The sequence below is a fragment of the Phaenicophaeus curvirostris genome, unplaced genomic scaffold (assembly GCF_032191515.1).
Source record: "Phaenicophaeus curvirostris isolate KB17595 unplaced genomic scaffold, BPBGC_Pcur_1.0 scaffold_178, whole genome shotgun sequence".
Taxonomy (NCBI): Eukaryota; Metazoa; Chordata; class Aves; order Cuculiformes; family Cuculidae; genus Phaenicophaeus; species Phaenicophaeus curvirostris.
The window spans coordinates 68,799-139,663 of NW_027206798.1; the positions used below are offsets into that span (position 1 = coordinate 68,799).

At 45.5% G+C, this 70,865-nt stretch overlaps 2 protein-coding genes across 3 annotated transcripts in view; both read left to right on the plus strand.

Annotated features, from left to right (window-relative positions):
- Positions 1-8,361: 8,361 nt before the first annotated feature.
- On the plus strand, positions 8,362-42,868 carry LOC138734740 (3'-5' RNA helicase YTHDC2-like). Of its 2 annotated transcripts, XM_069882546.1 has the most exons (30): positions 8,362-8,535; positions 9,073-9,163; positions 9,784-9,980; positions 11,658-11,857; positions 12,439-12,605; positions 14,463-14,565; positions 15,810-15,966; positions 18,220-18,327; positions 21,804-21,952; positions 22,354-22,489; positions 22,842-22,968; positions 25,547-25,612; positions 27,208-27,386; positions 27,561-27,657; positions 27,744-27,831; positions 27,928-28,008; positions 28,932-29,014; positions 30,032-30,137; positions 30,258-30,377; positions 30,731-31,003; positions 31,498-31,624; positions 32,065-32,270; positions 33,461-33,656; positions 34,084-34,193; positions 36,962-37,248; positions 37,668-37,839; positions 38,746-38,949; positions 40,908-41,090; positions 42,380-42,483; positions 42,638-42,868. In XM_069882546.1, exons 1-29 carry the CDS (start codon positions 8,385-8,387, stop codon positions 42,449-42,451), a joined length of 4,236 nt encoding a protein of 1,411 aa, XP_069738647.1. In that variant the 5' UTR covers positions 8,362-8,384; the 3' UTR covers positions 42,452-42,483; positions 42,638-42,868. The 2 variants fall into 2 exon arrangements, with proteins under 2 accessions (XP_069738647.1, XP_069738648.1); XM_069882547.1 differs by lacking the exons at positions 42,380-42,483; positions 42,638-42,868 and having other exon boundaries at positions 38,746-38,842; positions 40,908-41,025.
- Positions 42,869-69,091: 26,223 nt separating this feature from the next.
- LOC138734742 (DDB1- and CUL4-associated factor 11-like) overlaps positions 69,092-70,865 on the plus strand; it is a 19,345-nt gene continuing 17,571 nt past the window's right edge. Inside the window, exon 1 of the mRNA XM_069882549.1 lies at positions 69,092-69,269. Within this exon, the coding sequence (XP_069738650.1) occupies positions 69,092-69,269 (178 nt within the window). The remainder of the gene's footprint in view (positions 69,270-70,865) is intronic.

Below are 70,865 nucleotides of genomic sequence, written 5' to 3' on the forward strand. Positions count from 1 at the left end.
ATTAACAATGAAGTTCAGCCTGTAGGAATTATAATGCAATGGCTGGAGGATAGAGCGGAAAATGATAAATTGGGAATTATAAAATGGTTGTTTCTTAAACATCAAATGAACAAAACAATAGTGACCAGACCTGAAGCTTTTGCCATGCTGATAATTAGAGGTAGAGAAAGAATTTCTGGAGTTGAGAGGGTATGAGCCAGACAGCATTTTATAATTCCCATGAAGGAAGAATCCTTACAGTGGTGTTCACAAAATAGTTTAGCATTGCAAGTGGCATTGAAAATTATACAGGACAATTAAAGACACATTATCCCAGCAGTAAGTTCATAACTTTTTTAGAGAATCAAGTTATTGAAGAGAAAACAAAATTAAGCCCAGACTGTTTTTACAGACGAAAGTGGAAGAAGGGGAAAAGCAGTAATTTTATGGATGGTGGGGAAAGACTGGAGAAATGTAACTTTTTTAATACAGGCATCTCCACAAATTGTAGAGTCAAAGGCGGTGGTCAAGGCTTTTAATAAATGGCCTGGCCAACCTTTGAACGTTATCACTGATTCAATCAATGTTGCAGGAATTGTGCAAAGAATGGGAAGATCAGTTCTGAAAGAGGTTTCAAATCAGCAGTTATTTGAGTTATTAAAACAACTGCTACAGTTGTTGAACCAGGGAAGGGCAATGTATTATGTACATCATCATAGGAGTCACACCAGTTTGCCAGGGATTTGAGCAGAAGGAAATGCTAGAGCGGACAAGTTAATGCAACCTGGTTTTTTTAGCATAGCAATCAAAGCCTGATTTGTGGCAGCAGGCACGAATTTCTCATGATTTTTTTCATCAGTCAGCAAATGTATTAAGGAGACAGTTCAATTTACCTATCGCAGAGACAAAAGCAATTGTGCAAGCCTGTTCGGATTGTCAACAAGTTACCAAAGGTCCGTTGTTTGTGGTGGTCCCACAAGGATTAAAGTCATTGCAGTTGTGAAAAACTGATATGACTCACATTGCAGAGTTTGGAAGATTGGAATATGTACATGTTTCTATGGACGCATACTCAATGGCAGTTGTATTGATGGCGCTATCAGGGGAAACATCACACCATGTACAGACACTCTTTAGGCAAGCTTTTGCCACTTTAGGAATTCTGCAGTTAATCAAGATGGATAATGGACCAGCATATGTTTCACAAAGTACGCAGGCCTTTTTAAGAAAGTGGGGTGTATCACATAAAACGGGAATCCTGCATTCCCCCGCTGGCCAAGCCATTATTGAACGTACCCATCAAGTGGTAAAAGCGTTGTTAGCAAAACAAAAAAAAAAGGAGGGAATCAGGAGAGACACCGCCAAACAGGCTGATGAAGGTGCAATGTGATGAATTTTTTGTAATTAGCAGGAGATGATCAAATTGTGCCGATATTGAAGCATATGCAAACCATGCCATCAAAAATAGAGCAAGTACAAGAAAATGTGAAAGCGCTGTTGAAAAACAGAGAAGGGCAACAGACAGGTCCGTAGAAGCTATTAGCATGGAGGCGAGGTTATACATTTGTTTCGACAGATATGGGACCGGTTTGGGCACCAGCGAGGTGGGTTAAGCCCGTGTTGCTGTGTGACGACTGTTAAGCCCCAACCACAAAAACAGCCAACAAGAACGAGGAGGATGTTAACATTATGGGTGCTCTTAATCCAATGGTGACAGTTGATGAAGGTCCCTGGGCAATCAATACTCGAAAGAATGTGTGGATAACATTTGCAAATGTGACAGGTCAAGACTCATTTTGTCTCTCTTTAGCCACTCCAGGAGATCCATTTAGAATGTGTTTGATAAGATTACCATTAACACAAAGAGATTATGTGAGTTTTAAGCCTTTCATAAACAATAATTCTACCCTCACAGTACGTAATGCCACAGATGTCAAAAACTTGATACTAAGTTTAAAGTACACTGGTTTGGAGCCTCAAAAGTTAGGACTGTCAGGATCACTGAAAAATGGGAGCTGCGTATTTTGGTATGGACAGGAAGACCCAGGAAGCTGGGTAGGATCTTCTAGCTACCGATTTGTTTATCCCGAAAGTAGGTGGTATAATGTATCATGGTGGTGTGAAGGAGGAAAAGAAACCATAGAAATTAATACAGCTTATAGTCGGAAGAAATTACCACCTGGTATTTTCCTGATATGTGGCGATCAAGCTTGGTGAGGAATCCCCTCAAGATCTAGAGGGGAACCCTGTATTCTAGGGCGGGTAACCATGTTTATGCCGTCTATGAAACAACTACTGCAGCAGCACAAAAGAAACAAAAATTGACCTAGACATAGTGTCACTTATAATGTAGATTGTAATAGTCAGGTGCAGAATTTGGATCGTACTTCCCGAATTTTAGCTGCTCTTTTTGCACCACGAGTAGGAATAGCCAAAGCATTGAGTACATTAGATAGATTGAGTTGTTGGTTTGCATAACAGGCGAATTTAACTTCAAAAGCATTGACAGCACTTACAGTAGATGTAGATTCTGTAAGAATCTACAAGCTACGCTTCAAAATTGAGCAGCAATAGATTTTTTATTATTAGCACAAGGCCACGGATGTGGAGAGTTAGAAGGAATGTGTTGTATGAATTTGTCAGACCATTCTCAGTCAATACATAAAGCCATAAAGAAATTACAAGGTATGACAAAACAATTGACACATGGACAAGGATTTTTAGCTAGCTAGCTAGCAGGATTTGGGATAACAGAATGGGTATGAGAAATATTGGTCAAAGGAGGAATGTCATTTTTAATGGTGTTAATTGTTTTAACAATTATCCCCCGAGTGTTACAGTGTGTACAATGTCAAGTCGATCGCATGTTCCGCCTAAATGCTTTAGTTGAAATACCAAAAGGGGGAATTGTGGAGACATTTTATAGGGAAGAAGGACTTGATGCTGTGGGCCTTGTTGACATCGAGCAACTCTGACAAGACCTTGAAACAGAGAGCTAGCTCAGTGGGAAAAAGAAGCAACGGAGAGAAAACCAAGACCTAGCTAGATGGGAAGAAGAAGCAACTGAGAGAAAAGCAAAAGAAGAAAAACATCAACATGGTTAATTTTAGTGTAACTTGTTTATTAGCATGCACAGTTGTTTAGCCAATAATATGTTAGTAATAGGCGCATGGACAAGCACCTTTAACCAATAATAAACTGTAGATAGGCGCCTGGACAGCTTATGCGCAGCTTGTTGTGTAACCCAAAAGGGTATATCAAGAAACAGCTAACACAATAAAGGGTCTTTGAGCCATCAGACTGAAGTCCATGTCTCAATCCCCTTGACACCTTTCTACAACTAACCTCTGCTTCAGACCTGCTACGCTGGTCGGCGACAGAAGCTGAAGCATTTATCAAGGTAAGCCTACAGCTCTGGCATGCTTCCACTGCAGATCCAGATGTGGAAGGGAATGGCTTTTATGTCGACATTTGTATTTGCAGCAAGATGACTTTTGGTGGAAGCCGCAGTGTATTAGAGATTGGCTTAAATGCTTGTCTTACTGAGCTCACTTTTCTAGTAACTTAGATACAGGCTGGTGTGTTCCCTTCACGTGCATTTCAAGTCAGAATCCTGCCTTTGTGTGTTTGTTACTTTCTTTGACTCATGGGAGCTTTCTGGTTTTGTTTGGACTGGAGGAAATCTGTTGCTCTGCAGGGCTGGCATTAGTGTCTTCCTCTGTCCAAATCCTTGCTACCTTTTTTTCCAGAGGAAAATGGGATTCAGACTGTCTGATGATTGACGGCATAGTTTCACACTTAGGAGATCAAGTTGCGAAGCTGTGGCAGAGAGAGGAAGGAGAAACTGGGAAATATCCCCCTCCCAGTTTACATGTGAGTGCCGTGTTCACTGGAAACACCACCCTCCCCCTTCCCAATCCAAAAGCCTATGATTTATGAATGACGGGAGTGTTTAAAGAACATTTAATTTTTCCTTTCAGGCACTGCTGGATCTCTATTTACTAGAAAACATTGAGGAAACCTACAAACATGCGATTGTATCCTTCCTGGTTACTTTTATTACACCCTCAGGATATGCACACATACATTCTTAAACATTTGTCACCTATTTGCTTAAGAACTGATTTTATTTTACTCCTCAAACACAAAGCTAGTGAAAACATTTAATTTAGAATTCAATCATAGACAGAAGGATCGTTTTAATTTTTTTTGTACTGTGGAATTTGTATGATTGTTTTTTCAGTGCTCTGTTGCAAGATCCTTTCTCCTATGAGAGAATGGATTTATTAAGAAATGTTAAAGGTACAAAGCCCCGCTAGTTTTTTTCATCAAAATTTAAACACACTTTTTAATTTTTAGGGCACCCGTACCTGTAACAAATGGCTTCTTACCAGAATAAGGCACTGAACCCTGCTGCTTCAGAGCAAAAGGATTTCTAACAGTGGCTTAGAGTAGACAATTTTTTCTGAAATCATCGCTTTTCCAGCACAGCCAACATTACTTGCTTTTGTTCTGTTGGAAGTGCGGGCACAGGGAATAATAAAAAGAGAGAAGAGGGAAGTCATGGGGCAGACACTTAATTTTTAAGCTGCTGAAATATCCAGAATTGCTCTTCTAAAAACCAGGGGTCAGAAAGTGGCACTAGCAGTGGTGGATCTGCTTGCTGGTTTAGATCCACATTTAATCATTTACGCTGTCTTTCTAAATGTAATGGGATAAGTTGCTGGTCTTACAAATTTGCTAGCCTTAATTATATATTTGATATCAGACAATTTACTTGCTGAGAGACGTGTTCAGTTGTTGGCCATATAAAACAGAAAAAATTGTCAAGTCTTTTGCCAACACATTTGCCTTGTGAAACTCATGGAAGGATTTGGCTGCTGGACCACAAGGATTACGAAGTAAGTATGTTCCCGTTCAGTTGGACATGCATTACTGCGCAAGGCAAGACTGTTATTTGTAAAACGAATTTTAAGAAATTGCTGCTTAGCTGATAACAGGGACTAAAATACAGTAGGCTTCTTTTGTAGTCCTGCTGCGACACCTTCAGCAATTAGTTATGATTTAAGATTCTGCTTCAATTACCTGGACAGGTAGTTGATAAAACTTACTCCCTTTGTTCTGTATGCCTAACGGAGTAGCTTTTCTGCAAATACCTAAGAAATCTCATTTACATGTCTGGTATCAACTATGTCATTAGTAACTCATGTAAGTTTGTTTAACAGAGTTCACCCTTACTTTAAGAAACTTTTGAGTATTTGTGTTGCAAGAATGTATGTATGTATCTTAGTAAGCCTGGTCTTCAACTTTTACAGAAATCACTTGCCCTGCTGTGTCACCCAGATACAATGGAAATAGCACCCCGGGTTAAAACTAGAATTGTTAAGTCATTCATCTGCAGAGGAGAGTGTAAAAAAAGCCCTGAAATACATCCAGGTAATGAAGCCATCAAAGTCTTGAACACAACTTTCTTTTCTAGATGAGAGCACTCGGGATGCCAGTCCCCAGGTAAAATGGTGGGTGGTCTGGGTGTTTTTATCTCCTCCTCTAGTTATAGCGTGCTCTGCAATTCCACAGCTTTCATTTTACCACTTTCATAAATAAAAAGAAATACATATCTAACTCCTGATAAGAACCAGATTAAATTTGGTGTTCTGTGAACTTTTGTTATGGATCTGTGAAGCAGTTGATGTTTTCTGGAACCACAGTTTTCTAGTGAATCAAACTTATAAGGTAATTTTGGAAGTTTTAGGTCCTGCCTTTGGAAACTCTCATCCAGCCAGTTGTGTGTAGGTAGCTTTTTTTTTTTTTTCTTGTTTTAATAACCACAGCATTTTGTCTAACGCCATTTGCAGTTCTCTGTATAGTCAGTCATCTCAGACTTTGGTGTTTCAGGAAAAAACAAGGGAAAGCCTGTTATTTTGCAAGCCATTTGAAATCTGCAGGTGTATCAGAATGAGGTCCTGCAGAGTTATTTTAATTTAGTGAGTGAGCAGTTGCCAGAAATTCTGTATTTGATCCCCATGACAAAATCCTTCCTAAAGTTCAAAGGCACCTGGCAGTGGAGAGGGCCAAGCCATACCATTTACAGTCTTAATCAAAGGTAATATTTAGGGAGTGGGGTATAATGGATAGCTAAACATCTCTCTGATGACACAAGGCTGATATTTTTTCCCTTCTTGCTTTACAGTCTCAACACCAAAGGCAAAGTTTGAAATGTCGATGAAAATGTTCAATTTAGGGTAGAGTTATAGAATCAATAAAATGTTGTTGTTTCTCCTAGATGTGTGTCTGTGCTTTCTGTGCCTTTCAAGTGTTCCGCAACACTGCCAGTCACAGTCATATTGACAAACGCCACTCTTTGTGCTGCTAAGGCACTTGTTATCCAAGGCCTGCCTGCTTCTAACACCTGGGGAATGGGCTGAAGCGAGAAGGCTGTGGTTGTGAAGCACGTGCTGTGGTGGTTAATTAGTATCTTAGACGAAAGAAAATTCTAGAACCAGTAACCCATTAGTCACTCACTCAACATGACTGTGAACTAAAACTCAATCCTTTTCATGGGTGTGTACAGTATAGGAAAGGGTATTAGTATTTTTATCTCGATTCCTCTTCTGTTTCTGCTGCCAACAATAGCACAGTGAAATTATTTCATGATTAGGCTTTTACAGCCAATTAAGTTTTATTGGAGTTAGACCTAGGAAAGGTGTTCGTTCATACAGTTGTGTTGTAACTTTAGACCTTAGACTTGTGCATAACAGGGAACTCAACACCATATTTGTTGAGGAGATCAATCAGTTCTGTTTTAGAGAAGGCAGCTCCCGGAGCATACACCACCCCCACCCCCCCCTTAAAGAATATCAAAAGAGGAAACCAGTAGTAGCAGAGTGACCAAGACGGGTTTCCCTGCCTAAGAAAGAAAAAGCCACTTTGTCCCACAGAAGAGCACAGGAGGAATTTGGAAGGCTTCACATTATTGCTTCAAAGGTACATTGAAGCAATGGAGACGTGTGTGTGCGCAGGAGATTAAAACCCTTTCCACTTCCACCCAAGCTGCTTGTAATGCATATGTCAGAATGCTAACTCTCAAGTATTTAAAGAGGCTTTTGAGAAAGGGGCTTAGTTCTGAGAAGCAAGGGGCCAGTTCCTTTCCACTCTCTTCTCCAACTGAGTGCAATGTTACTGTGGTGAACTGTTTACATTTTCTGTTATACTTGAACTATGAATGCAGCAATGACGTGGTGCTAGGGATGAAAGAAGACAAGATGCTTTTGTTGTTGTTGTTATGAAGAGTTTTTGAGGTTAACAAGTTTAGTACTGTAATCGTTATCCAGATAAAATGTTATTCTGCGGGTGATGATATTGTTCCTATTTAATCCCTCGAAGTAACGGTTCTGCCGGTGGCAGAGAAACTCGCTTCCATTCCATGGGTGTTTTTAAACTGCAGGTTCACAGCTGTTCCACCTTTCTGACAGTGTGCATTAAGCCTTGTGCCAGAAGCTCTGGTCCCTCAAAGGCAGCAAAATGCCCTCCATCTGGCATGTAAGCGCAAGAGAGGATGTTCTTGAAGTCTCCTTTGCCCAGGCACATGGCGGATGTGCTGGCTCCTGAGGGAAAGCTGCCAAGCCCTGTGGGAACACACACTCCATCCCTAGAAGACTTAACTCAGTTAACTGCATCTCTGAAAGAAGTGCTGGAGGAAGGTCTATAGGAGCCTTCTGGCTGTGGTGACTGCCACAGGCAGCTGGAGAAGTTTCACTGCAGTGTTGGACATGGTTCTTGTCCCCATCTCTTGCATTCAGTCAGCAGAACTCATTGCTTCTCAGACACAGTTGATGTTTGTTCCATTCCATTTTTATAAAGGATAAGCAGTTAACAGGCTTTGTTCATAGTGGTATCGAGAAGGTTCTTTACCCACAGTGTTTGCTTTGGTGGCTTGGATGTGTAAGCACCCAGACTACCACAGAAGTTCATATATGTCCTTCTGGATGAAAGGGTACGTATGTTGAGCATCTTCCCCAGTGAGACGGCCCGTGGTACATAAGCCTCAAGCATCACAGAAACGATCCTTCTCACACCTTGTCCGCTGACGAGGATGAGATTCAGATGCAGCCCCTCCAAGGATCTAAAATGAAGTTAATGAATAAATGGACGGCTAAATTGGCGATTTTCTGGAAAAGAAGTCTAACTGGAGCTGTGAGAGAAGTCTCTGAGACTTAAACCCCTTAGGGATCATCATACTTCAAAAAAAAAAAACCCACAAAACGACGCGAGTTAGAAACCGCGCGGCCGGCGCCGCCTCCCTCCACCGGCGCGCGGGAGGCGCGCTCAGGGCGGGCCGGGGCGGGCCGGGGGCGGGGCTGCCCTGGGCCGAGGCGCGCGGAGCCTCTCGCCGCTCTGCCGCCGCCATGTCGCGGCCGGGCCGCTCGGCGGGCTCGGGCGGCGCCGCCTCCTCCTCGAGCGGCCGGGGCGAGGGGCCGAGGGAGATCCGCGTGGACGAGGAGGTGGACATCGCGGTGCACCTCGCCCTGGATCGATTCGTCTGCGGAGAGGAGAAGGGTGCGGGGCTCGGGGCGGGGGGGGTCGAGGCCGAGTCTCCCGCCGGCTCCCGGGTCCGTTCTGCCCTTGGCGCTGCGGGGGGGCGGGAACGACGGGAGGAGCTCGGGGAGCCGGGGCCGTTGCGTCCTGGGGAGGCCGAGGGCTGCCCTGAGCGCTGGCTGCGAAGGCCTGGAAGGAGGTGGTGGTGTGCGGGGGGGAGCGGGCCCTTCTTCTGAGGGACGAGCGATAGGATGAGAGAAAATGGCCGCAAGATGCACCGAGGGAGGTATAGATTGGATAGCAGGAAAAATTTCCTTATGAAAAGAGTGGTGAAGCATTGGAACAGGCTGTCCCAGGGAAGCGGTGGAGTCTCCTTCCCTGTAGGTGTTCAAAAACCGTGTAGATGTGGCCCCTGGGGATACGGTTCAGTGCACGGTGGTGCTGGGCCGATGATTGAACTTGATGATCTCAGCAGGCTTTTCCAACCTTAGTGATTCTGTGTTTCTAAGAACACCGTGTCTTGCGTGGTTCTATGTTCTTCTTTTATTATCTTTCTAGAAATGGAATTTCCTTCTTCTTTCACAAGTACAGAAAGAGCATTTGTTCACCGGCTTTGTCGGTCTCTTGGGCTGATATCTAAAAGCAAAGGGTAAGTTAGAGCCTCATTTTTATTTTATTTGTTTGGTGCAAACGTGGAATTTCATGACTTAAAATTATCTCTGTTCCTAGTGTATATTGTGCACTGTTGCACAAAATAGTACTAGAGAAAAAAGTTTAAGATAAAAACAAGTATCTTTGTACATGGTTAGTTTGAAGTGGCATGACCTTGTAACGTTTTCTGGATTTCGTGGATCAATACAAAGGACTTCTCATCGAGATCTGTTTTGTTTTCCACTCACTATTTCATGTTTAAGGGTTTTGCATAGTATCTCATACCTTGACAGATAAAACGTGACCTGGACTAGCACCTCCAAAAGAGTGCTTCTGTTGAGAAGTGATGGAGAAGAGCATCGGTATGCAGGCGTGATGGTGTTATTTTCTCTTACATAAAAGCTAGTGGAAATGGAAGGTTTCAGGGAAACCCCAAATAGATGGAGTTTTCCATATAGCGTGTGTATTTGTGTACTGTTGTAAAACCATAGCAGCGTTTGCTGACCTCTACCTTGAAAGAATTACCGTCAAAGATCATTACATAGATGTAAATAGGTTACTTATTCCTAAAATATAAATAGGTTACTTATTCCTAAAATATATTTTTTTTCCTTTCAGAAAAGGAGCAAATCGATACCTGACTGTAAGGAAGAAGGATGGATCAGAAGTGTCACGTGCAGTAATGACTTGTTGCTTGGCTTCTAGTACGAAACATACCATTCGGAGTTTAGTTGTGAGATTTCCCGTCATAAGTAAAGAACGATCAGAACTTCGGCCAAAGACAAAGCGAGGAAATGCATGTGCTGTTGAATCGGGTATGTTCAAGGTATCTTCTGATATAGACTGGCGATCGATATGGCTTAAAGAGTAAACCAACCTACAACCCAGCTGACACTCATCCCTAAAACAAACCCATTACTTTTATTGACTTTTTGTTGTTAGTACCGGGGACATTTAGAACTGGTGTTGAAAGGAACTTAGGCAGTTATGTTACCCACTTTCCAGTGTCTGCTTTGCGCTAATTTACTTTTGAATCTTTGAGCCAGTTCCAGCCAAATTTATTTGGAAGTATGTTTCTGAAATGTGAATTCCGTGAGCTGAGATTGAAGAAAGAAGTATTACCAGGACTGCTACAGAAGAACACCCTTATGAGAAAAGCTGTTCTGCTTATAGCAATCCACGTTCTTAATAAAATTAGTAGTTATTTTTTTGTTTTATCTTCTAAAATATATTTGGTCTCTGAGAGACTTATATCTAGGATTCTAGAATATGAAAGAGCTCACTGGAAAACAGATTTCTGATACACCATGGCTTTAAAAAAATACTTTTAATGAGATTGTTGCTTTAACTGTTATGAGTGTGAAAGAGCTATGTTGTGTTTCTGTGGGCAAAGCTGAGCGTGGAGGACAGAAAACACAGCAGTATGCCTTGTTTCATTGGATTTTTCTGCTTTATGATGCTTTATGCTTTATGTTCTTCCTTTGCTACTTTTCTTTTTCAGTTGTTTCATTTGTTTATTAGGGTTGCTTAATGAACAGAATTATAAGAGTACTGAAAAGCAGTTTCTTAGGAATGTAAGGCATAAACTAATGAATAGTGTAAAATTTATCTTCCTTTAATTTCTTTGGAAAACAGAATAGGTTTTGGCTTTTTCAATCTGTTAGTCTGTGATTGTCTTGGTAAGGCAGTGCTTGTAATTTAATATATTAATCTGTTAAACACATTAAATATATACAATTGAACTTAGAGCAAGCTTTTCCTTTTTCTGGAAAATAATTATTAAGGAGTTGCAGAATAGCATTTACAATACCGAGTTTGAAGTAGTCTTCTCTGAAGATGAGCAAGTTCTCTAGTTAGTTCTGCATTGGTTTCTAATGTATAACACTGTGCTCTGTGGATCCAGGGGTCTAGATATGCAGCATGTCTCACTTTGCATGATTTCAGATAAATCTTAGGGACTAGAGTATTGGTCTATGTAATACTAACTGGATAGAGGTCATAAAAGACCAGGGAGCGTGTGTAAGAAGGCATCTGAACCACGGCAAAGTTATCTTTTTCTCAGGAGACAACCTTGTTAGTTTGGAATAATTTAAAAGTTTAACTATACAGTGACTATTTATATGTGAACTGTGAAGGTGTGAATGTGTGAATATAACGAAGAAAATATGCCAGGCAGCTTGTTTTTTTGCATTTGTTTTCTATTTCTTTTTGCTCTTTATGACCTTTTTTGACACTGAGCAATGCACCAGCATAGATTGTTTTTGTTCAAAGTATCTAGGAAAGTAAGAACTCCTTTGAATAATATTTCTTTCAAGCATTGTAACAGGATGTGTTACTGTGAGTATGGCTTGTAAATGTGTGTTTGTCACTTGACACATCTATAGGGATGCATTCAAAGTTAGGAGTGTTCATTTTTATGTATGATTTTTAAGCAATATTTTAGTGACTTGCTTTTGCATCTGCCCAAGTGAAGTGTTAACTTCTCTTCACAGAAAACAGAGGAGTGAATAAGACAGGTGGACGACTCAGCAGTGGTATCCCCCAGGTTCCAGTGAAAAGAGGGGAATCGGAGTTTGATTCTTTCAGGCAATCGCTACCAGTTTTTGAAAAACAGGATGAAATTGTTAAACTAATAAAGGATAATAAAGTTGTTTTGATTGTAGGAGAAACTGGGTCCGGAAAAACTACACAGGTATGTTTCTTTAATGGAATAAAAACTATTTATAAAAAAACTAATGCATTTTTTAATATTTAGGTAATAAGGGATTGCTTTGTGCTGCTTTTAAGGCATTTGTTTTCCTATGCAGTTGAAAGTCTTGTATTCTGATTCACTTTCTTGCTTTTGAAATATTAAGCCAGTAGGTACTTAGTAAAAGCATAAATATTTCTGCACAGTTTTGTGATTGATAACCAGTTTTCATTACAGTGATATAAGATTTTGAAGGGAAAGTACTCATGACTTTCTGTAGCCCCCTTCCTTCTAAAGCTAGTTCTAGTAGAATATTTTTGTGTTTAAATGAAAGATTATCTACAAATATTTTATATAGATTTCTCTGAAGCAGGAGAGAGAAGCCTAAATTATTTCTTTTGAAACAAATTAAAGTCAGAAATTTGTTTGCTGTCTTTCTACCCTTTCAAGCACATTTGCAATGATAATCTTATGGTGAATTATCTTGCAACCTATGTAATATTGAGATGCACTTAAATGGTTTTCTGGTAAAAAAGCTATGACTTTATCAAATTGACAAGGAACTTTAAACCACTTCTTTGCAGATCTCACAGTTCCTTCTTGATGACTGTTACAAAACTGGGACTCCCTGTCGTATATTTTGCACTCAACCGAGACGTTTAGCAGCCGTTGCTGTGGCTGAAAGAGTGGCAGCAGAAAGAGGAGAAAAGATTGGCCAGACAATTGGTTATCAGACTCGATTAGAAAACAGGTACTTATGGCATTTCTTATTGCCAGTTGATTTTGTGTTGAAGTCTTTAGGTTTGTGTACATACGAACTACAATATATTTGGGATACAGCCTAGTATAAGCTTAGTATGTAAAGTATAGGTAGAGCGTGTTGTTGCTTGGGTAGTCGAATATTTAAGAGTGAAAAAGATAGTTTTCCTCCTGTATTTTTTGGTTTCGTGTAGTAAGTTGTCTTATGTGAGTGAATTGCAGGTATTTTCTCTTCGTTTCTGCTTGGGTGTGTGTGTGTGGAATTCAGATCAAGCCTACACTTTCCTCTTTTTTTTTTTTCTCCCTACTTTTAACGTGGTTAGATCCAAAAGTTCTGCAAGCTTTGGAGATAGGTAGGCAGAGCAGCACACTGTAACAGATGCTATAGTGAGAGTTGATAGGGGAAATAAAAGGAAACAGCACAAAAGTTTTAGAGAGATTAATGAGGTTGAGCATTACTTGGCGGTCTAGTGTGCATTAACTACTGTTTAAAGCGTGAAGTGACATGAAAGTAGAGAACTCTAGGTCAGCTGAGGAACTTATTCCTAAAGTAGAGTAGGGGTAGATGAAAGTCTGAAAGCTGTTGTGTGATTTCTAGATTCTTTGAACTCTCTAGATAGTGGGGTTTCCAGAAATGTGCAGGCGTTGGAGTGTGAATGAGAGGATGGCAAAATGTAGAGCTAGTTATGTTGCTACATGGATCAAGATGTTACATAGCTAATGAAACTTGAATACACTTGAAAAACAGTAAAATGAAAGAAGAATTTGAATATGTATATGGGAGTTCACAGTTCTGTTAAGGGCTTGAAAGAGCTAGTAAAGACAAATTTCAAATTTAATTGCATGATTGATATGTGGGCCTATTATGCTGGCTGAAGAAGAACTAAGCGTAGCTCACATCAAAGTGGAGGAATTATTGCAAGCAATGCAGAAAATCCTGCTCAAGTGAAATCAATAAGTCCTCTCAAGAGAAAGAGCAAAAGAGAGAGGTGGCTATATTTCCAACTCCATAAAAGAAGATGTGGGATGGAGGTTTTTACAGTAACACAGGAGTCTTAACCTTTTAACTATTAGAGAGCAGTGATGATTTCTAGAAAGCTATTGAAGAAGAGAGAGTAGTAGAGATGGGTAAAGTACACGTTAAATGTGTTCCTTGAATCTAATAGGTAGGAGGATTTTTGAAAGGAGGGATGAATTCCGAACTTCGAAAGAAATGCAGTGAGTGAGCTCATTAATTTCAGAAGAGAACTGTACGGTGTAATACAAAGGAACTTCTGAGTACTTCAAATGACAATGCTGGGTAGTGTGGCAGTCACTGTTTTCACTTCCACAAATAACTCTGCCACAGGTACTAGAATATTAACTTTTAAAGATTTTGAAGTTTTTGAAGAGAAAAATTAAAGCACTTGAAATGGATCAACTCATTTCTTTGTGGTTCAGTCAGGTATAGGCAAATACGAAACTGTATCGAAGCATATACTGAAGAATTGGCACCTGTTTTTCCAAAGCAGTCCATGCTGAATTTTCCAGTAAATTAAACAACATGAAGTGATTCTCAAGGTTCTATTTTGCTTGGTTATTTATTTATTTATATAAATTTGAATCTCACTTTGTTAATTAATCCATTGCCTGAAGGTTGGGAGCTTAAGCACTGAGATTCCTTAGGAATGCTCTGGGAATAGGCAATGTTTACAAACAAATAGGATGCGTGAATTCCTTGGGAGAACTATAATCTAATTCCATTTCTGGTGAGCAGTTGTTAATAATTTAATTTTCACTAAGTCTTGGAAAGCTAGTATGCATTTAAATGGTGCGAAAGACTGAAGTATCTTCATGAACTTTTCAATAGGGTTTCTCCAAAGACATTGTTAACATTTTGCACTAATGGCATCCTACTTCACACGCTGATGGCAGGAGACAGCACTCTGTCAACAGTGACACATGTTATTGTGGTAAGAATCCTAATGTATTTCATGTGAGGTTGAACAATGTGTATTACTTATAGATTGCCAGATAAGATCCTTGTTGTCTTTAATTTGCCGAGCATTTACGGTGTTTTTATGTAGTTAGAATCTGAATTACTGTTTAAGACTTACTGAGTCCTTATTATAGTGCATAGTTTGCTTTTTTTGCCTTTTTTAAAAATTTTGTAACAGTATCTTATTTTAGCTTCATACCAATAATTAGTTTTGGAATCTTTATGCAATTGTGGGGGACAGAGCTCTAAATTTCTCTGAACTTCCTCTGTCAGAAAGTAGAAGAGCCTTAAGGGGGCTTATGTATATATGGTTCAACACAAGTGTGTCAGAATTTTTTTGTATCATGAGCTTGTTTTAGCAGTACAAGATTTGTGGTCCTTCCGTGAGCCTAGATGTTTTCAAGATAATGACTAGTCTAATTTTCAGCAAATTACTTAGGCGTTCATTTCTGATGATGTGAGTATTCCTGTTGTGGAATTTGATGTCAGTGGAACCCGGAATTTTTTTTTCAAGATTGAGCTCTCCGTGGCTGAAGACAAATATTCGTGATAATTTTAGATGCCTGCCTGTTTATCAAAATAAAAAAAAAATGTGAGAACAATTTATACATTGTTGACTTCAGCCTAAAAATGTTGTATTTAAAAATATATTTGCGTCCCTGCTTCAACAGTCCATAATACAAAAACCAGAACAGAATGCACCAACAAAAGCAATTACTTTAGTCAGTCATGTGACTTAATTAGGGATAAGATTTTTGTGTGACTTAAAGGATCTAAGCAATCTAACTTTTTTCATTGTGTGTTATCATACATTTCTTTAAACATTCGTCAATTGTGAAGTGAGAATATATTAATATATTTGTAGAATTGGCAGTTTGTCATTATCTTGAAAATTAATTCAAATATAAGAATTAAAAAGTTTCAGTTCGCTTTAACCTCTGAAATCAAGCTGTATGTGGTTAGCATCTTGACAGAGCAGTGTATAAAATTTCTTGATATATGTTTTTCTGAGATAGCTTTATTAAACTTTTTGAAATATTTGTTACTTTTGAATATTTAAAAAAAAATCCTGTCTTAAATTAGGTGAACACATTTCTATGTGTCTTCAATGTACTAGCAAATTATATCTTTCAGTTTCATATTTGTGGAAAGTTACAATCTTGAGTCCATGATGTTTATCTGTTGTTTGTTCCCTCTCCCCCACCCCGTTTGTTACAGGATGAAGTACATGAGAGGGATAGGTTCAGTGACTTCTTGTTAATAAAACTGAGAGATGTGTTGCAGAAACAGGATAATTTAAAACTAATTATTTCTAGTGCTGCTCTGGATGCAGATCTCTTTGTTAGATATTTTGGAAGTTGCCCAATAATGCGCAGTAAGTATTCGTGTAAAATCTTAAGTCTAGGTATACCTGCCGTAGCATTTATAGGTTAAACAATAGCAAACCGTGCTGAGTAATGGAACATGATAAATACACTAAGAGTTACAGCAATGCTTGCTCTTAGTTTGTTAATTTTGTGGGTTTTTTAGCTATTTGCATAGATCTGAGAGTTTTTATCGCAGGAAGTTCTGTAAGTGCAGGGATGTCCTGGCCCTGGCTCTGATTAATTCAGGAAACAGGAAAAGGTTCTTAAAGTGCTGGTCTACATGATAGTGTAGACCCTAGGATCTGCAACAGTGTGATCGATTTTAATTCGTTCCTGTGAATTCCAGTTCTTCAGGTCTCTCAGAGATTGCTGCTGGTTAGTGGATAAAACACAGATAACTGCAGCTGGTCACTGCAGAAGTACAGTCTTAGGTAAATTGGGTTTTCATATTTTAATCATATGATTCTTTATTTTAAATAAATTAGCTAATAGTCTAGGTAAACACTGAGAAAAACCATGGCAATTTCTGTTAATTTTGATTTGGACTTTGTAATCTGCAGTTAGATGACATTCAAATGCAAGGAAAAGTTATCGTTACTGCTGTTTTTATTTCATTTGACTCATCTTTAGTAGAGGTAAAACGTGTGGAAGATGCTTTGTATTTCTTTCTCTTCACCCTTCTGGCTTGCAAATTTTGCACATGGGTGACCTCCTGTGGCACCTCTAGATCTTCCTTTTTCAGCAACAATGTCTAAGTACAACTTGTTCTCAGTAGGAGTGTTTCAAGAGAAACCTTGTATTTTCAAACCAACATAGTAGGCTTTCTGCATGTCAGCCTTTTTTTTTAAGAAGCTCAACAGTCCCAGGATATGAGTAGAATCACTTAACTGAGAATCTTATCTACAAATCATCGGTTTAATTTTTTGAATGTTCCTGAAAAAAAAAACTGTGTCGTTATAGATAGAAATATTTAATTGTCAATTCTCAATTTGTACCTAGTAAAATAAGGCTTGCAACTTGTTGGAGGCAGGAATCCGGAAATTACGCTATTTCAGTGATTTAGACTTATTTTTGGAGAAGGAAACCTCAGTTCTAATTATTTTATGGCTTTCCACAAGACTCTCCTTGTGGCTTTCCTGTTCATTTAGATCAGTATGCTTATTCAGGAAATCCTGATGACAATCTTTTTCTCTGGTTAACCTGAGTGGCTGCACTGCTATCACTTACTTTAGTCTGCAAAACAGATGAGTTACAGTTGAAAAAAACCCTTTGCTTTTTCCAATTTTGAGAATTTAGGAAATAAAAGAAGAGGGTTTGCAGGCTTTCTCTGTTAATGTCATGAGAAAGATTTGATCCTCCTTCAATAATATAGCTGACAAAATCCTTAGCACAGAAACCACCAGTTTGTGGTTGTGCGTTCCTGTAGCACACACTTTGTGATCAATGCTGGAAGACTTTGTAATACCTTCTAAAAGTATGTGAGCTGTAGCTTGTTATTTCTGAACAAGAGAAAAGCCCTAAGTGATTTAAACTAAGGTATGGTAAACGTCTGCTAAGGTATGAGAAATTAAAATCTAGAGATTTTAATTCTTCCTGTGAGAGAGAATCCTTTAATGCCTTGTAAGTAAGGTCTAGGAGACAGTGATATTGAAACAGAAATCAGGGTAGATTGTTAGGAAATAAGGACCGTTGGATTGTCTTATTTGTCAGGAAGTACTCCGTAAAAAAGAGCCAAATTGGGCTGAAGCGATTGAGGAAATTGAGTGAAGTTTTTCTAAGGAGATAAAGTGGTTTAATATAAAGGTGATGGTCTGCTTGTGGGATCGTGCACTAAAACTGTATTAATTGCGGTTATAATTTTTAATCCAGGTGTCTTACACAATTAACTGTTCTTTTGTAAACATAAACAAAAATGAGTCTTTTTTTTTTCTCATTTTGATAAAATTGCCATTTATAACTGTCAATCTTCAGAGCATCTCTTGGTGTAACACTTAAAGAATTGAAGAGGTTAATGGGAAACAAGGTGCCCAGCTGACATTCCCCTTTTGAAATTTGTTTTGTTTTGTGGCCCGGTAATCTTAACAAAATGAACTCCACTGAAGATACTTCTACAGTTCTTTTCAAGGAAAAGAATAATTCCTTAAATCAGGCCCTAAGAATGTATAATTCACTTTTTGTATCTGCAAAACCCTTTTTTAAAATTCGGATCATAAATGAAGCTAGGGAATATCTAACACTTTATGAACTACTTTTACTTTCAGTACAAGGAAGACCTTTTGAAGTTAAGGAGATGTTTTTGGAGGATATTTTACGAAGCACTGGGTATACAAACAAAGAGATGCTAAAGTACCAAAAAGAGAAGCAGCAAGGTTTGTGGACCTCTTAATTCTTCTTCTTAATTCCTCTTAATTGTTAGGGTTGGAAATGAGTCTCATTGACTGATAGATTGAACAGCTACATGGGATGATTCTCTGTTAAAATTCCAAAGTCAGAATATGAAATGAGGTGTGATTAGAAGACAGCAAGTATCTTTTAGATCTCAGTGTTTACATTATTGCAATAGATTATGGGACGAAGCAATCACGAGATGACAGGGTTTTCAGTTCTAGGTGGGGTGAAGAGGGAGGTTAGCAGAACAGTTGCATTAAACTTCCAGAGGACAGATTTTGGACTGTTCAGAAGGCTGGTTGGCAAAGTCCCATGGGAGACAGTACTTAAGGGCAAGGGAGCCCACAAGGGCTGGGAGCTATTCAAAAAGGAAATCCTAGCAGCTCAGGAGAAAGCCATCCCCATGTTCCAGAAAAAGAGCTGGTGGGGGGGAAAAAACCAGCTTGGTTGAGCAGGGAGATTTTGAGAGATATCAAAAAGAAGAGAAATGTCTGAGCTTTGGAAGAAGGGACAGGCATCTTGGGTGGACTACAAGAGGGAAGTGAGATCATGAAAAAATCAGAAGGGCCAAGGCCCAACTAGAAATCAGATTGGCAAAGTCTGTGAAAGATAACAAAAAATCTTTCTATAAATATATTAACAATAAAAGGAGGACTAGGGAGACCATACAGTCCCTATTGGACGCAGAAGGAACAACAGTGACAGGGGATGAGGAAAAGGCTGAGGTACTTAATGCCTTCTTTGCCTCAGTCTTTAATTGTAAAGAAAGTTGTTCTGTCTGTGTACAAACCCAGGAGCTAGAGGAGCAAAATGAGGCTCCCATGATCCAAGAGGAGGTGGTCGGAGCCTTGCTTGCCCAACTAGACACCCACAAGTCTATGGGGCCAGATGGAATCCACCCAAGGGTGTTGAGGGAGCTGGTGGATGTGCTGGTCAAACCCCTTTCCATCATCTTCCAACAGTCCTGGAAGACTGGGGAAGTCCCACTGGACTGGAGGCTGGCTGATGTTGTGCCCATCTACAAGAAGGGTCGCAGGGAGGACCCAGGGAACTACAGGCCTGTCAGTCTGACCTCAGTGCCAGGGAAAGTCATGGAGCAGGTGATCTTGAGTGCTATCATGAAGCACATGCAAGAGAACTGGGTGATCAGGCCCAGTCAACATAGGTTCACAAAAGGCAGGTCTTGCCAAACTAACCTGATCGCCCTCTGTGATAAAGTGACTCAGCTACTGGATGAGGGAAAGGCTGTGGATGTATGTTCCTGGACTTCAGTAAAGCCTTTGACAGAGTTTCTCACAGCGTTCTGCTTGAGAAACTGTCAGCCTCTGGCCTGGACAGGTGCACACGCTCCTAGGTGGAAAACTGGTTGGCTGGCCGGGCCCAGAGAGTGGTGGGAAATGGAGTTAACTCCAGCTGGAGGCCAGTTACAAGTGGGGTTCCCTAGGGCTCAGTGCTGGGTCCAGCCCTGTTCAATGTCTTTATCAATGACCTGGATGAAGGCATCGAGTGCACCCTTAGCAAGTTTGTGGATAACATTAAGCTGGGTGGAAGTGTCGATCTGCTGAGGTTCTCCAAAGGGATCTGACCAGTGACATCTTGGCTTGTATCAGAAATGGCGTGGCCAGCAGGTCCAGGGAGGTTATACTCCCTCTGTACTCTACACTGGTGAGACCACTCCTCGAATCCTGTGTTCAGTTCTGGGCCCCTCACCACAAGAAGGATGTTGAGGCTCTGGAGCGAGTCCAGAGAAGAGCAGCAAAGCTGGTGAAGGGGCTGGAGAACAGGTCTTATGAGGAACGGCTGAGGGAGCTGGGGTTGTTTAGCCTGGAGAAGAGGAGGCTGAGGGGAGACCTCATTGCTCTCTCCAACTACCTGAAAGGAGGTTGTAGAGAGGAGGGAGCTGGCCTCTTCTCCCAAGTGACAGGGGACAGAATGAGAGGGAATGGCCTCAAGCTCTGCCGTGAGAGGTTTAGGCTGGACATTAGGAAAAACTTTTTCACAGAAAGGGTCATTGGGCACTGGCAGAGGCTGCCCAGGGAGGTGGTTGATTCACCTTCCCTGGAGGTGTTTAAGGGACAAGTGGACGAGGTGCTGAGGGCATGGTTTAGTATTTGATAGGAATTGTTGGACTTGATGATCTGATGGATCTTTTCCAACCTGGTGATTCTATATAACTTCAAAGAAATTTCTTTTTATGGTTGTATGTTTGCTTTCAGTTGATAAATGATGTATTTTTTGTAATTATTATTGAGTAGTATTGCATATTTATGGGGGATTTTGCCACATGAAAACTATAGAAGCAGAAAATACTACGTGCTGACTTTTGGATGAAAATTGGAGTGTAGCTGTTAGAGGGCACGATTTTGTACATTTTGTACAGAACACTTCCACTGCATTCTTCAGGCGTATGTGTATTCAATGCTATCGAATCATAAAATGGCTTGGGTTGGATGGGACCTTAAAGCCCAACCAGGTCCCACGCCCTTGTCATGGGCCAAGGACACCTCCCACCAGACTACACTGCTCAAGGCTCCATCCAACGTGGCCTTGAACCCTTTGAGGAAGGCAGCATCGACAACTTCCCTGTGCAGCCTGTTCCAGGGTCTCATCCCCTTCATTGTGAAGAATTTCTTCCTCATATCTAGTCTAAATCTTCTCCCTTCTAATTTAAAGCCATCCCCCATGTCCTTATCACTGCAATCCCTCCCCAGCTCTCTTGTAGATTCCCTTCAGGTACCAGAAGGCTGATGTAAGGTCTCTCCAGAGCCTTCTCTTCTCCAGGCTGAACAAGCCTAACTCTCTCATCCTGTCCTCATAGCAGAGGAGCTCCAGCCCTCTGATGATCTTCATGGCCCTGCTCTAGACCCATTCATATGGTTCCATGTCCCCCTTATGCAGGGGATTCCAGTGCTGGACACAGTACTCCTGGCAATGGAAAGTAATGATCACAGAGGGTATGACCAAACAAGCCAACAATAATCAATAACCAGTGCAATAATATATGGTCCTACGTCTATGTTTATTGCATTGCTCAGTTCTGGTCATTGTGGATAAAAGAGTTCAGTTAAGGCACTGCTGTTATCTACTGTTGCTTCTGCTTGTATAGAAAACCTAGTTGTTACATACGGGAGCTATATCACTTCTTATTTGGTATTTTACTTTCGGAGAAATATCTGGACTGAGAATTGCTTAGGAAGCTCATTGGAATGCAGTAAGTTGGAATATTGGAGAGACTGGGGGGTTAACCACCTAAATGATATTTTTTTACCTTATTCTTATAGCAATTGTTTACAGTGGTGCACTTTGGATGCCCTTAATCATGGAATTTATATGGGTTGGTAACAGCATTATAGATAAATAAAAGAGCTTGAATGGTATAACTATTTCTTGTAACTGGAAACAATGGATAATTAGGACAGATGTAAAACTCTTTTTGGAAATACTTTATGCATCCTAGAAGAAAAACAGCAAAGCACTCTTACTGAGTGGTGTTCTACTCAAGAACATAAGAGCAAACCAGGATCTCGGAGGCAAAGATCTGTCCGAAGTGCAAATGAAGAGAATAATCTCTTCAGTGACGGTGGTGACCCTGTATTTAATCAGCTGGTAAGTTTCTCCTTTATTTGAAAAAGTTTATTAAATCTGCTTTCTATGTTATGTTATTACTACCTGTTTAAAAGTGTTTTCTAAAGATATAACTCCTGTAGAGTTTTTAGAAGGATATTAACATATTTTAAAAGATATTTTTTAATTTTTTTTTTATTAACATGAACTACTCTAGCTGAAGTGTGCTTTCCAGTTGTGATGGTCGTGCATAACTTTTGTGCAAATGACCAGATTGACATTGTTTAAAGTACTTGCATATGAAACCATAAATGCTTGTCATCTGAATGCTGTATTTCTAGTTGTTACTTCAAAAACTGTTCAAATTCTTTGTCTCTCTTATACAAGAATAAGGACAACCCTTGAGAAGAGATTAATCTTTCAATACTTTATTTTCTCTTCAGACTGAAAAAGATGTGAATTGCCTTGAGCCATGGTTAATAAAAGAAATGGATTCCTGTCTTTCTGACATCTGGTTGCATCAAGATGTTGATTCCTTTGCTCAGGTGTTCCATCTCATCTTAACTGAAAACATCAGTGGTAAGTTTCTGTTATGCAGTAAGATGAGGAAAACAACTGCAAAATGTCTTGAATTTCTGTAGTACTTCATCTCCAATTTCAAACGTTGTTACCTTTGAGTTCTGCCTATTGAAAAAATGAATAGGGTTAGCAGAATTAAGTTTTGCAGTAATTTGTTGTTGTACTTGTTTTGAAGTATTGACAGATGTTCTAAGACATTTCTAAAATAGTGTTAAATTCACATGAACTGACTGGTGGGATGAAATGAGTAAACAAATTCTCTCTGGGCTTTGTTTTGGAAGTCATATCCTACATTTAGATGAAAAAGTAACATTTGTATTTGTTTTGCTGACTTTTTTTTTGTACTTCTCAGTTGATTATAGGCACAGTGAAACCAGCGCAACTGCGCTAATGATTGCTTCAGGGAGAGGCTTTTTGAGTCAAGTAGAACAACTAATCAGTATGGGAGCAGATATCCACTGCAAATCATCCAATGGCTGGTAAAAACAAATAGATAAACTGAAAGATGTATTTGTCGATATACAAGTGAGAAGGAAATTTCTATAACATCTAAACTAATTTGCTAACTTATCAGACTACTGTAAACACTAATAGGTTTTTACAGTTCTAAACAATTTCTAACTTCCAATTATCACATTGCTTTCTGTAAAATATAAATTGAATTCTTATTTAAATGGTGTCTAATACGGAATATATACTCTTGATTTCAATGTGTTTGATTTAACACACTGTTTGGAAGAAAAACTGGCATCTTTCTCACTAGATTGATTGAATTAGACCTAAAATGTTTTGTGGTTTTTATTTTAAGAGAGTGACCTATACAGGAATTAAAAATATGACATTACAGGTGCAAAGATCTTTGATGTGATATATATATGTAAGTATTGGGAAGAGTATAGGGACACTGTGTGGTTGTGTAGGGATGGGGTCAGGAAGACCAAGGCGCAGCTGGAGCTGAAGTTGGCAAGGGAAGTGAAGACTAACAAGAAGGGCTTCTACAGGTACATCAGTCAGAAGAGGAAGGTTAAAAATAATGTACCCCCACTGATGCTTGAAAATAGTGAGTGTGTGTCAACAGGCGAGGAGAAGGCTGAGGTACATCAAGATGGGGACCAGGGAGGTAAAATCCTTCCCACTGTAGTGGAGGATCAGGTTTGTGACCACTTGAGGAACCCAAACATATTTAAGTCTATGGGATTTGATGAGATGCATGCCAGAGTCCTGAGGGAATTGGCTGATGTGGTTGCCAAGCTGCTCTCCATGGTACTTGAAAAGTCATGGCAGCCAGAAGTCCTTTACTCTAAATTGGGGAGGTATGGATTTGATAGATGGACGGTTCAGTGGATAAGAAGCTGTTTGCGTGGTCGTACTCAGAGAGTAGTGGTTGATGGTGTGAAGTCCAGGTAGAGATCTGTGACAAGTGGTGTCCCTTAGGGGTCTATACTGGCACCAGTGCTGTTTAATATCTTCATCAATGATATTGTCAGCGAGGTTGAGTGCACTTTCAGCAGTTTTGCAGATGACACCAAGCTGAGTGGTGCAGTTGCCATACCAGATGGACAAGATGTCATCCAGAGGGACCTGGACAGGCTGGAGAAGTGGGGCTGTGAGAACATCATGAGATTCAACAAGGACATTGCAAGGTCCTACACCAGGGTCGGGGCAATCCCTGATTTTAGTATGGGACGGGAGATGATGTGATGTGAGAGCAGCCCTGCAGAGAAGGACTTGGGGGTGCTGATTGGTGAGAAGCTCGACAAAAGCCAGCAATGTGTGCTGGCAGCCCAGGAGGCCAACCGTATTCTGGGCTGCATCAAAGCATCGTGGCCAGTGGATCAAGGGGGGTGATTTTGCCCCTCTGTTTCACTCTTGCGAGACCTCACCTGGAGTATTGTGTCCAGTTCTGGAATCCTCAACATAAGAAGGATATGGAGCTGTTGGAACGGGTCCAGAGGAGGGCTGCAAAGATGATCAGAGGGCTGATGCATTTCTGCTATGAGGACAGGCTGAGGGAGTTGGGGTTGTTCAACCTGGAGAAGAGAAGGCTCTGAGGAGGACTTACAGCGACCTTCCAGTACCTGGAAGAAGTCTACAAGAAAGATGTGGAGGGTCTGTTTACGAGAGCTTGTAGTAATAGGACTAGGGGCAATGGGTATAAACTGGAGGGGGGCAGATTTAGACTAGACATAATGAGGAAATTTTTTTTCACAGTGAGGGTGGTGAGGCACTGGAACATGTTGCCCAGGGAATTTGTGCCCCCTCCCTGGAGCTGTTCCAGGCCAGGTTGGGTGGAGCCTTGAGCAGCCTGGCCTAGTGGGAGGTGTCCCTACCCATAGCAGAGAGGCTGAAATTAGGTGGTCTTTAATGTCCTTTCCAACTCAAACCATTTTATGATTCTGTATTGTGGAAATATTTGTGAATCTGTAAACATCAGATTTCTGTGGCTGTGAATTTTGTCTTTATATAAACAGGGAAATACAGTAAATAATTTTAATATAGGAAGACAAGTATTATGATTCCAGGAGTCCGGTGTTTGGTACTATCACTTGACAAACTTGGGAAGGATTGCAGTTTAGAAGGAGAGCAGAATGAACTGCATTATGGGGAAGGCAACTTCTGTAAGACATCGAAAAGCCAAATATTTTCACAGAGTTTGGAGAAAAATGTTTGGTGTGTGTCTTCTCGGGATGATTTAAAGGAGCTAGTAAAGGGTACTACAAAAAGGCATGGTTTGTTTATCTCTGCGTGTTGGTGTGTGGGTTTTGAAGGAATGGCATATTCTTTGTCCTCATTTCCTTCTATAGGCTTGCATATACTTCTTTGTAAAACTGAGATTCTTCTTTGACAAAGAATTGCAGTTATCTCAAAATTATATTGCTATCACACCTGTTTATGCACGTCAAAGGAGGAAGCTGCTGATCCAGCAGTAACAGTGTTGATTAAAAATCATGCAGAAATTAATAGTAAAGTGTGGTGTCAGTTGTCTCCTCGTGTAATGTGCCATTCATATCTATCTTTTGAAGTGAGAAATTAAAGATTTCTATGCAACTCTTTCAGGATGGCTTTGGACTGGGCGAAGCACTTCGAACAGATGGAGGTTGTTGACCTGTTGGAGTCCTACGGGTAAGCTATAACTACTTTGCAGAAGCGATAGTGTAGCACGGTGAAGGGAAGTGTATGTTTTGTCTTCTTTTAATCAGAACAGGTTTTAGCTTTTTATACTCTAACATCTGGCCTAAATAGCAAGAATTATTTGAGAATAGGAATATTTTGAAAACATAGTTATATAAAAAAAAAATGTTGTATTCAGTATCACAGTAATTATTTGCTTGTAGGTTAATTATGGTTCTAGTTGTGTAGGGTTTCACAGAATCACTAGGTTGGAAAAGACCTCCAGGATCATTGAGTCCAACCATTCCTATAAACCACTAAACCATGCCTCTGAGCACCTCATCCATACCACATTTAAACACCCCCCTGGGCAGCCTGTTCCAGTGCCTAGTGGCCCTTTCCGTGAAAAGTATTTTTCTGATGTCTTACCTGAACCTCCCCTGGTGGAGCTTGAGGCCATTCCATCTTGTCTTGTCACCTCTCACTTGGGAGAAGAGGCCAGCTCCCATCTCTCTACAACCTCCTTTTAGGTAGTTGTAGAGAGCAATGAGGTCTCCCCTCAGCCTCTTCTCCAGGCTAAACAACCCCAATTCCCTCAGACGCTCCTTGTAAGGCTTGTTCTCCAGACTCCTCACCAGCTTCGTCGCTCTTCTCCGGACTCGCTCCAGAGCCTCAACATCCTTGTGGTGAGGGGCCCAGAACTGAACACAGGATTCAAGGAGCAGTCTCACCAGTGCCGAGACCAGAGGGAGAATAACCTCCCTGGACCTGCTGGCCACGCCGTTTCTGGTGCAAGCCAAGATGCCATTGGCCTTCTTGGCCACCTGGGCCACTGCTGGCTCATGTTAAGATGGCTGTTGATCAACACCCTCAGGTTCTTCTCCAGGCAGTTTTTCTAGTCTGTAGCACTGCATAGGGTTGTTGTGCCCCATTTCTTTTGTATTCTGAGGGTTTATCATCTTAGTATGGACATTACTATCACAATTATATATCTAGGCAGGTTGTGATTATAGTAACTTAAATATGCAAATTCTATACCCTGTACCATTTTAATTTCAGATACTTATTTTGGAAGGAAGTCTGCTGTGTGTTTTTGTCTGTATATTGTTGATACATGATACTCATATTAAAGAAACTATGTGAGTAACGTGTCAGTAGGTCATCCAAGAATTTATTTTTTATAACTTGGTTATCATAGTTTACTTACAGTTTTGTAGAGACCTACATTATTATAGTTCCTCTTAGTGTAGTTTTTGTTAATGTAGTACCTGCTTAACTGTTGCGGTATGGAAGTTTTTGGAAAATACATTTATTTTAAAATTTTTCCTTTAACAGATAAAGAAATGGTATCTATACTTTGAGTTCTGACACATGTGCTTGTGGTTGTGTTATAAGTAGAGTTAATGCTGCAAATTGGAAGTTACATGTTTTGCTGGGTTAATACTTAAATCGGTAAACAGTAATCCTGTTGTGGCGAGGCTGTTCCACTGCACTTCTAGATTCAAGAGAACTAGTCTGGCTGGTCTTCATCTGAATCTGAGTTGATGGCTGAATGCAAAGCTGAAGCAAACAATCTTGACTCTGGCTTGTGTATTTGTGTGTTCTAGTGCTTCAGTGGAATCTGGAAATATGGATGAAAGTTCCCTGGTACAAAAAAGTGGTAGTGACCTTAGTGCAGAGGACAGAGAACTATTGAAAGCTTATCATCACAGTTTTGATGGTGAAAAAGTGGATCTGGACCTGATTATGCACATACTTTATAACATCTGTCACGGTTGTGGTGCCGGTAGGTGTATACACATACTCCCAATAAGTTACTGTGGATTTGGCTTCTGAGGAATTGTGCTTTTTTTTCAGTAATACCTATTAGGTTAAACCTTTGGAGTGCTAATATATGCAGTACTGTAATATATTTGAAGTGAATTTTCTATTTAACTGTGCAAACTAACTTCTCTTTTAGGAGCGATTTTAATATTTCTTCCTGGATATGATGAGATAGTTAGCCTGAGAGACCGTATTCTTTTTGATGACAAGAGATTTGCTGATGATGCTTACAGGTAAAGCCTCTAGTTTCTGTGGTTTTCTTGAGTCTCTATTGTTTCTTTTAAAGATCCTTAAAAATGCGCTCTTTGTTTTGCATTAGATACCAAGTTTTCATGCTTCATTCAGATTTGCAGACCTTGGATCAGAAGAGGGTCCTTCAAAGTCCACCTTCTGGCATCCGCAAAATAGTAAGTACCAGGGGACTTCATCAGATTTTGTCTTGACCTATTTTGTCTTTGCTTTTATACTTACCACAGTGTTTGGTTTCTTTTCTTTAATTGCAGATTCTTTCTACTAATATTGCAGAAACCAGCATAACAGTCAATGATGTTGTATTTGTTATTGACTCGGGCAAGATGAAAGAGGTACTATTGTCTTAAACTTTCTTTGGGATGTAAACTTCTTGGTGTTATTTTAAAATACATAATACGTAAATTTTGGAGACCTGTTTTTTAAGTAGGCTGAGCTAGTGCGTGTCAAGCAACAAAGCTCACCGAGAGGTTTGACATCCATTAGTTTTATGACAATTAGTGGTAATATCTAGCTGTTGAAAAACCCTGTAAAAGCTATGGCAGGTTGATATAGTTATGTATCCACAACTTCGGTGATTTTTTTTTTTCTTTTAATGTAGTATTTCTGTTTGATTTTTGACACAATTCCATGAGTTTAGACTGCCATTTTCCTGAGAATTGGAGAACACTGGGAGTTTCCTTTGTCCAACTATCGTGTCTAGCTGAAGGCTCATCAATTAAGTGCTTAAGCGTTGTTTTTGATGTGTTGAATATCCATTCCCTAATTACTTGTTCCAGTAAAGTGAGATAACTTAAGGCAGTTTAAGATCTAGACTATGACTAGATCACAGGAGATATGCATATCAAATTTCTGAAGTTCTCATGGTAATACAGCTTTTGTTGTAATTTTGCATCAAACGTGGGAAAATAAGGATGTAATTTCTAAGCGAGACAAAGAGGAAAACGTTATTCAATGTAATAACATATTTTTGCTTGGTTTGTGATACCACATAACGCAATCCATGTCTTTTATTGACTTCCAATTACCTATTGCCTAGAAAACTTTTAATTTAGGAAAATATGTAGCACAAGTAAACTGTGATGGGGGCAGTATGAATTCACTTGAAATGAAGTACCTTACAACACACCTTTGTGCCAGAAGCGGCTCGTGCTTATTTTTTTTAGAGAGATTCTGTTGATTGTCTAAAACACTAGTAGCTCCTATTTCCTGTACACTATTCAGAGATGTTTTTATGTTCCTTGCTTTGCTTTTATAGAAGTCTTTTGATGCACTGAGTTGTGTTACAATGCTAAAAACGGTGTGGATTTCTAAAGCCAGTGCTATCCAGAGGAAAGGCAGGTAAGAAACGCTTCATACGGGATTTCATTTTGCAGATATCTGCTGTCTTGTATGTTAAGGATAATGTAACCAGGGTAGTAGCAGCCGTACTGGGTAATGCTACTAGCCCAGTCCAATATTATGGTGGATCATGGCCAACGCGAATTCTCTGCAGAAGAGTAAGGGTCAACATGTATTTTCTTGGAGAAATTTCCCAAGCTGTATAAAAAGTGGCACTGGGGAATTTCTCAAAGCTTACCTTAGGTCTAGATTGTTTTCCCCCCATCAATTTGTTCCCCTTCTCTTTCTCCCATGTGGGCACCAGCAACCACAGTGTCCAATAAGGGATTTCACAACTTCTCTGTGACCAAAGGGCTGCCAATTGCTAGTTTTTAATCAGTTCATCTTCATCCTGATCTTAGAGGAGACGTTGAGCAGTGATTCCTTTTACACCTTCTCCAAACCATTCATGACTTAATAAGAGGAATCATATTCTTCCTAACATTGGGTGAGGGCTAAGAGGATGTATAGCAACAAATGTCTGTGTTTGGTAATATGATATTGGCCTTAACCTGCAAGAATTTGAGTGTGAATGTGAGCGTTTGCTGTCTCTGTCCTCTCACTCAAGCTGTTTGGTCTTCATTCTACCTCTTACTTCCGAGTGTCTGGGGGATGTGAAGTGGAAGCGAGGAAGTTTGACTTATATTCCTTACAGCAAAGGACAGTTCAGGTTTGGATTCGTCTTAGGTTAGCAGAAAACCCCACATCACTTTATTTTTAGATAGGCCTTATTTTTGTTTCTCCAGACCTTTAACTGTTGGGGTAAAATGACAATAAGATTTTCATGCTATCAAAAGTAATCTATGTACTGTAAAAGTCTCACATTGTCTGTGAGACTTAAACTTTACAACAAAATTACCTTTTCCTTAGACCTGCTTATGCGCTTCTTTTCTAAGTTTGTGTGTATGTGTTGTTGGGTTATTTTTTTTTTTAAGAAGAAACTCTAATTTTAAGCAACTTCCATATTTTATTTTCAAGGGCTGGGCGCTGTCAGCCTGGAATCTGTTTTCGTCTCTTCAGCAGGCTCCGATTTCAGAATATGTTAGAATTTCAGACTCCAGAACTACTAAGAATGCCACTGCAGGTGAGCGTTTACTTTTTAAAAAATATCATCTGAACTATTTACACCAAAAAAGTGTTTAGTTTGATTTTTTTTCTCCCCCTAGTCTCAACAGTCTTTTTTTTTTTTTTTTTTAACTTGCAGGAGCTTTGTTTGCACACAAAACTTCTGGCTCCGATTAATTGTCCAATTATTGACTTTCTTATGAAAGCTCCTGATCCTCCACCAGCTTTAACTGTGAGAAATGCGGTGCAAATGCTTAAGGTCAGCAGAGGAACAGGTTTAGATGGGAATTGTATTTGATTCTGTATTTGTGGTGTAGTGACATAGCTTACTGAGCTTTCTTTGTGCTGAGACTGTTGTGTAGTTACTGGAGGATGCTTTGAGTTGTCTGTTTTCATTTTGTGTGTGAATGTGGTATTTTTTTAAGGGAAGAGTCTGCTTAGAAGTTTCATCTCAAACTGTTAAGAGTGTAACTCGCTTTTTTAGTGTTTGGGAACAAGTCAAGCCCAGTATTCACATCCTTTCTGGGTTTTTTTTGTAAATGAATTTTGTCAGCTTTCCCACCCCTTTCCTCCTTCCCATTGTTTTTTGATTTTATTTTTTTTTTAATATAGACAATAGATGCCATGGACCCTTGGGAAGATCTCACTGAACTTGGTTATCATCTCACAGAATTACCAGTAGAGCCGCACCTTGGTAAAATGGTGTTGTGCGCTGTTGTTTTGAAGTGCCTGAATCCCATTCTTACCATTGCTTGCACTCTTGCATATCGAGATCCTTTTATCCTACCTGCGCTGGCCTCTCAAAAGCGTGCATCCATGCTGTGTAGAAAACGTTTTGCTGCTGGAACATTTAGTGACCATATGGCACTTCTCAGGGCTTTCCAGGTATTGTTTCATCTTTGAAAAGAGTAGTAATCACAATAGATCACCTATCAAAGTGAATGATGTACCAGTCAAGTTGGGTGTGCCAGTCAAGTTGGACTAATTCTGTCCCTGGATAAGAAACTGTTTTTACCTAGTGGCTTTCCTGTATGTTGGACTTGTAAATTTGTGAGTGAACACTTTTTGTCAGATACTTTGTTTTTTTCAAACCTGGTTGAATTCTGAATGTTGCAACAAGATGCCACTTCGTATCCTGTTACACTGATAACTGAATATGATGATCTTAAAATAACTTAACATACCAATCATTGTATTAACTTAGGGAATAGGTAATGAGAATCTAGTATTTAACAAAAAAAAAACAAGTCTCGTTTGGGACATTTTCTTTCTTTCAGAATGGTTTTTGCCTTCATTTTGTTGATATAATAAAAAAGATGCATTTTTAAATTTTAGCTAGTCAAATCAATACGCAAATGTAAAAACAATATTCTTTCCAGGCATGGCAGAAAGCACGCAGTGATGGCTGGGAGAGAGCCTTTTGTGAAAAGAACTTCCTGTGTCAAGCCACAATGGAAATCATCATAGGAAGGAGAACACAATTGCTTGGCCAGCTTAGAGCCTCAGGTAAATAGCTTTGAAAAAAAATTAATGTAGTTTTGGAGTCAAGTGTATACCTAGTATGAGTGCATACAAACTGTAAAAACAATAGTGTTCACTGATGTCGTTTTCCTTCTTTGATTTGCAATTGACCGGTACATGTTCATGCTGGGCATGGTGCAGATATTGTAGTGAGGTGTGGCCAGGAAGCAGCTAACATAACTGAAAGCATGTTCTAATAAATTATTTCCATAGGAAATGCTTTTGTGTTTTAAAAAGTAATTCTGTTCTATGTTTGTGTAAAACCCCTTATCAGGGAGGATTGTAAGCATAATAATTTTTTCTTGATCCTGTTATGGTTGGCAGTGGTGAAAAATGTACTTTTTTTTTTTTCAAATTCCTTTTGAGAAGCAAAAAGGTAGATCTTAAATACAAGCAAATATAGCACGTTTGCCCTCTTTCATCAGGTTTTGTTGGAGCCAGAGGAGGAGCCGATATGAAATATGTTAATACTAACTCTGAAAACTGGGCTGTAGTTAAAGCTGCCTTAGTGGCTGGGATGTATCCCAATCTAGTTCATGTAGACAGAGAAAGCATGATTTTAACGGGACCAAAGGCGAAGAAAGTGCGATTCCATCCTACCTCTGTTCTTAGTCAACCTCAGTATAAAAAGGTAAAATCACTTTGAATTTATAGTTGACAAAAAAGAGGACTACGCTCTATGAAATGTTACAGAAATGTGTCTTCATAGTTGTCAGTACTTTAATAGTAGCATTTGCATTAATCACTGTGTGTTTAGAAAATATTTTTCCTGGCACTTGATAAAATAATTTGATTCAGTTCATTTTTCCAATATTATTTCATCAAAAGGTAATTGAGTTAGTCCATCTTCTAGGCAGAATGAGACAAAATGGTAACCTTTCCTCCCAGTTATGAAACTGTTTTAAAGATATTTGGCTTGAAAGCTGCCTGGCAGAGAAGGACACAAACACAAGCCAGCAATGTGCCCAGGTGGCCAATAAGGCCAACAGCATCCTGGCTTGTATTAGAAATAGTGTGGCCAGCAGGAGTAGGGAAGGTATCATTCCCCTGTGCTCAGCAGTGGTGAGGCATTACCTCAGTTCAAGAAGGACGTTCAGATGCTGGAGTGTGTCCAAAGGAGGACACTGGAGCTGATGGAAAGTGTTGAGGATAAGCTGAGGGAACTGGATGTATTTGGCCTGGAGAAGGGAAGGCTGAGGGGAGACCTTATGGCTTTCTGCAACTGCCTGAAAGAAGGTTGTTGTGAGGTGGGTGTTGGTCTCTTCTGTGAAGTAACAAGTGAGGGGAAGAGAGGGAATGTGTTCATGTTGTGCCAGGGGAGTCTTATAGTAGGTATTAGGAAATACTTCTTTTCTGAGAAGAAGGTGGAGCATTGGAGCAGTCTACCCAGGGCAGTGGTGGAGTCTCCTTCCTCGGAGGTGTTCAGACAACATATAGATGTGCAACTTGGTAACATGGTTTAGTAGGCATGGTGGTGTCGGTCTGACAGTTGGACTGGATGATCTTAGAGGTATTTTACCAAACTTGATGATTCCATGATTCCATGATTCTGTATAACAATCCCTACTCATAATAGTTCTGCTCTAAAACTACTCTTTTCTTTTTTTTTTTTTTTTAAGATCCTTCCTTTAAAGCAGAATATTTTGCTTCAGGATAGTAGGATAATTTGAGTCTGGGTGAATACGTCTTGCTTTTTTAATTTGTGTGTATTAATTTGACTACATAAATATATATTTATCTCTACATATATAAAATATGTTAAGGTTTATTTGAATTGCAACTAGAGGGTTAAATAGCCTAGTCTTATTTGCTCTTGCACAGATTCCCCCAGCAAACGGACAAACTGCAGCCATTCAGGCACTCCCTACAGACTGGCTTGTATATGATGAAATGATGAGAGCTCACAGGGTAGCAAGTATCCGATGCTGTTCTGTGGTAACATCTATCACTGTAGCACTCTTCTGTGGACCAGCTAGATTAGCAAGTGATGCTTTGCAGGAGCCGTCATTCGTTCAAGGTACAGTGGGGTTTGGATTTGGAATGTTTCCATTGCCATATGCATATAGATATACATACATACACACACACACATATATATATATATATGCGCAGTGTGTGGTTTTGCAAACAGCTTTAGATATAAGTTTGGTAATGGCTTGTTGATATTGATAAAGGTACATGAGTGAGTTGGATCACATCAATACAGGTGCTTATATAGCAAGACCCTCAAAGGTTTGAATACTTGAGTTCCGCTAACTGAAGCGAAGAATTTGCACTGAGGTATGCTTGCAGAAAATTAAAGTGGTTTTTACAAGCGTTCACCTTGTAAAATCAAATGTAGAAGGAAAATGGCTTTTATCGCTGGTAGTACAGTAGTATTCAGGCTTTTATATATAAGTGGAAATAATATAGAAATATTCGTGTACCTTTTATATTTTATTCAGAGGGTGTGTTCTGTAATGATAACAGTGATAGCGAGAATGAGGACGAAACAACTGCTGAATTGGCAGTACTGGAGCTAAATGAATGGCTCCATGTCAAACTGGACCGTGAAGTAAGTACCTTGTGCTTGTTTCTTGTAGAAGGATGTTTATGTTGCAGCTTCTAGAAAGATTTCTGAAACATTTGGGTAAGCAAGAATTTTCTGTAAGAATGGCTGTCACAGTCCATTTGGGTCTCTCAGAGCTACAGGACAATGTACCTTATCATTTAACCTTTATTTCCTGAGCTCATTAAGAAATATAAATGGGGGCTCAATCCCCTTTTGCCCATACTAGCCTATTGCATGATTTCATTTATTCACCGTTCAGGTCATAAGGTTTCGTAACTTTTAACCTATAATTCAATTCATGCACCTATGACCAACAGAAAAATAGAACCAGTTTACCTAGCCGGCAGTGAGAGGAGGAGGGCTCCTTCTTCTTTCTCCGTCACTGTGTAAGTGACACAGTTTGACCCAATAGCACTGTTCCGAGCACATATTGGACCATAGCTTGTGCTGGGTTAGTCAAAAATCTGAGCGGTAGTCGAGTGAACAGTCATGATGGCTTACTGGGTATAAGAAGGATGTTGAGGCTCTGGAGCGAGTCCAGAGAAGAGTAACGAAGCTGGTGAAGGGCCTGGAGAACTGGATTTACAAGGAGTGGCACTGGCAGAGGCTGCCCAGGGAAGTGCTCAGGGATATGGTTTAGTGATTGATGGGAATGGTTGGACTCGATGATCCAGCGGGTCCTTTCCAACCTAGTGATTTTATAATTCCATGATGGTTGGTTTTGCCTTTGGAAGACTAACTGGGTCATTGTAAGAGTATTTCTGGAGACGGTGGGTACAGTGGAGCTGTGAGGCTTGTATTGCCTTTATATGATAGATGCAGGGCCCTGCCCATAAAGGAATGTGTTTCCTTGTCAAGGATTCCCTGGCCTGCCCCAGGTACCTCAAGGACAGAGCTGGCACAGAATGGGAGCAGAGGTGGGGTGTAATGTTTGGTTAACAAGCCCATATAATGCCTCTGCAGCTCAGTTATAAAAAAGACAGTCCAGCCAGGGAATTTGTGTTCCCCAAGGTCACTGGCTGGTCTGGGCTCTTTTGTCTGGAGAAGAGGACGTGCCCTGCTGCCTGCCTGCCAGCCACAGTCATATAAGTCTTTTCTTATATGAATACCTTTTCTTACACAGGAGCCTTGTGGTTGGTGTATACTACAGGCCACCTGATGGAGAGAGCCAACTCATGAAGCCTTCTTCCTCCAGCTACAGGAGGCTTTACACTTGCAGGTTGAAGTCCTGCTTGGGGACTTCAACTACCCTGACATATGCTGGAAAAGTAGCACAGCAAGCTGTAGGCAGTCCAGGAGACTCCTGGGGTGCATTGAAAATAATTTCTTAATCCAGCTAAGAGACCCCCAACCACAGGGGACGCAACGCTGGACCTCATGGTGACTAATATGAGTGAACTTATCAGTGACATTAGGATTGGAGGCAGCCTGGGCTGCAGTGATCAAGCACTGGGGACAGGCGAGGAGCACAATCAGGACCCTAAATTTCAGGAAAGCAGACTTCCAGCTCTTCGAAGAGTTGCTCAGTAGGACCCCCTGGGACATGATCCTCGGGGACAAGGGAGTGGAACAGAGCTGGCAAATATTTAGGAATGCTTTCCATGAAGCACAAGAGCACTCAGTCCCCACATGTAGGAAATGAGGCAGGAAGGGGAAGAGAGCAGCGTGGCTGAGTCAAGACCTGCTGGTCAAACTCAAGAACAAGAGGGAGCTGCAGAGGCTGGCAGTGAGAGGGGAGGGCGGCTACTTTCTCTGTCACGGTGTGGGTTTCCCCTCTGTCACACCAGGAAGGTCTCAGCAGCCCAGCTACTGTTGGACCTGCTTCAAAAGCTTTTTGGGTAAGCTGCAGGTAATGGCTGCAGGAGGCAGCAAGCTGCGGGTGGTATTGGCTGCATGATGAACCTTCAGCTCTTTCTAACCATCTGTCCTGCTTATCTGATCATCTCAGTTTGACCCAATAGCACTGTTCTGAGCGCATATTGGACCGTAGCTTGTGCTGGGTTAGTCAAAAATCTGAGCGGTAGTCGAGTGAACAGTCGTGATGGCTTACTGGGTATTTGCTTCTCTGAGAGGATGACAAAAGTTGGATTGAAATGAAGTGCTTTAACTTGGAATTGCTGAAAGGAAGTTACTGCCAAGTTTTAGAAAAAAAGAAAAAAAAACAACTCGTGTTGAAGATAGTCTTGAGGTCATTGAGAAGCTCTGGCTGTGGTAGCAGGTAGGGTAGGTTCTGGGTTATGAAACAGATTTATTTGCTCTAGTAACATCTTGTAGAGGTGTTGAAAAGTGAGATTTTTTTAAAAAGGGAAGCATTACTGATAACATGAGAATTCAACTCTAGTAGTCTAAGTTCAGTCATTGTGTTTGAGCAGAAATATGCCTCAGAAAAATGTCACTTAATTCTTTTCCCTCAGGTGTGAAGAAAGAGTGCGTGAACACAGAGTGAATTGAGAGGAAGGGCATAAGGCATTAACAGTTGTTTGGTTTCTTTTAAATAGAAATGTAATGTGAAAAATGAGAATTCCTGTAGATTTACAATGTAATTTTAAGTTTAGTGCAGAGCTTATTGAAATAAAATGTTCTAAAAATGATCTTGCACCCAAGGAACGCAAAGAGAGCAGCTTGGGTTAAGTATTGGGTTTTCGCCCCATTGCTGGCATTTCAGCCCTGCTTTTCCGTCTGGACCCTGTTAATTTTAGAATGCCAGATGCTGCCTGATAGGAAAGGCATATTACCTGTCTTGCCTTTAACAGAATTGAAATTCATTACAGGCTTCTGCTTTACTGTTGCAACTGAGGCAGACGTGGCATAGCTTATTTCAGCGTCGTGTGCGAGCTCCTGCTAAACCATGGTCTCAAGTTGATGAAAGAGCTCTAAGAGCAATTGTAGCTCTTTTAAGTGTGGAAGAACAGGCTGCAGGTTTGCAGCAGCCTTCAGGAATCGGTCAGAGACCAAGACTTATGTCTCCTGAAGAACTTCTGCCATCTACATGGAGGCCAGGGAGGCCAGCCAACAGCTCCACAGATACTGAATTCTCTGACTCCTCTAATGCCCAAAAGTAAGTTTTTGAGATCTTCTAGAGACTGTAGGTTGTCATTTACAAAGCTGTAAAAGCATTACTTGAATTGCTGCTAGTAGTAAAAAGAAAGCAACCATAGAAATACAGTTGAAAGAATTGATACTGCCCTATGCTGCACTGTAGTTGTGATTTCTTTGAGAGGTATTTCATATGTTTGCCTACTGTTGGAGACAGAAATATTGTACGTGAGTGGTGATAGCTGGGAAGAAGTAGCAGTAGAAGTTCAACTTTACCATTCAAAACCAGCAGATGGTCAGTACGTTCTGAGTTAGTGTTTAGTCTGGTTTTGGAATTACTGTAATATATTTAGTCTTGTAGTAGGCTGATACATAGATATAAATTGTTCTGTGACCACTTAGGAGAATCCTGGTATGTCGTGTATCTCCCTTACTTTTTAGAGTTTTCATGAAATCTGCACCTCCTGCACTTCACCAGCCAAAGAAGTATGAAGAAAAAAACCTCTCCAAACGAACTTCAATTGACAGATCAGATCAGTCATCAGTGAAGTCTACAGACAGCAGTAGCTATCCTAGCCCCTGTGCCAGTCCTTGTTCTCCAGTATCTGGAAAGGTAGAGTTCTTGTAAATCACCCCACTCTTCAAAATTAATAGAATTTTAGAAATAAATTTGCTGATCTCTTTCAGCAACTATCAGCTATTGTATTGATAGATTAATAATTTAATTTAGGTTTTAATTTTTAACAGCTGTTATTTCTTTCTTGAACTTAAAATCTAGGCTGGGAGTCCTTGTTATGATAGTCCTTTTTTTTTTCTAAATTAGTACATGCACTTCTGAGTCCTTTGGATTCTGCCCTCCTCTGTTTCTGTAACAGCATTAATTGATAGCGATTCTCTAAGTTTTGTGTTGTCTGCCAAATTGTGACTGCTTGCTTTTTTATGTTAGTTATTTTAACAAAGCACATATTTTAATGCAGCTGTTGGCATAATTGTCCCTACGTACTTGAATAGAAAACTGCAGTAATATTAAGCAGATCACTGAGAGGAAAACCCATTGTTCCTCTAGGCAGACTCATTGAGGGATTTAATAATTCCTCCTAAGTATTTCTGTTTTTACATTCAGCTAATGTAAAAGGGAAAAAACTTACTTTTCCTGGAGGTGGAAATGTGAGTAGTGTGCTTCAGGCTACAGTCTAGAGATATTAATTTTTTGTCATCTGAAGGTGTGTCAGACTTCAAATTGTTAATCACTAGACTGTTTAGGCCTGTTCTGCTATACTTGTTTGCTACCCTTTATGAATGAAGAATTTTTTTGGAAAGTGCTTACAAACTGTAAAATAGATGTGAAATACATTTCAAAACCAACTCTGATGGTACCAGCTGATAGGTTCTGTGTTCCATGTAGGATTTAGAGGAGGGTAGGAGTACAGTCAAAAGATTTCTGTTTCCTTGTATGTAAAAGTTTAGAACTAAAGCCTGGCATATTTTATTGTAGCTTAATTTAATTTAATTTTTCCAGGGTTCCAAACCTTCTTCACCAAGATCAAACCTGCCAGTTCGGTACTTTATAATGAAAAGTAGCAACTTGCAAAACATTGATATTTCTCAACAGAAAGGTATATGGTCTGCTACTTCAAGTAGTGAACAAAAACTAAACAGAGCCTTTTGGGAGAGCAGTATGATTTATTTAATATTTTCTGCTCAAGGGTCTGGACACTTCCAGGTGAGTCTTTAGTTAATACTTAATAGTAGTTTTGGTTGATGGTTTAGGTCACCATAGCAAATGACCACATGTAGCATGGATGTTCCTGCTTGTGACTTCTAACCTTCTAATAAGTAGAGTAGCAAGCCTATGTATCCAGTTGCTGATGAAAGAATACATTGTTCTCTGAAATGTGCCCTTTTAGCTAACTCAGTTTGTCACTCAGAGGCTAAGACTGAATTGCCTTTAAACATCTTTAGTCAGAGTAATCATAGAATCGTAGTATAGTTTGGTTGGAAGGGACCTTAAAGATCATTAGTTCCAACCCTCCCTGCTGTGGGCAGGGATATCCCACTAGATGAGGTTACCTAAGGCCCCATCTCTTCTGTATGCCCACTTTCATCCTTTTAAAACAACAATAACAAAACAAAGCTCCCAAACAAAATGGAGGATTTGGACTATTCTTGGCATGCCAAAATAAATATTGTAAGTGAACAAGCAGTTATAATCAAGTCACAGCTCTCTAAAGAGAGGGAACTCAGAAATGTCTTTCTTAGAAATTTTAATAAAATCTGTTCTGCCTGAAATCTATTTTCTGAAAGTTAGGAAGCTGGAAAGTCATGACCACGATTCTTCCATAGCTATGTCTTGACTTTAAGTTTAGCAAGGTATTTGTCAATATTTGTTGACAAGTTTATAGCCAATCACTGACTTGACCTGGCAGTGCTCAGTTGCAGGTTAGGTGTGTTATGGAGAGGGCTAAACTCAGTTGTTCCAGGTAAACAAAGTACAGTGTACCTTCGTATATATAAGCTATTCGTGGAAGTCAGCTGAACTCAAAATGTGATGAGCTAGATGAAGTACTGCTGTCTTGCTGGTACCACTGAGGGTTTACAGCGAGATATACGTATGATGAGTTGGCAAATGCAGATATAATATCGGAAAGTAATTTTTAGCATGCTGTTTGTTACTGAGAATAGGCTGTTGTATTGAGGCTCTTACACAAGGAAACTATGAGGGAAAGATGTGCTGAAGTCAGGAGTGTAGGTGATAGATGTTGCCTTGCCCTTCTAGTTTTGATAGTGCACTGGACATTCATGGGAATGTGAGCATTATGTTCATGTTAATATTCTCTTCTACCAAGTGCCTCTTTACTTTCCACCTTTATTTTTCCTCTGTTCCTTTTATTAATTTCCATTTAAGTCTGGCTTGAGCTGTATAGGGCCTCGCATCTTACAACAGTAGTGTGTGCTGCTGACTTACGTAGTGCACTGCATCTCTTGGGCTCCTGAAGTCTTAGCTGGCTTAAGCTTGCCTGAATAGTTGATAAGTTGGGGGTGTGGTGATAAGTGGGGGTCTTTTTCTGCTTTGTTTTGTTTGTCCTGTGTGTGAGTTGGAGCATCTGTAAAAAAACTTAGAAGCGATCTCAGATTTGGAGCTTCTTTCATTTTCTTTCTGAATACATGCCTGCTTGGAATTTCTTCCCACTCTGCTGAAAAAGGAAACAGAAGCGACTTCTTTCTTTGAAGAACAGCTATACTCTTAATTCTGTGTGAAAGTTTGTTAACATGGAGGGAACATGGGAAGCATGGATTGATTTCTGCAGATAACTACACCTAGCAAGGAATAGCTAATGGACTGTTATGTAGTAGAACGTTGATTCTTTATACTTCAGATGTTTTTACAACACCTTTTCAACCTCTGTTACACAGTTTAAAAGTGTTTTGGATGGTAATTTCGAGAGATAAATTGAGAAACATTCTCTGTGGTCAAACTCTAGAAGGTGTGTTTGAAGTGGAAAAAAAATGATGCTTCTTTGAACTATCTAGATGTAAGTTATAAAAGATCCAACTTCATGGAAGAGAGCCTGTGCATTGCTTTGAAACTAATTTGAAAGTACTGTATGAAGTCCAGTCGCTTATTTCTAATGTAAGCAGATGTGCCGTAATTCCCTTTCCTATTTCAATTTTTTGCTCCAGGGATTTGCTAGAATGGCTTCAGAGATAGGGTGTGAGAAAAGTCAAGACTGGGGTTCTGCTGGTTTTGGAGGTGTATTTAAGGTGGAATGGATCCGAAAAGAGAGCATTCCTTTTCAGTTTGCACACCATTTGCTCAACCCTTGGAATGACAATAAGGAAGTACAGATGAGCAGAGATGGCCAGGTAAAGTTTTTCTTTTCTAAAGTCCTTGTTATGCGATACCTTGTTTGGCCTTGATGTTTGTCTCAGCTGTCCTCATGTATCTGTTAATCTGAATCTTGATTCATTGGTGTACGTTCTGCTAATGCATTACTGTGAAGTAATGGAGGCTTTTTGATAAAATAAAAGTGATTTCTTGCTTAATATGTGTTTTAAAATTATTTAAAGCTGGATGCTTCCAAAAATAAATGGTTTTGGAGTTTGTAATTTTGAATCTGAAGATTTATCTCTGTTCAGATTTGTTCCCTGAAGTAGTCTGTCAGACCCAAATAACTATTCATAATTATACCTTTGAGTTTCCTGTAAAGTCTGAAGAGAATCTTGAGATTTGGGGTAGAATAAAGCTCCAGTCTTTTAAAACCAAATGCAACTTCAAAAAAGCTGGAAGAGAATTGACACAAGAGTTCTCTGTGGCAGTTTCTGTTTTCCCCAGTCTGCTCCCCAAGTATCTTCCCAATAAAAGAGTCTAGAGCTAAAATTTTTATGTCATCTTTTTCACTACTTCACTAAAATGTCTCCACTTGTAAGAATGAGGAAAGGAACATAGCACATAATGGACTTAACAGTGCTTCTCTTGTAAGTGGCTAGTAATACCCAAACAGTCTTGGCAATCTTACAAATGACTCTTTTCTATTAATGTCCATGATTCTACCAAGAGACACTGTATTACTGTGACTTGCATTTCAACATTCACCACTATGCTTGACTGAATTAAACTTAAAAGGATGTGGAGAACAATCTTTAGTTAATAAGTGATATGACCTGTGGAAGGTACAAAGTATATGATGCCTATGTTCTTGTATATGGTGGCAGCGTGTCTGCTCAGAATTCTTTTCTTATCATAGAATCATAGAATCACCAGGTTGGAAGAGACCCACCGGATCATCGAGTCCAACCATTCCCACCAATCTCTAAACCATGTCCATCAGTACCTCATCCACCCACACCTTAAACACCTCCAGGGAAGGCGAGTTAACCACCTCCCTGGGCAGACGGACATCTTACCATGAATGAAAAAAGCCCAAAACAACCTGTAGGCCAGTGTTGCTTGTGAAAGTTCTTGTCTCCTTCCAAGCCCCAGTAAACAAACTTCCAGTATGTGAAGTTATTTTGGTATACCTGATAGCAAGAGAAATGAACTCTTTCAGAAAGACTGAAGGCAATCACCAGGAACTTGCTCTCACAATTTTGTTATAAATGGTTCTATATGATTAGTAGTAGCAGTGTAAATATTTTTTCCTGCTCATTTCTAGGAGCTGGAACCACAAGTTGGAGAGCAGTTGTTGCAGCTATGGGACCGTATTCCTTTGGCAGCGAAAAAATGAATTGATTGAGCATGTTGAGTAATGCGATAGAGGTATTTATTTCATGCATTACTTCATCTTTTTATGATGGAGGAAAAGCTACCTATATATGTCGTATCATTACAGTACTGGCTTTCCTTTGTAATTTGTGTAAGAATAGGTATGCTTAGTAATAAATATTCTCTTCCTTTGATTATTTTTTTTTAGCTGTGGTCATTGAAACATCAGCTATAACCACTTCAACCAGCAGAGTGCCTACGATATAAATACAAAGAAGAAGGTGGTGCAACAAACTCCTGAAGATGTTAGCGATGCTGTGCAGCAGAGGCCTGTTGCCAAATGGTACTCTAATGGTTCGTTAACTTGAGCATTGTTACAGGTTCTTTTTTTCTTTCAAGAAAAATAAAAATTGCCAGTGCAACTTCCATCATCTTTCAATGTAGTCTCCGTGCTTTCTTTCTCTACCTCTTCTTTCAATTTGTCTTTTCTCTGCTGTACCGTTGTTAAGTTCTATTAGGCTTCGTCTTAGTCACTGACTTAGTGTACTATAAGGCTGGTCTGAATTCAGTCTGCTCACTGTCAGCACTACTTTTGTGTGTGGGCTACAAGGGGGATCAGAGGGCTGGAGCAACTCCCATATGAGGACAGGCTGAGAGAGTTGTTCAGCCTGGAGAAGAGAAGGCTCCAAGGAGATCTTATAGCAACCTTCCAATACCTGAAGGGGCTACAAGAAAGCTGAGGACGGACTGTTTACAAAGGCTTGTGGTGAAAGAACATGGGACAACGGCTATAAACTGGAGAGGAGCAGGTGTAGACTAGACATAAGGAAGAACTTCTTCACAAAGAGAGTGGTGAGGCACTGGCACAGGTTGCCCAGGGAGGATGTGGATGCCCTATCTATTCTGGAGATGTTCAAGGCCAGGTTGGATGGGGCCTTGGGCAGCCTGATCCAGTGGGACACGTCCTTGCCCATGGCAGGTAGGGTTGAAACTAGATGATCTTTAAGGTCCTTTCCAAACCAAACTATTCTGTGATTCTTAGATTAAAACGAGAGCTTTCTCTGCTTTTGAGCCTGTACTTAATGGCTTTCATGTCTGCTAAAAATAGTGGCACAGTTCACAGTACCCTCTGTGTTCATTATGGCATTCTGTGTAGAGGCTTCCACAACTCAGTGCCAGGGAAGGTCATGGAACAGGTGATCTTGACTGCTATCATGAAGCACATGCAAGAGAACTGGGTGATCAAGCCCAGTCAACACGAGTACACGAAAGGCAGGTCTTGCCAAACTAACCTGATCGCCTTCTATGACAAAGTGACTCGGCTGCTGGATGAGGCTGTGGATGTATCTTCCTGGACTTCAGGAAAGCCTTTGACACAGTTTCTCACAGCATTCTGCTTCGGAAACTGTCACCTCTGGCCTGGACAGGTGCACACTCTCCTGGGTGGAAAACTGGTTGGCTGGAGGGCCCAGAGAGTGGTGGGAAATGGAGTTAACTCCAGCTGGAGGCCAGTGACAAGTGGTGTCCCCAGGGCTCAGTGCTGGGTCCAGCCCTGTTCAATGTCTTCATCAATGACCTGGATGAAGGCATCGAGTGCACCCTTAGCAAGTTTGCAGACGGCACCAAGCTGGGTGGAAGTGTTGATCTGCTGGAGGGTCGGGAGGCTCCAAAGGGATCTGAACGGGCTGGACCGCTGGGCTGAGACCAATGGGATGAGGTTTAACAAGGCCAAATGCTGGGTCCTACACTTGGGGACCAACAACCCTGTGCAGCTACAGACTAGGAGATGTCTGTCTAGAAAGCTGCCTGGAGGAGAGGGACCTGGGGGTGTTGGTTGACAGCGACGGAACATGAGCCAGCAGTGTGCCCAGGTGGCCAAGAAGGCCACTGGCATCTTGGCTTGGATCAGAAATGGCGTGGCCACCTGGTCCAGGAAGGTTATTCTCCCTCTCTATTCAGCACTGGTGAGACTGCTCCTTGAATCCTCTGTTCAGTTCTGGGCCCCTCGCCACAAGAAGGATGTTGAGGCTCTGGAGCGAGTCCAGAGAAGAGCAACGAAGCTGGTGAAGGGCCTGGAGAACTGGACTTACAAGGAGTGGCTGAGAGAACTGGGATTGTTTAGCCTGGAGAAGGGGAAGCTTAGGGGAGACCTCATTGCTCTCTACAACTACCTGAAAGGAGGTTGTGGAGAGAAGGATGCTGACAGGGGACAGGACAAGAGGGAATGGCCTCAAGCTCCACCAGGGGAGGTTCAGGCTTGACATCAGGAAAAAAATATTTCATGGAAACGGTTATTGGGCACTGGCAGAGGCTGCCCAGGGAGGTGCTCAGGGATATGGTTTAGTGATTGATGGGAATGGTTGGACTCGATGATCCAGCGGGTCCTTTCCAACCTAGTGATTTTATAATTCCATGATGGTTGGTTTTGCCTTTGGAAGACTAACTGGGTCATTGTAAGAGTATTTCTGGAGACGGTGGGTACAGTGGAGCTGTGAGGCTTGTATTGCCTTTATATGATAGATGCAGGGCCCTGCCCATAAAGGAATGTGTTTCCTTGTCAAGGATTCCCTGGCCTGCCCCAGGTACCTCAAGGACAGAGCTGGCACAGAATGGGAGCAGAGGTGGGGTGTAATGTTTGGTTAACAAGCCCATATAATGCCTCTGCAGCTCAGTTATAAAAAAGACAGTCCAGCCAGGGAATTTGTGTTCCCCAAGGTCACTGGCTGGTCTGGGCTCTTTTGTCTGGAGAAGAGGACGTGCCCTGCTGCCTGCCTGCCAGCCACAGTCATATAAGTCTTTTCTTATATGAATACCTTTTCTTACACAGGAGCCTTGTGGTTGGTGTATACTACAGGCCACCTGATGGAGAGAGCCAACTCATGAAGCCTTCTTCCTCCAGCTACAGGAGGCTTTACACTTGCAGGTTGAAGTCCTGCTTGGGGACTTCAACTACCCTGACATATGCTGGAAAAGTAGCACAGCAAGCTGTAGGCAGTCCAGGAGACTCCTGGGGTGCATTGAAAATAATTTCTTAATCCAGCTAAGAGACCCCCAACCACAGGGGACGCAACGCTGGACCTCATGGTGACTAATATGAGTGAACTTATCAGTGACATTAGGATTGGAGGCAGCCTGGGCTGCAGTGATCAAGCACTGGGGACAGGCGAGGAGCACAATCAGGACCCTAAATTTCAGGAAAGCAGACTTCCAGCTCTTCGAAGAGTTGCTCAGTAGGACCCCCTGGGACATGATCCTCGGGGACAAGGGAGTGGAACAGAGCTGGCAAATATTTAGGAATGCTTTCCATGAAGCACAAGAGCACTCAGTCCCCACATGTAGGAAATGAGGCAGGAAGGGGAAGAGAGCAGCGTGGCTGAGTCAAGACCTGCTGGTCAAACTCAAGAACAAGAGGGAGCTGCAGAGGCTGGCAGTGAGAGGGGAGGGCGGCTACTTTCTCTGTCACGGTGTGGGTTTCCCCTCTGTCACACCAGGAAGGTCTCAGCAGCCCAGCTACTGTTGGACCTGCTTCAAAAGCTTTTTGGGTAAGCTGCAGGTAATGGCTGCAGGAGGCAGCAAGCTGCGGGTGGTATTGGCTGCATGATGAACCTTCAGCTCTTTCTAACCATCTGTCCTGCTTATCTGATCATCTCAGTTTGACCCAATAGCACTGTTCTGAGCGCATATTGGACCGTAGCTTGTGCTGGGTTAGTCAAAAATCTGAGCGGTAGTCGAGTGAACAGTCGTGATGGCTTACTGGGTATTTGCTTCTCTGAGAGGATGACAAAAGTTGGATTGAAATGAAGTGCTTTAACTTGGAATTGCTGAAAGGAAGTTACTGCCAAGTTTTAGAAAAAAAGAAAAAAAAACAACTCGTGTTGAAGATAGTCTTGAGGTCATTGAGAAGCTCTGGCTGTGGTAGCAGGTAGGGTAGGTTCTGGGTTATGAAACAGATTTATTTGCTCTAGTAACATCTTGTAGAGGTGTTGAAAAGTGAGATTTTTTTAAAAAGGGAAGCATTACTGATAACATGAGAATTCAACTCTAGTAGTCTAAGTTCAGTCATTGTGTTTGAGCAGAAATATGCCTCAGAAAAATGTCACTTAATTCTTTTCCCTCAGGTGTGAAGAAAGAGTGCGTGAACACAGAGTGAATTGAGAGGAAGGGCATAAGGCATTAACAGTTGTTTGGTTTCTTTTAAATAGAAATGTAATGTGAAAAATGAGAATTCCTGTAGATTTACAATGTAATTTTAAGTTTAGTGCAGAGCTTATTGAAATAAAATGTTCTAAAAATGATCTTGCACCCAAGGAACGCAAAGAGAGCAGCTTGGGTTAAGTATTGGGTTTTCGCCCCATTGCTGGCATTTCAGCCCTGCTTTTCCATCTGGACCCTGTTAATTTTAGAATGCCAGATGCTGCATGATGCAAAAGGCATAGGGTACCTGCAGGGATTTCCAGAGCAAGCTCAAATATGTTGATGGAGCAAGAGTGTCTTTGGAAGAAGGACCCTGTTAAGCTTGATGGAACAAAACTGTGGGATGAGGAGGCAAGAATTCAGTACACACAACCAAGTGCATAGAGAATTGTGACATTGTTTCAATAAGTGTTTCAAAATATTTAACCACTACCTTTTGCCTTGCCTGTTGATAGCAGTGGGAAAGTACCGAAACACTATGTTAGCAGTAAATAGGTGCATGATCTGTTGATTGGTTTATAGGTATACGCTAACAATTGCGATTGGACATAAGTTTTAGAGTTACTATATGATTTGTATTGAGAAAAATATAAAAGGAGTCGAGTTGAGAATAAAGTCTTGCTGCCCAGAATTAGTCCATGCAATTGCAATATGCAACAAATGGTGCCCTCTATGTGAGGCCCGTAGGCTGGCTGCTGATCCGGTTGCATTGTCCAGTTGGACTCTAGGGATTCACTGCTCAGAGGAAGCGGATTTTGTGCACGAACATCAATACCTTTTGAAAGGAGAGAGATAAGCAGCTGGGAACTATGGGGTCACATCTGACAAAGGAACAAAAAGGTGCCTTAGTAGTTTTTTTATAAAATCCTGAAACAACATAGGAAGAAAGTAGGTCAGGAAGACTTACAAAAAACTCTTGCCTGGGCACCTAGGAATGATCTGTCTATAAATATTAAAAATGCTTATGACCCAGAGAAGTGAGATCAAATAAGGGTCTGACTATGGGGAAGTGCTACTTGCAGTGACAATGCAGCTGCCAATTTATTGCCATGTTGGCAAGTCGTATTTGAGACTTTAAAATAGCACAAGGGACTGCAGGAAAATACAGAGGATGGGGCAATGGCTCCTACAGTCCCGTCAGCTCCTCTATTGACTCAGTTGCCCTTACTGAACTCTGTAGTGAAGCCAAAAGCACATCTTGCACCTAATACCTCTGCAGTATTACAGCCCAATAATTTCGATGAGGATCTGGATGATCCTTTCGATCCAGGTCCTATTGATCCAGGAAAAGAACCTGATTTATATCTCCCAGACCTGCATGATAAACTGGCATTCATGAAGAAAGGTGCTAGACAAGCAGGAGACATAGGAATACTAAAAGTTTTTCCTGTGATTTATTTACACAATATTTATATTTACACAAACATTAAGCAGGCAGACGATACCACCGCTAGAGAAATTTTGCTTAAACAATTAGCCATACAGAATGCAAACGCAGACCGTCAGGAAGTTTGACTGTCTTTAAAGAATAGAAACCCATCACACTGCAATTCAGCTCATCCCTAGGGCAGCTGAGGGCGCCTTAGTAACTGAGACTCAGTGCACAGTTAATTGGATGATCATCAGACACAAAGCAAGGGTTGTTTGTTTTACCAGGATTGACTGCTGCAGAACAAAGGGAAACGGCACAAGAAGCCAAACATCAAATTGTGCAAGCAGCATCAGCTGCAGGATTAAAAATTGCAGAAGACAAAATACAAGAAACTTCACCTTGGAGATATTTAGGATGGAAAATCTCTGACCACCTGAATCAATGACCACCACTGACTCTGCGAATGGACATAAAAACTTTCATCTTCAAAAACTTGTAGGGATCATCAACTAGGTTCACCTTTTCTCAGGGATATCTACAGAAGATTTACATCCCCTTTTTAAACTTTTAGAGGGGGATTACAGGCTTAACATCCCCAAGGACACTTACTCTTCCCACACAAGCTGCCCTTAAACAGTTGTTGAAAAATTAACCACTCAGGCTGTTCAAAGATGAAAATTGAATCATCCTATTAATCTTTTTGGTTTTTATTCAAGCTTTCAACTTTATTGCCTGTTAGCACAATGGATACCACAGGATGCAGATCCATTAGTAATTTTAGAATGGATATTTTTATCCTATAACTTTGGAAAAACTGTCACCACTGCTATTGATACAATTCCAGTGGTCATTCAAAAGGGAAGGAAATGCTTGGATGTTTTTAGATGGCACAGAGCCTGATTGACGGAGACCAGCTCACAGGGACGTCTTAGAGAGACTAGACGGACTACTGCTCTGGTGGCAAGTAGCAATTCTTTATTCCTCAACCAGAGTTTTTATACTCTCCTGGGAGAGCTTGTCAGTTTCTACCAAGCTTGAGTGCACTGTTTACATTACGACTGTTCTTACCGTGAGAATACAAGTTCTGCAAGTTCTACAAGTGAGGGACTACGTGTCTGTTCAAGGATTCACACATTCTTCTGTTTGTGGTGGTCTTATCTTAGACCTGCAGGTGTTCTTGAAATATATTTAACTCGGGCCCTGGAATGATGAGAAACTAAGCATGTTGCCAAGAGCCCTGATAGTCCACATCCTCCCTTTCAGGAGGAGCAGCTTTGTTGTTGGCATGATATTCTGTTCCTGACCCTTTCAGGCCAGACAGAATATTGCTCTCCAGGCTCTTGGCTTTCATTATTCTGTCTTTGACCCTTTCAGGCCCCCAGAATGTCTAATAGTTCTCCTCACTCCCACTGCAACAGATTTTTGGGGTATTGTAAAAGTGGAGGAGGTCAAATGAATGATGTGCAAGGTAAATTAAGTAAGCTCTCTTTTGGGTGAAGGCACGATGAAAAAAACTGAGAAGCCCAGCTTCTGAAAACTGATTTGTGACCAGTTTCTCTTTTGGCTTACCACCTTCATGATCACAGCCAAAGATGGCTTGGCATGGATACTGCTCTTCCTTCTACGGCAACACATCATCACACAGTGGAAAGAACTTGTGGATATTTAGCAGGGCCAAGGAACGGCTCCCAAAGTAACTAACTTTGTTTAGTAGATGCTCTTGTCTTGATGTTTTTGTTCTATTGTAACTTTCCAGAGGAAGAGGAGGAGAAGAGCTACTGAGTTTTCCTTGCATCCATGAAGAATTTAGGACTAAGAAATGCCTGCAAAAACCACAGCTCAGTGTCACACATTCTTCCTGCCAAGAGATATTAAGGATCTCGTTCTGAAAAAATGAAGTCTATTTACTTAAATGAGGGGGATCAGGAAGAACCTCCAGCACCTGCAGCTAAACAAGGATTCTACCACTTCCAGTTACTTCCCCAGAGAAGGCTCTTGGCTTTTCTGCTTCCATCACCTGGAATAACAAGCGGACCATGCCTCCCACACAGTTCCACGCTTCCTTGCCCAGCAGCAGGGGAGCAGCCTATGTGTGGCCTCTGAAGAGCCACCTGCCTCTGAGCACCTGTGAAACAGCATGGATCTGTGCCCAAGGCTCCTCCGATCCCGTGAGGGCAGTGGGCTGGTCTCACCCAGCCTCCGGTCCTGGTGGTGGAACTCCCTGGGGGTCTCGTTGTCAGATGGACTTGTGGCTGCTCTGCTCTGAAGACCTGGCACGGTCACACGATTTGGTGTTTTAGGAAGCTGGCAGCCTCCCTTTTTTTCAACCAGAAAGGCCTTAAGAACAAATTAACAAGCTAATTACTAACCTGCAACCGGCTTGGGGCAACCCTCAATATTGTTACAGGCTGGGGCTGAAGACTGAGAGCAGCCCAGTGGAGAAGGACCTGGGGGTCCTGGTGGATGAGAAGCCAGACATGAATTGGCAATGTGCACTTGCAGCCCCAAAGGCCGTCTGTGTCCTGGACTGCATCAAAACTAGTGTGGTCAGTGAGGCGAGGGAGGGGATTCTGCTCCTCTACTCTTCGCTAGTGGGAGCCCACCTGGAGTCCTGTGTCCAGCTCTGGAGCCCTCAGGATGGGAAAGACATGGAGTGAGTCCCAAGGAGACACTTCTCCTGTGACGAGAGTCAGAGAGTTGGGGTTGTTGAACTTGGAGAAGAGGAAACTTATTGTGGCCTTTCAGTACTTAAAGGGGGCTGATAAAAAGATGGGGAAAAGCTTTTTAGCAGGGTCTGTAACAATAGGACAAGAGGTAATGGGTTTAAACAAAAAGAGAAGTTTAGACTAGGTATAAGGACAATTGTGTGGATTTTGGTTTTTTTTTTTCACTGAGGGTGGTGAAACACTGGCACAGGTTGCCCAGAGAAGTGGTAGATGCCATGTCCCTGGAAACATTCAAGGCCAGGTTGAATGGGGCTCTGAGCAACCTGATCCAGTTGAAGATATCCCTGCTCGCTGCACGGGGTTTGGACTGGGTGACCTTCATAGTCCCTTCCAATCCAAACCATTCAATGATCTTTAAGGACCTAGTTTACTCTGAAACTTGCAACACTATAACAGCGCATAATTTCAGGCAGTTTCTCTGTTGGAGAGGAAATAGCTTCACTGTGTGGGGTTGCCCTACCCATTGCAAGGATGTCCTAAGCATTTAGGAAGTTTCAGACTGGCGGGGACAGCATCAGTCAGACAGGTTACAGTTGCTGTGTTTTCAAGCAAATATGTAACTGAAGTGAAAATCTGGCTTCTGAGGGAAGAGAGAAATGATCGGGAATGCCAAAATCTTTATTTCAAAAGCTGCTGTGTAGGAGGTGGCCCAATGTCGCATGAGCTACTGCAACAGGCAGTGAGAAGCACAGTGCCTCCGGCTGATCCTGGCCCACTGGAGCCTCTGCCTCAGCTGTGCAAGCAGCGTTTCACCTGCAAACGGTTTGGCTGATAGTAGAGTCTGTGGGGTACAGTGGTATGGTTCTGTTCCTGGGAAAAGCATTATCACAGAATCACAGAATAACCAGGTTGGAAGAGACCCACCGGATCATCGAGTCCAACCGTTCCTATCAAACACTAAACCATGTCCCTTAACACCTCATCCACCCGTGCCTTAAACACCTCCAGGGAAGGTGAATCAACCACCTCCCTGGGCAGCCTCTGCCACTGCCCAATGACCCTCTCTGTGAAAAATTTTTTCCTAATGTCCAGCCTAAACCTCCCCTGGCGGAGCTTGAGGCCATTCCCTCTTGTCCTGTCCCCTGTCACTTGGGAGAAGAGGCCAGCACCCTCCTCTCTACAACGTCCTTTCAGGTAGTTGTAGAGAGCAATGAGGTCTCCCCTCAGCCTCCTCTTCTCCAGGCTAAACACCCCCAGCTCTCTCAGCCGCTCGTCATAAGGCCTGTTCTCCAGCCCCCTCACCAGCTTTGTTGCTCTTCTCTGGACTCGCTCCAGAGCCTCAACATCCTTCTTGTGGTGAGGGGCCCAGAACTGAACACAGGATTCGAGGAGCGGTCTCACCAGTGCCGAGTACAGAGGGAGAAGAACCTCCCTGGACCTGCTGGTCACGCCGTTTCTGATCCAAGCCAAGATGCCATTGGCCTTCTTGGCCACCTGGGCCACTGCTGGCCCATATTCAGTCAGCTGTCAACCAACACCCCCAGGTCCCTCTCCTCCAGGCAGCTTTCTAGACAGGCTTCTCCTAGTCTGTAGCACTGCACAGGGTTGTTGTGCCCCAAGTGCAGGACCCGGCATTTGGCCTTGTTAAACCTCATGCCATTGGACTCTGCCCAGCGGTCCAGCCTGTTCAGATCCCTTTGCAGAGCCTCCCGACCCTCCAGCAGATCGACACTTCCACCCAGCTTAGTGTCGTCCGCAAACTTGCTAAGGGTGCACTCGATGCCTTCATCCAGGTCATTGATGAAGACATTGAACAGGGCTGGACCCAGCACTGAGCCCTGGGGAACCCCACTTGTCACTGGCCTCCAGCTGGATTTCACACCATTTCCCACCACTCTCTGGGCCCGGCCATACAACCAGTTTTCCGCCCAGGAGAGCGTGAGCCTGTCCAGGCCAGAGGTGACAGTTTCTCAAGCAGAACGCTGGGAGAAACTGTGTCAAAGGCTTTGCTGAAATGTTCGATGTCATTAGAATGGCTAATTACCACCCCCTGTGTCATTAGAGTGGCTAATTACCATGCCCCGTGTCATTAGGGTGGCTAATTAGCCTCCCCCACCCCCTAGAGTGGCTAATTAACAAGTTCCCCCCCCATTAGAGTGGCTAATTAGTCCCTGACATTCCCTGCCAGCCCATTCGAGTGGCTACTTGGCCCTTGGTGTCGGTAGCCACATCGTTAGAGCGGCTAATTAGCACATCGCCAAGCCATTAGCGTGGCTAATTAGTGCACCTCGTGCCGTTCGAGTGGCTAATTAGCCCTGAGTGTCAGTAGCCACATCATTAAAGCAGCTAATTAACACATTCCGAGGCCATTTGGGTGGCTACTTAGCCCTGCGTGTCAGTAGCCACATCATTAATGTGGCTAATTAACACTTTCTCACACCATTCGAGTGGCTACTAGACCCTAGATATCAGTAGCCACATCATTAAAGTGGCTAATTAGCATGTTCCTGTGCTATTAGAGTGGCTACTTGGTCCCCATTGTCAGTAGCCACATCATTAAAGCAGCTAATTAACACATTTGGAGGCCATTAGATTGGCTACTTGGCCCTGGATGTCAGTAGCCACATCATTAAAGCTGCTAATTAACACATTTGGAGGCCATTCGAGTGGCTACTTGGCCCTGGATGTCAGTAGCCACATCATTAAAGCTGCTAATTAACACATTTGGAGGCCCTTCGAGTGGCTACTTGGCCTGGAATATCAGTAGCCACATAATTAACGTGGCTAATTAACACGTTCCTGTGCTATTTGAGTGGCTACTTGGTCCTCTGTGTCAGTAGCCACATCATTAAAGCAGCTAATTAACACATTTGGAGGCCATTCAAGTGGCTACTTGGCCCTGGATGTCGGTAGCCCCATCATTAAATCTGCTAATTAACACATTTGGAGGCCCTTCGAGTGGCTACTTGGCCTTGAATATCAGTAGCCACATAATTAACGTGGCTAATTAACACGTTCCTGTGCTATTTGAGTGGCTACTTGGTCCCCAGTGTCAGTAGCCACGTTGTTCAAGGGGCTAATTCACCTGCTCTCCTGCCATTAGAGTGGCTACTTAGCCCTGGACGTCAGTAGCCGCGTGGTTCCCGGGGCTAATTACCCTGTTCCCCGTGCTTCTCAGCCTAACGAGTGTCTCCTTTGTTACAGTGCAGGGGTGACGACGCTGGGGACGGTGACGGGCACCGTGTCCAACAGCCTGGCCGGGGCGGGTGGCCACGGAGCCTCGGCCTCACTAGCCACCCCCATCACGACGCTGGGGGCCATCACCACCCTCTCCAGCCAGGTCCTCAGCCCCTCCCCCACCACCGTCTCGGCCGCCGCCACCACCGCCTTGGCCACCGCCGCCATCGCTGTCCAGGTGGGCTACCGGGGGGGCTACTGCGGCTACTGAGGGGGCTACTGCGGCTACGGGGCCGGGAGGGGGTGCGGCGGGGCCGGGGCTACCAGCGAGAGCTTGGGGGCTACCTGTAGGATCACGTGGCTACCGATGTGGGAGGCCAGCAGGGGGTTGGGGGCCACCAGTGGGACCTTGAGGGCCACCAGTAGGACCTTGTGGGCTACCAGTGGGACATTATAGGCCACCAGTAGGACCCTGTGGGCCACCAGTAGGACCTTGAGGACCACCAACAGGACCTTGAGGGCCACCAGTGGGACATTATAGGCCACCAATAGGACCTTGAGGGCCACCAGTGGGACCTTGAGGGCCACAAGTAGGACCTTGAGGGCCACCAGTGGGACCTTATAGGCCACCAGTAGGACCTTATAGGCCACCAGTGGGACCTTAAGGGCCACCAATAGGACCTTGAGGACCACCAATAGGACCTTGAGGGCCACTACTAGGACCTTGAGGGCCACCAGTGGGACCTTGAGGGCCACAAGTAGGACCTTGAGGGCCACCAGTGGGACCTTATAGGACACCAGTGGGACCTTGTGGGCCACAAATAGGAGCTTAAGGGCCACTAGTTGGGCTCCAGGGGCCACCAGATGGGAGGATCCATAGATTAGAGGGAGGTTGTGGTCGTGGACCACTGATGGGACCTTGAGGGCCACCACTGGGACCTTAAGGGCCACTAATAGGACCTTGAGAGCCACCAGTGGGACGTTGTGGGCCACCAGTGGGACCTTGAGGGCCACCAATAGGACTTCATGGCCCACCAATAGGACCTGAGGGCCACAAATAAGACCTTGAGGGCCACCAGGGGGACCTTACAGGCCACAGATAGGACTTTGAGAGCCACCAGTAGGACCTTGAGAACCACCAATGGGTCCTTGAGGGCCACCGGTGGGACCTTATAGGCCACCAGTAGGACCTTATAGGCCACCAATAGGAGGTCGTGGGCCACCAGTGCGACCTTGAGGGCCACCAGTAGGACCTTGTGGGCCACCAATAGGACCTTATAGGGCACAAGTAGGACTTTGAAGGCCACCAGTGGGACCTTGAGGGCCACCAGTAGGACCTCGTGGGCCACCAATAGGACCTTATAGGACACAAGTGGGACCTTGAGGGCCACCAGTGGGAGCTCGTGGGCCACCAGAGGGACCTTGAGGGCCACCAGTGGGACCTTGAGGACCGCAAATTGGACCTTGAAGGCCACAAATAGGACCTTGAGGGCCACCAGTGGAACCTTGTGGGCCACCAGAGGGACCTTGAGGGCCACCAATAGGACCTTGTGGGCTACCTGGTTGACCTTGAGGGCCACCAGTGGGACCTTGAGGGCCCCCAGTAGCACCTCGAGGCCCCCTACCATGGGCCGTGCGGCAGGGCCCGGTGGCCACCTGTGGGCTGGCGCGGTGGCCGCCCCGCGCGGTCGGTGGCCGCGGGGCCCTGCCTGTGGCTTGGGGCGGCCCTGGGCTACCTCTGACTGCGGGTTGGCCCCCAGCCGGTGGCGGCGCCGGCGCAGGTGACGCTGATCACGACGCCGAGCGGGGTGGGGGCGCCGCCCATGCAGGAGCTGCCCGTCTCCATCTTGGCTTCTCCCACCTCGGAGTCGGCGGCTGCCGGGGCCCCCGAGGCGGCCAGCGAGGCGGCCACCGTCACCCTGCTCTGCTCCAACCCGCCCTGCGAGACCCACGAGACGGGGACCACCAACACGGCCACCACCAGCCTGGTGGCCAACGTGGGCGCCGCGCTAGCCCCCCAGCTCCAGCTGCTGGCCGAGGGCTCGCCCGGGCCCGGCCTCGGGAGCCGCGGGGGCTCCGGGCAACCTGGAGAGCTCCGGGCAACCTGGAGAGCTCCACGAGGCCGCCGCGGCCGCTGCCATGGCCACTGCCAGGTTCTGCTCCGGCTCGTCGGGTGAGGCCCAGGCCACCGTGGCTACCGGCGTGGCCAGCATGGCCACCGCCAGGTTCTGCTCCAACCCTCCATGCGAGACGCACGAGACGGGGACGACCAACACGGCCACCACCACGGTGGCCACCGGCTCGAACTTGTCCCCCAGCTCTTCGTGTGAGAGCCAGGAGATGGCGGCTACCAATGTGGCCACCGTGGCTACCAGCAGGTTCTGCTCTAACCCCCCCCGCGAGACCCACGAGACGGGGACGACCAACACGGTGACGACCTCCATGGGCTCCAGAACCTTCTCCAGGTCTTCAAGTCAGAGCCAAGAGACCATGGCTACCAGCACGGCCACTGTGGCTACCAGCAGGTTCTGCTCCAACCCCCCTTGTGAGACCCACGAGACGGGGACGACCAACACGGCCACCACCACGTCTGCCATGGGCTCCAGAACCTTCTCTGGGTCTTCATCTGAGGCCCAGGGGACTGTGGCTACCAGCACGGCCACCGTGGCTACCATCAGGTTCTGTTCCAACCCCCCCTGCGAGACCCACGAGATGGGGACGACCAACACGGCCACCACCACGTCCGCCATGGGCTCCAGAACCTTCTCAAGCTCTTCAAGCCAGAGCCAAGAGACCGGGGCTACCAACATGGTCACTGTGGCTACCGCCAGGTTCTGCTCCAGCTCTTCGTGTGAGGCCCAGGAGTTGGGGGCAACCGACACGGCCACCGTGGCCACCGGCAGGTTCTGTTCCAACCCCCCCTGCGAGACCCACGAGACGGGGACAACCAACACGGTGACGACCTCCATGGGCTCCAGAACCTTCTCCGGGTCTTCATCTGAGGCCCAGGGCACCGTGGCTACCAGCACGGCCACCGTGGCTACCAGCAGGTTCTGCTCCAACCCCCTCTGCGAGACCCACGAGACAGGAACAACCAACACGGTGACGACCTCCATGGGCTCCAGAACCTTCTCTGGGTCTTCATCTGAGGCCCAGGGGACTGTGGCTACCAGCACGGCCACCGTGGCTACCATCGGGTTCTGTTCCAACCCCCCCTGCGAGACCCACGAGATGGGGACGACCAACACGGCCACCACCACGTCCGCCATGGGCTCCAGAACCTTCTCAAGCTCTTCGAGCCAGAGCCAAGAGACCGGGGCTACCAACATGGCCACTGTGGCTACCGCCAGGTTCTGCTCCAGCTCTTCGTGTGAGGCCCAGGAGTTGGGGGCAACCGACACGGCCACCGTGGCCACCGGCAGGTTCTGCTCCAACCCCCCCTGCGAGACCCACGAGACGGGGATGACCAACACGGCCACCTCCACCGTGGCCACCGGCTCCCGAGCCTGCGAGCCCCCCGAGACGGGGACGACCAGCACCGGCAGCACCGTGGTGGCCACCAGCTCCAGCTCCAGGCCGGCCGAGCCGGTGGCCACCAACAGTGCCGCGGCGGCCACCAGGCCGTGTTCCAACCCTCCCTGTGAGACCCACGAGACGGGGACCACCAACACGGCCACCACCACCGTGGCCACCGGCTCCCGAACCTGCGAGCCCCAGGAGGCCGGCGTGGCCACCACGGCCACCGCCACGCTAGCCGCGGGCTCCCGGCCGGCCGAGACGGTGGCCACCCCCGCCTTGATGGCCACCGTCGCCTCGGTGGCCGCCGACGCTGCCTCGGTGGCTGCCGGGGGGGCCGTGGCTACCGTCTCCGCCCCGGTGGCCACCGGGCCGTGTTCCTCACAGAGCCAGGAGGCCCCCGTGGCTTTGGGGTCCCCGCTGGGGGGGCCCCCGAGCCCCCGCGACCCCCCCGGCTGCTCCAACCCCCCCTGCGAGACCCACGAGACCGGGACCACCCCCACGGCCACCACGGTCACCGCGGCCATGGGCGCCAACCAGGGTCAGTCGGGGGGGGCCCCTCCTTTTTGGGGGGTCTGGGGGGGGGGTTGGGGGCCCTTTCTAGACCCCCCTTATGGTTTTGGGGTCCCTTTTCTGCCCCCTCCCCATTCTATGAGGGGTTTGGGGTCCCCTTTCTGCCCCCTCCCCATTCTGTGAGGGGTTTGGGGGTCCCTCCCCCATGGGTTGAGGGGTTTTGAGGTCCCTTTCTGTCCCCCCTTATGGTTTTTGGGGGGTTTGGGGTCCCCTTTCTACCCCCTTCCCATTCTCTGAGGGGTTTGGGGGTCCCTCCCCCACGGTTTGAGGGGGTTTGGGATCCCTTTCTGCCCCCCCTTATGGTTTAGGGTGGGCTCAGGGTCCCCTTTCTGCCCCCTCCCCATTCTATGAGGGGTTTGGGGGTCCCTCCCCCATGGGTTGAGGGGTTTTGGGGTCCCTTTCTACCTCCTCTTATGGTTTTGGGGTCCCTTTCTGTCCCCCTTATGGTTTTGGGGACCCCTTCTCCCCCCATTATGGGTTTGGGGGGGGGTTGGGGTCTCCTTTCTGCCCCCTCCCCATTCTATGAGGGGTTTGGGGGTCCCTCCCCCATGGGTTGAGGGGTTTTGGGGTCCCTTTCTACCTCCTCTTATGGTTTTGGGGTCCCTTTCTGTCCCCCCTTATGGTTTTTGGGGGTTTTGGGGTCCCTTTCTAAATCCCCTTATGGTTTTGGGGGGTTTTGGGGTCCCTTTCTGCCCCCCTTATGGTTTTGGGTGGGTTTGGGGTCTCTTTCTGTCCCCCCTTATGGTTTGGGGTGGGTTTGGGGTCCCCTTTCTGCCCCCTTCCCTATTCTATGAGGGATTTGGGGGTCCCTCCCCCACGGTTTGAGGGGGTTTGGGGTCCCTTTCTGCCCCCCTTATGGATTGGGGGGGGGTTGGGGTCCCCCCTGTGATTTGGGGTGTTTTGGGTTGTTTTGAGGCCCCCCCCCCACCCCCTTTTCCCCCCCAGAGCCGCCCCCGGCCGCAGGAGCCCCCCCCGGGGGGGTGGGAGACGCGGAGCCCCCCCCGAGTCCCGGCCCCAGCGGAGCCCCCCGAGCTCTCACCACGGTCACCCAGGCCACGCCGGCCCCCGCCCCCGCCCTGCCGGTGAGGGGGGGCTGGGGGGCAGGAGGGGGGGTGAATGGGGCTGGGAGGGGGGTGAATGGGGCTGGAGGGGGGTGAATGGGGCAGAAAGGGGGGGTTATGTGGGTGCTGTGGGGCAGGCAAGGGGGGCTGGGGGGCAGTTGTGGGTCTCTGGGGGGCAGTTGGGGGGCAGTAGGGGCTCTGTGGGGCACTGAGGGCTCAGGGGGGCAGTTGGGGGGCACTGAGGGCTCAGGGGGGCAGTTGGGGGGCAGTGGGGGCTCTGGGGGGGCAGTTGGGGGGCAGTGGGGGCTCTGTGGGTCCGTCCCTTGTCTCCACCCGCCGTGTCCCCCCCCAGCCCATCTCGTCGCTGCGGGAGCCCTCCCCGCCGCCGTCGCCGCTGGCGCTGGTGGTTCTGCCGGGGCCGGCGGGGCCCGAGGCGCTGGGGCTGCCCCCCGAGCTCATGGCCGAGGGGCCGGGCGCCGCGGGGCCTGCCCCCGCCCCGGCCCCGGCCCCCCCTCCGGCCGCCGCTGCCGAGGGCCCCCCGGCCCCCGAGAGCCCCGAGGCCCCCGCGGGCCCCGAGGCGGCGGCGCTGACCCCCGAGGAGCTGGCGGTGACGGCGGCGGCCAGCGAGGAGGCCCAGGCCCTCGCCATCCAGACCGTGCTGCAGGCCGCCCAGCACGCCGCGCTCGGTACGGGGGGGGACGGGGGGGGACGGGGGGTCAGTGTGAGGGGAGAGGGGGGGGAGATGTGGAGGAGATGGGGGGTACACGTGGGCTAGTTGTGGGGTGGGATAGGGGGGTCAATATGGGGCACGATGTGGGGTGGAACATCCCTTTATTTTGAGTCTCTCTTGAGAGAATTCAGAGGGTTCCAGATCCCTTTCGGGGGGTTGGGGGAAAGTAGTGGATCCCTTTAGGGGATTAGGGGGGATCACGGGTCCCATTTGTGGGTTTGGTGGGTCCTGGGTCCCATTTGGGGGATTTAGGGGGGTCCTGTGTCCCTTTTGGGCAGTTTTGGTGGGTCCTGGGTCCCATTTGGAGACTTCTGGGGGTTTTGGATCCTTTTTCAGGGTTTGTGAGGGTCTTGAATCCCTTTTGGGGGGCTGTGGGTTTCTTTTGGGGGGATTCAGAGGGTCCCAGATCGCTTTGGGAGTTTGGGGAAGGGATGTCTTGGATCCCTTTTGTGGGGGTTTTGGGGGGTCCTGGGTTCCATTTGGGGGGATTTAGGGTGGTTCCTGTGTCCCTTTGGGAGGTTTGGTGGGTCCTGGGTCCCTTTTGGAGGGTTGAGAGGGTCCTAGGTCCTTTCAGGAGTTTTAGGGGGTGGTCCTGGGTGTCTTTTAGGGGGTCTTGGGGGGGATCTTGGGTCCCATTTTGAGGTTGAGGCTCCTGGGACCCATTTGCAGGGATTGGGGAGGTTCTGGGTAAATTTGGGTGGGGGTTGGGGGAGCCTTGGGTCCTTTTGGGAGACTCCTGGGTCCCTTTTGGGGGACTCCTGGGTCCCTTTTGGAGGCTTGGAGTTTCATGGATCCCTTTTGAGGGGGATGTTTTGGGTCCCATTAGGTGTTTTAGGAGGGGTTCTCCTTCTGTTTGGGGGGGTGGGTGGGTTGTGGGGTCTTGGGTCCTTTTGAGGAGGTCCTGAATCCAGTGCAGGGTGGGGGGGAGTGGGGTGTGTCCTGGATCCCTTTTGGGAGTTTGGGGAGAATCCTGGATCCCTTTAGGGGGGATTAGGCATGCCCTGGATCCAATTTGGGAGTTTGTGGGGGTCCTGAGTCCCGTTTTGGGGGTTTTGATGGTTCCTGAGTCCAATCTGGGGGGTTGAGGGGGTCCTGGATCCCTTTTGGGGGTTGGGGGGGGTCCTGGGTCCCTCTTCACCACCCTCCATGCTGCTCCTGGGGTTGGGGCGGGCAGAGGAATTGGGAGCCATGGAGCCATTTCAGACTGGGAGAAAGTGGGAGGAGAATGGCTTTAATATTTGGTCCTTGTTGCTCCCAATCCAAAGCTTTCTGAACTGTCAATAAAGTAAATCGAACTTCAGCAAGTCCACACCTCTGTGCCCGTGACAGTCATTGGTCTCTGAACCTCCTTTGCTTTCTCTTGACCCCTGAGCCGTTCTGGTTCATTTTCTCCCTCTGTCCCGTTGGTTCGGGGCTTGGAGGGAGCAGCTGCGGGGGGTCCGGCTGCTGGCCAAGGTTAACCCACCACAGGACACATCAGGGCTGCCGTGTCCAGTACGGGGCTCCCCGCACAAGGAAGACCCTGCCCAGCCTGGAGAGAGTCCTGCTGAGGCCAGCAGGATGGCTGGGGCTGGAGCACATCGTGGACAAGGAGAGGCTTGGGAGATGGGTTCTGAGAAACCTTTCAGGGTACAACACTGAGCAAGGACCCAGGGCAGCTGGGGGATCCCAATGCAAGGACTTTCTCGGTGTTTGATGAGACAAAGCCATGAGCCCCTGATGGGTTTGGAGCTGTGTGAGAAAGGGCTTGGCTGAGAGACCTGCAGTGGCAAGAGCTGGGGACTGGTGCATAAGAAATTTCAGTAGGAAAAGGGTTCTCTTTTTATTGATAATGGTTGTAGAGTTGGCTATCAGGCCTGCAGCAAGGCAAGGGGTGAGGAGGGGAGTGTGCAAGTGGAGAGAGAACAGCGCTGGGGGATCAAGCGCTTGTGCCCGGCAGCGCTGCCGTGCTGGGATTCTTTTCCCCTCCACCCACGACCGCAGGAACTGTCCCTGCAAGTCCAGAAATGTCTCGCAGGAAATATATCAGGAAACAGAAGTCGTTGAACATCCCTTTATTTTGTTTAAGCACTCAGAGAGCACAGCTCCTCATTTACGCAGACAATGAGCAAGAAAAGAGAAGAAAACAGTGAATTAAAAACAGGATGACAAGATTATAAAGGGGGGATGAAAGGGGGTTTGGGGGGTGCTAGAGGGGTTTTGAGGGGGAATAAAGGGGGTTTGGGGGGAACAAAGGGAGTTTGGGGGGCATAAAAGGGGGTTTGGGGGGATAATAGAGGGTTTGGGTGGATAAAGGGGGTTAAAGGGGTTTTGGGGTGATATAAGGGAGTTTAGGGGGAATAAAGGCATTTGGGGAGAGAAAAGGGGGTTTGGGGTCAAAAGAGAGGATTTGGGGGAAATAAAAGGGGAATAAAGAAGGATAAAGGGGACTGGGGGTATAAAAGTGGGTTTTGGGGGGATAAAAGGGGGTTTGGGGAGTGATAAAGGGAGTTTAGGGGGCTAAAAAGGGTGTTTTATCCGTTTATCCCCCCAAAACTTCTTTAATGCCTTCAAACTCCATATATTGCTCCCATAGGAGGCTTGGGAGGGATCCATATGGGAAAATCCATTCACCATCGCACAAATCAAGGAACAGACCCGACTCCAGCAGCCAAGGATGAGGCTGAATGAGGTAGAAAGCCTCAGCCCTGGTCGAGGACCCGAAGCAGGAGGGGCACCGGCCCCCAGGATCAATCTTGGACCCCAGGCTCGTGCACGTCCACCTCACAGGGAGGTGATCCAGGTGGCACTAGAAACAGGTTTGCTGTTGCCGGGACGATGGCTGCGGGCAGGGTGAGGCCTCTGGTTTTCCTGCCACGAGCAGTGGCTGCAAGAGCTGGGTCTGGCTCCACAGAGCCCTCTCTGCAGAGAGAAAAGGTGTGTCTGAGGCCTCAGCTGCAGAGGCAGGATGGGGAATCTCCTCCATGGCATGGAGCTGGCTCGGCTCCGCACCCCAGGCTCAGAGCTGCCGGCACAGCGTGACCGAGGGGGACACCGGCACCTGATGGCACCTCCGAGCAGGGGGATTCCTGCAGGCAGGTTCCCTGTCAGGAGCGGGCGCTGGTGCGCGTCTCGCTTTCCAGGGGAAGCTCAGCCCCTGCTCTTTCCCATCCTGACCTGGCTTTGCCCACGCCGGTCACCCAGCCTTGGTCAGTGTGCGGCTGTGCCCAGCGCTCCTCAGGATGGCAGCAGGGCTGGGGTCAGGGTGGGGGTGGGCTGGCACAGCAACTGAGTTAATGGAAAATCTTCACAGCGGCTGACCAAGGCTGGGTGCCGGTGCCGGCCCTTGCCCGCTCACCTGATCCCCGCGCTCGCTGTGGAGCAGCCTGGACATATCCTGGGCTTCCAGAACTACCAAAGTGAGGAAGATAATGAGGCTGATGGGGACTACAGCCCCCCGTGCCTCCACCATGCTTCTGCTGCCAGCTCTGCTAGAGCGGTGCCTGTGGATTCCTGCTATTCCCAGGATTCCTGCTATGCCCAACGTCCAGTAGATTTCCCCGTCTTTGGACACGTGAACACCTGCAGCATTCTGGGAATCGTGATCCCCTGGGGCCGTCTTGCTGTCCACACCTGGAGGAACAATTCAGAATGTCGGTCAATCCTGTGCCCCTCTGGAGGGCTCTCAGCACGTGTGGTGTGGCCAGAATGTTCTCTGTTCCCCTTGGTATATATTCAGGGTGCTGAGGCTCCAGCTGTCTGGGTGTGAAGGGCAGCTGCCGCTTTCCAGCTGGGCTCCTCGATCTGCAGAGAGAGCTCTGTGGAGAGAAAAGGTGTGTCTGAGGCCTCAGCTGCAGAGTCACGATGGGGAATCTCCTCCCATGGCACAAGTCTGGGGCTGGTGGTTGCCGGGTTGGTTCCTTGGTGCCTGGGCCACTTGAGGGCTGGTGGGGGCTGGATGCTGGAGCTCAGTCTGGATATTTGGGGTGCCGGGGCTCCAGCTGTGTGGAAAGCCACCGCTTTCCACCTGGGGTTCTGGACCTGCAGAGAGGGCTCTGTGGAGAGAAAAGTTGTGGCTGAGGCCTCAGCTGCAGATGGAGGACGGCGAATCTCCTGCACGACACGGAGCTGGCTCGGCTCCGCACCCCAGGCTCAGAGGTGCTGGCACAGCGTGACCGAGGGGGACACCGGCACCTGATGGCACCTCCGAGCAGGGGGATCCCTGCAGGCAGTGAAGTCTAAGGTCTTTGTGGCACTGTTAGTATTTACCAAGGAGTGTATAACTTCTGGTCATTTTGACTCAATTTCTATTTCTCTCTTGGGACCTTTGAGCCTGAAGGTTGTTTCCGGAGAGGCAGAACAGCCCTTAGTTGTAAAAACACATGAAGTTTTATTAGGAAACGGTTACTTAACTGCGATCCCAGGGCAAGCCTCCTGGGAATCTCTGCAAACTGGAGTTCTTGTTAGCATCTCATTATCCAGCATCTTGTCTTTCTCCATTTTTCTTGGCCACGGCTTTTCTTTGCCTCAGGCTGTAGGGAGAACGCCTCAGCTCCGATGGAGGAGCCTGAGCAGGGCAGGCACCGGCCCCGAGCATCCACCTTGGACCCAGGGTCCATCCCGTCCACCTCACAGGGAGGTGATCCAGATGGCACAAGTCAGGGGCTGCTGGTTGCCGGGTTGGTTCCTTGGCGCCTGGGTGGGGGCAGCAGCAACCGCAGCGGGGACACCCAGGATCGGCTGCCTGGGGAACGATGGCTGGGGGCAGGGCGAGGCCACTGGTGTTGCGGGTACGACCAGTGGATGCTGGAGCTGGGTCTGGCTCCTGTGGGTGCTGGGGCTGTAGCTGCATGGTTGTGAAGGGCCACCACTTTCCGGCTGGGCTCCTCGATCTGCAGAGAGAGCTCTGTGGAGAGAAAAGGTGTGTCTGAGGCCTCAGCTGCAGAGGCAGGATGGGGAATCTCCTCCATGGCATGGAGCTGGCTCGGCTCCGCACCCCAGGCTCAGAGCTGCCGGCACAGCGTGACCGAGGGGGACACCGGCACCTGATGGCACCTCCGAGCAGGGGGATTCCTGCAGGCAGGTTCCCTGTCAGGAGCGGGTGCTGGTGTGCGTCTCGCTTTCCAGGGGAAGCTCAGCCCCTGCTCTTTCCCATTCTGACCTGGCTTTGCCCACGCCGGTCACTCATGTCCAGGCAGGATCTGCTTGAGCCGACCTCGGCTCTGGTAAGAGGGGGCTCCCGGGAAGAAGGCCCAGGAGTTCAGAGGCCAATTAAAGCACCCGACAGCGGCTGAAATCTCAGCAGAGAGTTTTGGCCAAGACGTCATTCACCGCTGCCCAGCAGCCTGAGTAGAAACGCTTTGCGGCTACGAGCAGCCCTTGCAGGAAGCCGTGGGGGCAATCAGTGACTCACCGTGTTCTCTTCCTCCACATCCAGATCACGACACTGCACACCAGGATCACAATCACGAGGGAATGCAGGGCTCCTACTGCACCCATCATGAAGTGCAGTTGCACATCTGGGGGCCCTCTGACACTCTTGGTCGTCTGGGACTTGACAACACTTGGGGTTGTCTCACCGAGCACAGCTGGAGGAGCCATTGGGAATGTCAGTCCGTGCTGTGACCCTCTGGAGAGCTCACCCAACAAAACTCAGGTGGCCAGGAGAGCACATGGGGAGCACCGATCCTTGTCCAGTTTTCCTTTCAGCTACATGGACAAAAGCTGTCCCTGCAGCAGGGAGGGCCACCCCAACGCTCCCTCCTCCCTGATGGGTGACACCGGGTCACTACGGGACAGCAGCTACCGGGCGTGCCAGTGGCCGGCATCGCCTCTGCTCCTTTGGCAGGGACGGGCACTGAGCCACTGCTCCCTTCCGAGAACACGTCCTTCTGCTCAGCTTCTCTGTCCATCTCTGGAGAGAGCAAGAGGGACAGTCTGTAAAGACTGCTCAGGACCTGGATTCTCTTGGAAAGAATAATCTGATCAGTAGGGTGGGCTTCCCCGGGCTGGGACAGCACTGCCAGGAGTCCGAGAAAGGCAAAGCCTCAGCACAGCTCCAGCACAAGGCGACAGTAAACACCTTCCTTCAAAGGGGACACGGAGACACTGCAGCCACTTCTACTGCGGAAGAGCCCTTCGCAGAAGCACATCCCATCCTGCCACCTCCATCCCACGGAGGGGTCACAAACACACGCAGTGGACAGAACCCCATCTCTGTCACCATGTCCTGGGCACTTTCACCATCAAGAGCCCACTGATCCCCAAGCCAGAGGGAAACCAGTTCTGTAAAACACATCCAGGAACAGAGAGAAAAGCCACCTGAGACCAAATCCACAGCCCTTCATGGTCGCTGCCCTCAAGGCAGCTGTGCGGCCTCAAGCTGGGTGTCCAGCTTCCATCCGTCCCTGACCCTGAGGTGTCACCCAGAGTTCTCAGCCACCAAGGAGAAGAGGGGCTGGACCCGTTGGTGAAGCTGGGGCTGCTCCGATCCTGGCCAGCTCTGGCCAACCCTGCCAGACTCAGTACCCTCAAGCTGCCTGCGCGTCCTCTCGGCCACCCAGGGCTGCTCTCCCCTCCGCTGACCTGCAGCAAGGGCTGAGCACCCACAGCTCCTGCCGGTCGGGTGCCAACGTCTGCCAGAACGGCTCTGGCCAGAAACGGCACCGCTGGGGATGCGGCTGTGCTGGGGGCTCAGCTGGGACCACAACTGGTGGCAGCAGAGACTCTGCACCATCCCTGTGGCTCAGCAGCTCCTACAAGGCCTGACAGCGCGTGTCAGTGCAATGAGGCTCTGAACGATCCCTTCCTGCTGGAGGAGGCTCTGGCGTGTCCAGACGGGTCCCTATACCCTCCGCTTCCCGAGCCCTGGGCTTACAAGGGCTGCATACTCACCGATTGCTTTCTCCAGGTTTTGCCTTGTTATCCACATGCGGCAACACCCCAGACACACTCCAGCAAGGAAGACATCCTGCAGGAAAATGTAACAAAGACTGCTCTTCATGCAAATTCAAACAAAGACAATTAGATCTTTTAGTTCTGCGTTAATTCGTTACCCGTCAAACACAAAAGATACTGCCACTCCGTCTTCCACATTGTGACAACAGCAGTTTCAAAATTTCTTACTCTTAAATAAAGCTTAACTTATTGTTCATCAAAATAAAAGCAGTGTTCGGGGTTTTCTTTTTAAATCTTAAATATTTATATTTTTTTTCCAGAAAAAAATAGGTGTTTCACAGAATAAGTTGTGGATTTCCCATGTTGCTCAAACTGATACTAATTAATATTTCAGCAGAGATGGAGAACACCGATGATAACAATTCCCTGGCAACAGATAGCATAATTAATTCACGTGACAAGTACCATTTCTAAATGCGTGCACAATTGATTTTATAAGAACTGGACAGAGGTTATTGCACCTCCAGGGAAGGTGAATCAACCCCCTTCCTGGGCAGCCTCTGCCAGTGCCCAATGACCCTTTCTGTGAAGAATTTTTTCCTAATGTCCAGCCTAAATCTCCCCTGGTGGAGAGGGGAGGTTGGACAGTGACATTGGGAAGGACAAACGGGGGGTACCAGCTGCATCACATTCCGTTGTTGGCTGCAGCAGAACCATCTTGTCTATTTTAACAGTGAAATTTGATCAAAATGCTTCTACAAACACTGGCAAATGCTACGTTTGAGCTGAAAATGCCAGTCTGTCAGTGGGGTGACTTAGCACATCGCCCGTCCTTCCTCCTCTCCATTACTGCCTCTGTTAGAGATCACTTCCTGCACAGCTATCTTGGAGGTAGATTTGTTCAAACATTACCTTCCTGGAAAAAACCCCTTTGTTTTATTTCAATGAAGGCTAAAAAAATGCCTAAAAAGCCTAAAAATAGCGTCTAAGATCTCTTGCAATTTTCACTGCCTTCCATTGTAACATCAAAAACGTTGCTCATTTACGCAGCTCCTTGTTTTCTTTTCCTCCTGGTCAACTTTGACAAAACCCACATTCCTCCCGTGGAAACCACTGGAAGTGGGAGTAAAAAGACAGTATTTTCAACATTTTGCATTAAAAAGCATCAACCAACACAAACAACCGAGAGCAAAACGCTCCTCTCCCTGGGACTCGCTGCACCTAATTCTGCCTCCGGTGTGAGATCCACCTCTCAGCTCCCCTCTGAGTAGTGAAGGGATCAGAATGTCCAGAAGCCAATTCAGTCCAAGCTAAGATGAGACGGTAAAAAACAGTATTTCCCTTAAACACATTAAGGTATTTTTAGTCTGAATCACCAAATGCGGTTTTCATCATCACTGAAACAAAGCTGGAGGCCAAACCCCTTTGCAGGAGATTTTAAAATCCCTGCCCCAAGAGCTCGTGGCATTTCAGAGCTATCAAATCCTCAAGCCCAGAGGGGCAGAGCCCAAAGCTACAGAGATGAGCTATTTCTATGCTCAGAGGAAAAAACACAATATAAATGTACACCAAAGAAAATATAAGCCTGAAAGGACAGATACACAGCAACGGTGCAAGGTGAAACGTGAATATCCCCTTCCATTAGCAGGAGTGAGCAGCCTGCTTCTCCGAGAGGCAAAGGAGAAGGTTTGCCTCCAGGATCTGAGAGGGGTCACTGGAACCAGGAATATTCATACATGAACCAGGCAGAACGAGGGGATACAGCTTAGTAACGCCAGCCAGGAAAAGATCTGCAAGATGTGAAGCCAAACAATGTTAAAAACAGTTTGAAAATTACCTCCTAACCCACCAGCTAACGACCTTTAAAGCTGATCTCGTCAACTTCACCTATGCATCAAGGCTTAACCTAAGTACTGCGAGTCATTTAAAAACGCTGGTTTAATTAAGCAGGTTAATATAGGGTTGCTTTAGACGTGTAAGCGAGGGATCCCTGCCTTGCTAGCGCACCATCATGGACCTCGTACCCAGGAAGACACCAGCCTTTCAGCTCTGAGATCACAAACAGGACCATCAAAATCAACTGGTGAAGTGACTTTCACCTCTAAAGATCAGTAAGTTTTACACATTCAAACAATAAAGCCATTTCCCAGCTAAGATGCCAGCACAGCAGCGTTTACCAAGTGTTATCCAGCAGGACTAAGTTTCTTGGAAGCGAGACTGATGCAAGGGGAAGGTGAGAAGCCAGGACTGGAACGCCTAAAAGCAACCAGCACATCCATAAGGGACTCTTTTCAACCTATCATTTTTTTCCCCATCTATCAAGTAATTTTCCCAGGATGCCGACCGTCAAGGCACAGAGTAGAGTTTTTAACCAAACCTGACGGGTGCCATCCAGCTCCCATCTACTCAAGAGGGGAAATAGAACTCAAGGCTACCCATAAAATGGTCTGTAGAGAAACAGAGAAGCCTTTCAAATAGAGCAAATCTCATTGAAGTCATGGAGTCCCGCTGCCGGCAGCAGGTTCTGGATCGAGCCCAAGAGGAGAGGGCCAGCAAGGTTTTATTTGCCTCCCACAGAGCATCAGGAGGGGACCTGGAACTAGACGGTGGCCCCAGGAGAAGGGCTCTCCTCTCCCCTCCTCCCGCCAGCGCAGCCAATCGAGCCGAGCCGGGAGGTGAGGCTCCACAGCCGTAACTCTGCCAACTTGAAGGAAACGTCAGGGGCTGGAGAATTTCCTCACGTGTTTCCAATGTGGTTTCTATGCATTTTATTGCTCATTTGCAGATCAAAAATGCTGGAGGGATTCCAACTATTTCACACAGAATCTCACACTCCCGGCTGGCTGCAGCCCCAAAGCCTGAGTTTCTTCCCTTGAAATACTGCCCAGTGTTACTTTGGGATGTGACCTGATAGCGGAAGCCCACGGGGACCCTGAAACGATAATCGTTCCAGCTGCGATTGGTTGCCCAGCGCTGGCTGATGCCAGCACGGGTTTGTCAGTGCTGCTGACAAACAGGGACTCAGCAGCTAACGCCTCCTGTTCACACCACAACAAAAACCATGCCTGGAATCACACAATCCGGTACCCAACGGAGGAGGCAGGGAGTTCTTCCGCCTCAGGGAAAGGGTTGCAAGTCCTGGCATGACCAGCCCAAGGGAGCCTGATGCTGGAAACCGCCACGTTTCTTTTCTATGAAAAGAGGAACCACCAGTTTGCTATGTGATAGCAGCTGGTTTGTTAAACAGGGATGAAACAACAAGAAATACTTCACATCAAAACCTTCGAGGAGAAGGGATTGAAGGCTCCGCTCCAGCCCAGCCCACCGAGCCTCAACAGTGGGAAGACTGACCAGAAAGCAAAGGGATCTCCTCGCTGGGGTTTGCAGCCTTCCCTGCTCATTGGAGAAGAGGAGGCTGAGGGGAGACCTCATTGCTCTCTCCAACTACCTGAAAGGAGGTTGTGGAGAGGAGGGAGCTGGGCTCTTCTCCCAAGAGACAGGGGACAGGATGAGAGGGAATGGCCTCAAGCTCCACCAGGGGAGGGTCAGGCTGGACATTTTCACAGAAAGGGTCACTGGGCACTGGCAGAGGCTGCCCAGGGAGGGGGTTGAGTCACCTTCCCTGGAGGGGTTTAAGGGACGGGTGGACAAGGTGCTGAGGGACATGGTTTAGTGATTGATGGGAATGGTTGGACTCCATCATCCGGTGGGTCTCTTCCAACCTGTAGATTCTAGGATTCTATGATCTCCAGCCTAAGAGTGGATGGCGAGGGAAGGAGCCGGACGACGCTGTCAGATCACTAGATAGCACTCAAGGAAATGATGATCAGGAGACGAGCATGCGGCAGAGCTTAGAAATTCCATAAGGCCGGTTGTTTCCATACAGGCGCTCACAAGCAAAACCAGAGAACAATAGCTAAATTTATTCCCTCATTCTTTCTGAAAGGGAAAAAAGCTGCTTCATTGCCTCTGACTAATCGAAACACCTACTTTCTATTACAATTTCATTTTCACTGCAGTTTCTTTTCCACTTAATTCAAGAACTATCAACACTTGGAAATCACAAGCTTGTCCTTTCCTTCCCCTTTATTTCCACACCCAAAATACCTCAATCTCCTCTATCACAAATTACACAGCTGACTGGCAGCAATTTTGGGGAAACGGGTAGACCTGTTTCTCCTTCTAAGGCACAGAAAACAGAATCTTGCATCTCATGCTTCACAAAACACTTTAGAGATAAACACAAAGAGACCTGGAGATCTTGCCATGCT

Bases quoted from the DNA above. Each gene is read 5' to 3' on its own strand.
- LOC138734740 (XM_069882546.1), top strand. From the start codon at position 8,385: ATGTCGCGGCCGGGCCGCTCGGCGGGCTCGGGCGGCGCCGCCTCCTCC. The intron at 27,387-27,560 runs GTAGGTGTATAC...CTTCTCTTTTAG, and splicing joins CTGTCACGGTTGTGGTGCCG to GAGCGATTTTAATATTTCTT. The intron at 37,840-38,745 runs GTAGAGTTCTTG...TAATTTTTCCAG, and splicing joins GTTCTCCAGTATCTGGAAAG to GGTTCCAAACCTTCTTCACC.